Raw genomic sequence first — 72,089 nt, 5'->3', positions numbered from 1 at the left:
ATATGGTTTTGATATAGGAATGTAAATTCATTTCTTCCCAATTGGATAGCCAAATTTCACACCCCATTTATTGAATAATACGTCTTTTTTCCATTGACGCGAACTGTCATTTTTATCGTATAGCAAATCCCATATAAATCAAGGTCTATTGATCTATTGTTTTGTATCTCTATTAGTATCAGGATATTTTAATTACTAATTTATATAATATATTCTAATAAATTACAAGTCAAAAATTCATTAATCTTTTTTATATTTTTCTTGAATGCTCTAATTTATGTATTCTTTTCCAAATACAATTAAAATTAAATTTTCAAGGTTCTTAAAATGCTACATTTAGTTTTTAACTGAGTTGCAATAACTTTATTATAATTTATCACTTTATACTCTTTCCCCAGTATGGTTATGTTTGTTCTTTATTTCAGTTTGCTTTTTGTACAGTCATGCGCTGCATAATGATGTTTCAGTCAATGACAGACCATGTATACACGACAGTGGTCTCATAAGATTATAATGGAGCTGAAAAATTCCCATCACCTAGTGACATCGTAGCCATTTTAACAGCTGTACAATGCGTTTGTGTTTTAAGCTGTGTTATTACTAAAGAGTCACTAAGTTAAAAAAAGTTTATAAAATAAGAAAGTTACAGTAAGCTAAGGTTAATTTATTATTGAAGAAAGAAAAATATATTCTTATAAATTTAGTGCAGCCTAAGTGTACAGTGTTATAAAGTCTACAGTAGTGACAGTCATGTCCTAGGCCTTCACATTCACTCACCATCACTCATTGACTCAATTCCAGTCCTGCAAGCTCCATTCACGGTAAGTGCCCTCACAGTGTACCATTTTTTATCTTTTATACCATATTTTACCGTACCTTTTCTATGTTTAGATATGTTTAGTTACACAAATACTTACCACTGTGTTACAATTGCCTATAGTGTTCAATACAGTAACATGCTGTACAGGTTTGTAGCCTAGGATGAATAGGCTATACCATGTAGCCTAGGTGTGTAGTAGGCTATACGATCTAGGTGTGTGTAAGTACACTCTATGATGTTTGCACAACAACAAAATCGCCTAACAATGCATTTCTCAGAACATATTCTTGTTGTTAAGCAATACATGACTGCATTTCATTAACGGTCTTGTGTCTTTCTTGTTGGATTTATTTCTAGGCTGGGTGTGTTTATTAGTGTTGTTAATGAGCCTTCTCTCCCATTTCATTTTCAAACTTGTTATTGATTTTTGTTATATTATTCTTGTATTGACTGTTTCTCTGTACTCACTTTCTGTTGCTATTAATATATCAAATAATTTTCTTGGTTTTGCTCCAAGGAAATTATATAATTTTTGGTAAGTGATCGTACATTTTTTTCCCAATATGTATACTTCATTTCCTTTTCTTATATTCTTTCATCGGTTAGAAGTTCCACAATATTGTTGACTGATAGTGGTATTAGCAGAAAGATTTATTTTATTTATGACTTCAATGTGTTATTTTTGATATTTTAGTATTAAGCATTATATTTGCTCTGGACTTCTGAAAAATACTCCTTATCAAGTGAAGAAAGTTTGCTTCTTTCATAGCTCACTGGGAATTTTAATCAGAAGGAATGTTGAGATTTAGAAAACGCCCTTTCACCATCCACTGAAATTATATCAGCATATTTCTAACATTGCGTGATTTTTGTGTTCCTGAACAAATGTGATCAGGTGTACTACATTATTCTTTTAATCTACTGCTGGGTTTGCTGTTTCGTAATAGATCATTTTCATCTGTGCTTTTCAGAGAGATTAGCTCACGGTTTTGTGATAAATTTTTTTAAGTTTACGATATCAAAGTTAGGCTTTTTAGAGCTTTCAAAAAAAGCTTTGCAACAGTTAAATAATATAGAATTTAACTGTTTATTAAATATTAGATAAAAATTTCTGAAAAAACCAACAAGGCCCAGAACCATTTGATAGGAGTTTTGCTAAAATTTGCAGCTTTTCCATGGCTATTAATCTATTTAGGCTTCTTAGATTACATTCAGTTAAACTCAGTTGTTTGTAGTTTCCTAGGAAAAAAAATCTATTTTAAACTTTTATTTGCAGGTAAGTGTACAAATTTTATTTTAAAATTGTAATTTCCTTTTTTTAATATCCTCTTTCTCTTTCCTGATATTATATTTGTGTTCTCTTGAATTTTATTTTGGCTAGACTTACCAGGGGTTGATTTGTTTGTTTGTTCATTTTGTTTTGTTTTTACAGTTTTTTAAATAACAGCTCACTGTTTTTATCAATAAACTCTAATGTTTGGTCTTCTCTTGTTTAAATCACTGCTTTTAGATCCTTTCCTCTCTTTTGATTTATTTTGCTCTTTTTTAATTTCAGTTATATAAGTTATTTTTAACAAAATTTTTTCTAAGTTATAATTTGGCTACATCTCTTACAATTACATTATGTTATCAGGTTTTCTTCCTCTTTGTTCAGGAGTTATCTAGAAGATCGTATTTTTATCTCCAGGTGATATTGAATAGTTGACTCTTTTTAATGTTAATGTCTATGTTTATTGCATTGAATCAAAATATATTTCCTGTACATATTATTAATTTTCAAATATATAAAATTTTTAATTACACAAGTTGCATATAAATATATTATTATTGTGAAAGAGTCATATAATGTAGATAAAGCAATTTCCTTCAGTCCCATCTCTAGTAGCAACTCTAGTTATTGATTTGTTGTGTATCCTTTCAACCTCTGTTCTGTTATTTGCATATTACCACTAGTGACTAGTACCATACTGCACTTATTGAGTGTGAACTCATCTTCCATGGAGTTGTATTTTCTAAGGATCCGTAACATCCTCTGGGGCCTTCTCATTGAGGACCTGTATAGACACGTCAGGAGCTGAGGATTTTAAGCTCTCGATGAATCAGAATCAAGACTCCAGGCACTGGATTCCTTGCATAAAGCAGAGAGCAGGGAATCACTGACACTTCTGTGAATAGGGATTGAAATTTTCCACCCTTCAGCTGGAGTTTGAGAGCTAAATCAAACTACCTGCCTTTGGGCAAGGATGAAATACATTCACATAGGTTCAGACACAGAGTCATGAAACCAAGTAAAAATTCCTTCTGATCTGTTGAATCTCATAGAGCGAAAGCAAAAATAACACAAAACTTTCAATAACAAGGCTCCAGAGCATGTGATGAACTCTAAAAATATGAAGGAGCTAATTATCATGGAAGACAAACCATGGACCCAATAAGAAGAAAAACTAATTTCCAAGGAAGTAAAAATATAAGACTCATAGAAAGAGATGTTAATATTAATATGTTTAAAATCATTCAAAGAAATAAAGAAAGTATTTGGTCCACAAAAGGAAAGCCAAGACTGGATCAAAAATAAGTGAATATAGGAAAGAACCTAATTGAAATACTAAAAGTGAAAAATACGTGGTTGTTCAAATAAGAAAAACTCATTACAAGAGTTAATAGTAGGTTGAACACAGCGTAAGAGTAAACCAGTGAATTGGAAGACAGATTCGAGAAGAAAAATCTGAAATCAACACAGAGGGACAAGGAGATAGAAAATATGAAAGAGAATTTAGGGGACCTGGAGGTCTGCTGGAAGAAGTTTACTATAGGAGCCTCCAAAGAAGAGAATAAAGGGGATGAAGGAGAGGAAATCTCCAACAGGGTATGTGAACAGGACCTGGAAATTTTCTAGACACTGAATAAATATTGAAAATGCACAAACCTGTTAAATATACAGTCCACGTCTAGATACATAATATCATGCATAACATCAATAATAAAGAGAAAACCTGCAAGGTACCAAGGAGAAAGTATAGAGTATCCATAAGAAATGACAAGTAGACTGACAACAGAATCAATTAATTCTAGAAAACAATGGTAAAATATATTTAAAATAATAAAGAAAGTTTACCTTCAATTTATAATTTAATCCCTTATCAATATTATTCAAGACTTATTGCAAAATAGATTTTCCCAGACATTTAAAAACCTAAGAGAATTTATTCTCAACAGGTACCCATTGAAAGAATTATTGAAAGATATAATTCAGCAAAAAAGTATCAATACTGAAAGAAGAAACATGACACAAGAAGTAACAGGGTGTGCAAGAATCAGAGGGGCCGGCCCGGTGGCACAAGCGGTTAAGTGTGCGAACTCCGCTGCGGCGGCCCAGGGTTCACCGGTTCGGATCCCAGGTGCGCACCGACGCACCGCTTGGCAAGGTGTGCTGTGGCGGCATCCCATGTAAAGTGGAGGAAGATGGGCACAGATGTTAGCCCAGGGCCAGTCTTCCTCAGCAAAAAAAAAAAAAAAAGAGGATTAGGAGATGTTAGCACAGGGCTGATCTTCCTCAAAAAAAAAAAAGAATCAGAAAAATATATTAGCAAATCTAAATCATCATTCACTAAGTAATAATAGAATTATACTTATGTTAAAAACAAGGTGGAAATAAAATATCTATAGTAACGTGAAACACGAGACGGAGGAAGAGGAAAGGGAAGCTAGAGAATGCTAAGGTCCTTGAGCTGTTCAAAGGCAAAACAGAGATATTGCTTAATTTTATACTTTGTGAGAAAAATATCATGGTAGATATGTATGTTAAGTTTCCAATGTCGGCACTCAAACAGTAGAAATAAAACACGTAACCTTCAAAACAGGGGAGGAAATAAAGGGGAGTCGTCAGGAAACAAAACAAATGGAAAAACTAGTCCCTTCGTGTCACATACATGGGACAACATGTATAAATTGCAGGATAAATACAAGCTGGTAAAACCACTCACATTTAAAAACATAGACATTCATATTTGACTTTTAAAGTTTGAATATTTGAAAGTGCAATTAATGAGCATGATCTAATATATTTGAATAGAATCCTACTCAAATGAAAAAAATGTTCTTCTCAATCATACATTGAACATTTACCAATATTGCCGTGTCACCAAAGAAATATAAATAAATTATAAGAATCATCACAACAGAAATCATGTCATCTGCGGACTCTGCACTGATATTAGAAATCAACATATACCAAAGCGTGCGGGATACAGCTAAAGGTCAGGAGGAATGTATTTAAAAATATGAACCATTGGAAACAAATTAGGTAAATGTTCACCTCAAATAGTTAGAAAGCAATACCCCTAAAAATTGCAGAATTAGGATAATAATAAATTTAAAGATAGAATATAATGAAATAAAAACAGACTTTGAAAAGATTAATAAGTCAGAGAAACTTCTGGTAGGGCTGATCAAGAAGAAAAAGAAGTCACACTGAAATGATATTAAGAATGATCTATAAGTACAGATATGATAGAGAATTAATAAATCATGAGCTAATATATCAATAACTTTATGCTAATGATTTTGAGAAGTTAGATGAAACGGACAAGATTATTTAAAATGTAATTCATATAATTGACCCAAGTAGAAATACAAAATTTGCACAATCATTAAAGAAATTGAACTGCTGGGGCCAGCCCCGTGCCTTAGTGGTTAAGTGCATGCACTCTGCTACTGGCGGACCGGGTTCGGATCCCGGGCGTGCACTGATGCACCGCTTCTCCAGCCATGCTGAGGCCGCATCCCACATACGGCAAGTAGAAAGATGTGCGACTATGACATACAACTATCTACTGGGGCTTTGGGGAGAAAAAGGGAAAAAAAGGAGGAGGATTGACAATAGATGTTGGCTCAGGGCTTGTCTTCCTCAGCAAAAAGAGGAGGATTGGCATGGATGTTAGCTAAGGGCTGATCTTCCTAACACACACACACACACACACACACACACACACAAAGAAATTGAACTGCTAGTCAGAATAATCCTTGACCACCCACTGCCCAAAAGACTCTGGACTCAAATGGTTTTGCAAGCAAGTTTTTAACAAGCCATCAAGAAATAGGTAACCCTTATTCTATACCAAATTTTAGAAAATTACCCAGCTTATTTTATAATCTTAATACTAAATCCAAAAATCATAGGATTAGAAATGCAAAGTGAGGCCAAACTCACTTATGTTCATGGAAACAGACCTTTGAAGTAAATATTAGCATATTTTGCCAAAGTTTATGTATGTTTAAAGGTCTTTTTAAATTGTTCAAATAATATTTTTTGGTTTCTATTTTTCTATATTACTGGGTTGAAAATTTATTTAAAATCTTTCTTTCCTCATAAATACATTTAAGGATAAGCATATTCTTCTGAGTACTGTATACATTTTTTTGGTAGCAAACAACTGGGAATGGGGGTTCCAGCATCCAGGGCACTCTTACCCATGCGGCCATGGGCACTGCTCCCACCTGCAGGCTGCTGCCTGTTCTGGGGGTGCAAGGGTGCAGAGGGGTTGACTCATCTGGTTGCTCTTGCTGAAGTACCCCAACTAATCACCAAGTCCATTACTCCTGATGTCTTCTTCCTGCCCACTGCATCTGCCAACCCAGGGCATGAAGAAGTCTCTTATAAATGCCTACCCTGGATGCATGTTGACTACACATTTCCTCTTCAGTTGATTGTATTTGTTTTCCATCCTTCAGTTATTCAATACAGCTTCTGATCCACTGAGGCACCTTTTTTTTGTTTCCCAGAGAAGTTCTGGGTTTCTTCATTAATTATATATTTTTAGGGCACATCTGGGGATTTGAGATGGTAGAGGAAGGCTACAGCATTCAGTATGCTTTCTACTTTTGGATGAGATTTTATTTGTGATCTAGTGATAATTTTTATAAATGTTCTATATATTGGCTGATAGACCTCTCTGTAGACTTTTAAATCATTTCTTAGTTGAGTTATTAAAATCTTTTACAGCTTTATTTTTCTTACCTACTTGTTCTGACAAACTCTGTGAGAGACATTATGGTAGGCACAATAATGGCCCCCCAAAGATATCCACGTCATAACCCTCAGAACCTGTGAATATGTTAGGTTATATGGCAAAGGGGAATTAAGGCTGCCAATGAACTGACCTTAAAATGGGGATATTATCCCAGATTTTCCATGTGGGCCCAACGTCTTTTCTCATCATTATATGTAGGTTGGGCATTTGTTCTCTGTATTAACTAAAGATTATATTGGTTTTTTTGTTTTGTTTTTTTTTTTACCATCTTTTAAGTGATTGTCTTAGAAATTACAACTCATATATCAATTTTTAATTTTACTAGTCTTTGTCTTTTTTTCCCAATGTTCTCAGGGTTCCTGCTAACCCACCAAATAGGAATTTCTTCTTCTTTCCTCAATGTATTAGACAATTTACACCCTTCTTCTCATGCTCATGACTCCTGGTGAGGAGTGACTTCTCTAACTGGTGAAAATGAGAAAGAAGCCTATTTTCTGATTCTCTTTCAGATGAGTGTCCTTGCAGCATACCCACATTCTTCTCTTCTTAATAGAGTCAAATTGTTGGGTCAAGCTCTGTCCCAGTAAGAGATGTTGACAGTTTCATAAGGGTGTTCTCATTTTTGCCAGCTTTACCAGTAATACAATTGATATTAATTTGTAGCTGTTTCCCTTCTCAATTGCTTCAGAACAAGTACAAAAAAAGGGATGTTAACGATCTGTCCATGGCACTCAATGGTTTTCTTTTAAGTTACCCCAATACTCCAAAGGGTCACAGCTTCCCAAAAGAGTTCTGAGCATTTGTATTAATTAAAGCACTGTCCTCTCTTGAAGAACCCATAATGTATATGTATTAGGAGGGAGAAGTCCTATAAAAGTAGGCATAATATGATTTGATAAATAGTATAAGAAGTTGCTACTACAGAGGAGGCAGCCTGTTTGGGGTGTTAGTAGTGACAGGTGATGAGGATGAAGCTGGGGTAGATGTCAATGAAAGTCAGAGAAACAAAGACAGTTGATTTGGACCTTGAGTTGAGTACATTTTCCTTTTTCAGAATGATGGATGGAGAAGGAAAAAAGACCAGGGGGGAACATAGTATTTTCTGGCATCAAAGAGGTTATAAAGTACTACATAAAAAAGTTATTAAAGGAAAGGACATGAAAAAGCAATAAATCATTGCTTTGAGAGTTATTCTTGAAAATTGGGACTAAGTTGGATCCAAATTACCCTGTTAGCAAGAAACCATGCAAATAAGAACATAAAGTAAAATATTCAAAGTGTTGAAAGTAAAAAAACACCAACCTAGGATTCTGTGTACAGCAAAGTTATCCTTCAGAAATAAAGGAGAAACAAAGACCTTCTCAGACAAACAAAGATTGAGGGAATTTGTTCTCAAAGCCAGTAGATCTGCTTTGAAAGAAATGTTCAAAGAAGTTCTTCAGAGGGAAGGAACATGATATAAGTCAGAAACTAGAATCTACATAAAGAAAGGAAGAGTGTTAGAGAAGAAATAAATAAAGGTGAAATAAAGTATTTTATTTTTCTTATTCTTAATTATTCAACAGATAAGAGTTTATTTAAAATAATAACAACAATGTATTTGGTGATTATAGCTTATGGATGAGTGAAATGAATGATAGAAATATTATAAGGTACAGGAGGGGAGAATTGGGAATACTCTGTTATAAGGCACTTCCACTGCCTGTGAAGTGGTATAGTGTTACTTGAAAGTAGACTTGGATTAGTTGTAAGTGTATATTGCAAAATCTAGGACAACCTCTAAAAGAATTTTAAAAAGAAGTATAATTGATGTAGTAAGAGATGATAGAAATAGAATAAAATAAAATTCTCAATTAAAACCAGAAAAGTCAGAAAAAGAGTGGAAGACAAAAAAAGAAACAAGGGCAATGAACAGATACCGCTTGCAAATGTGGTAGATGTTAATCCAACCATATCAATAATCACCTTAACCATGAATGGTCTAAATACACTAATTAAAAACAGAGATAGTGTGTATAAAAAACAAGACTCAGCTATATGTTGTCCATAAGAAACCCACTTTAAATAGAAAGACACAGATAAACTAACATGAAGGAATGGAGAAAGATACACCATGCTAACACTAATCAAAAGGAAGTTGGAGTAGCTATATTAATTTCAGACAAAGCCAACTTCAGAAAAAGGAAAATTATCAGATATAAGGAGGGGTACTTGCTATGGTCTGAATGTTTGTGTCCCCCTAAAATACATATGTTGAAATCCTAATGCCCAATGAGATGGTATTAGGAATTGGGATTTTGGGAGATAATTAGGTCATAAGGGCTCTGCGCTCATGAATGAGATTAATGCCACTATAAAAGAGGCATGAGAGAGCTCCTTTGCCCTTCCACCATGTAAGGATACACAATAAGTTTGCAACCCAGAAGAGAGTCCTCACCCAACCATGCCAGCACATGATGATCTCAGACTTGCAGCCTCCGGACTCTGAGAAATAAATTTCTGTTGTTTATAAGCCATATGGCCTGTGCTATTTTATTATAGCAGCCTGAATGCACTAAGACAGTACTACATAATGATAAAGGGGTCAATTTGTCCAAGAAAACATAACAATCTTTAATGTATATGCACCTAACAATAGAGCATCAAAATACATGAAGCAAAAAAAAAAAAGGAAAAGAAATACAGAATAACAAGGAGAAATAGACAAATCCACTATTATAGTTGGGGAATTCAACACCCCTCCATCAGTAATTGACACACCCAGCAGGCAGGAAATCAGTAATGACATAATTGAACTGAAGAGCATCATCAATCAACTGGATCTAATTGACATTGATAGAATACTCCATCCAACAACAGCAGAATATGCCTTCTTCTCAAGTTCATATGGAACTTTCACCAAGATAGAGCACATTTTGGACAATAAAACATATATTAACAAATTTAAAAGAACAGAAATCATACAAACTATGCTCTCAGACCACAAGAAAATTAAATTAGAAATTAATAACAGAAAAATAAACTGGAAAAATCCCAAAATACTTGGAGATCAAACAACACACTTGTAAATAACAAATGGGTCAAAGAAGAAGTCCTAAAAGAAATTCTAAATATTTTGAACTAAATCAAAATGAAAATACAGCATATCAAAATTAGTAGGATGCAGTGAAAACAGTGACTAGAGAGAAATTTATAGCACTGAATGCATAAATCAGGAAAGAAGAGAGATGTAAATTCAGAATCTAAGCTTCTATCTTAGGAAAATAGAAAAAGAACAAATTAAATACCAAGTAAACAGAAAAAAAGAAATAATAAAAACTAGAGCAGAAATCGATGAAACTGAAAACAGGAAAACAATAGAGAAAATAATTGACACCAAAAGCTGGCTCTTTGAGAAGGTCAATAAAATTGTAACCCTCTAACCAAGCTAATCAAGAAGAAGAGAGAAAAGATGCAAATGACTAATATGAGAAATGAAAAAGGCAACACCACTATTGATCCCATGAAAATTAAAAGGATAATAAAGGAATGATATGAACAATATGAACAATTCTATGCCAACAAATTTGATAACCTAGATGAAACAAACTAATTCTTTCAAAGACATAATGTGCCAAAATTCACACAAGAAGAAATAGATAATGGGAACAGGCCTATATCTATTAAAGAAATTGAATCAATAATTAATAACCTTCCAAAATAGAAAGCACCAGGCCAGGTAAGTTCATTGGTGAATTCCATGATACATTTAAGACGGAAATGACATCAATTCTCTGCAATCTCTTCAAGAAAATAGAGGCAGAGGGGATACTTCCTAACTCATTCTATGAGGCTAGCATTACCCTAATACCAAAATCAGACAAAGAAATTACAAGAAAAGAAAACTATAGACTAATATCTCTCATGAATACAGGTGCAAAAATTCTCATCAAAATATTAGTGAATCAAATCCAACAATGTATAAAAAATTATACATGACCAAGTGGGATTTGTTCTAGGTATGCCAATCTTGTTTAACATTCAAAAACCAATTAATGTAATCCATCATATCAACAGGCTAAAGAACAGAAATCATATCAACATATAAATAGATGCAGAAAAGAACACTTGACAAAATCCAGCAGTCATTCATGATAAACACTCTTAGCAAACTAGGAATATAGGGGAAGTTCCTCAACTTAACAATGAATATCTTTTAAAAAAACCTACAGCTAACATCATACTTAATGATGAGAAACTAGATGCTTTCTCCCTAAGATTGAGAACAAGATGAGGATGTTCCCTCTCACCATTCTTATTCAACATTGTACTGAATGTCCTGGCTAACGCAATAAGACAAGAAAAAGAAATAAAAAGTATACAGATCAGAAAGGAAGAAATAAAGCTGTCTTTGTTCATATCGACATAATTGTTTATGTAGACAATCCCAAAGAATCAACCAAAAAACTCCTGGAACTAAAAATTATAACAAGTTTGCAGAATACAAGATTACTATGCAAAAGTCTACTGTTTTCCTAAAGAATAGCAGTGAACAGTTGGAATTTGAAAGTAAAAGCAAAACACCATTTACATTAGTGCCAAAAAAGTGAAATACTTAGGTATAAATCTAACAAAATATGTACAAGATCTATACTAGGAAAACTACAAAACTCTGATGAAAGAAATCAAAAAAGATCTAAATAAATGGATATCCCATGCTTATGGATAGGAAAACTCAACATTATTAAGATGTCAGCTCTTCCCAAAGTGATTTATACAGATTCAACACACTCCCAGTCAAATCCCGGCAAGTTATTTTTGCAATGCTATTTCAAAAGTTTATATGGAAAGGCAAAAGACTTAGAATAGCCAACAGAAACAAAACTAAGTCAGAAGACTGACACTAACTGACTTCAAGACTTACTGTAAAGCTATAGTCACCAAGACAGTGTGGTATTGGAGAAAGAGTAGACAAGGGGATCAATGGAACCGAATAGAGAACCAACATAAACCCACACAAATATAGTCAACTGATCTTTAACAAAAGAAATTCAATGGAGAAAGGATGTTTTTTCAACAAATGATGCTGGAACAACCAGACACCCAAATGGAAAAAAATGAATCTAGGTACGGACCTTACACCTTTCACAAAAATTAATTCAAAACTGATCACAGACCTAAATGTAAAATGCAAAACTATAAAACTTCTAAAAGATAACATAAGAGAAAATCCATGAAAGAAAGAATTGATAAGCTGGACTTCATTAAAATTTAAAACTTCTGCTCTGCAAAAGACACTGTTAAGAGAATGAAAAGGCAAACCACAGGCTGGGAGAAAATATTTGCGAAACATATCTGATGAAGGACTTGTCTGGAAAATATGCAAAGAACTCTTAAAATTCAACAATAAGAAAACAACCCAATTTAAACTGGGCACAAGATCTGAACAGACACCTCAACAAAGAATATATACAGATGGAAAATAAACATATAAGGTGTTCAACATCATATGTTATTAAGGAAATTCAAATTAACACATCAATGAGATACATACTACACAGTGGGTAAAATCCAAAACACTGACAACACCAAATGCTGATGAGGATGTGGGGCAATACACACTCTCACTGATTGCTTGTGGGAACGCAAAATGGTACAGCCACTTCGGAATCCAGTTTGGCAGTTTCTTACAAAGCTAAACATAGTCTTACCATATAATCTAGCAATTGTGCTTCTTGGTATTCACCCAGATCAGTTGAAAACTTATGTCCACAAGAAAACCTGCACACAAATGTTTGTAGCAACTTTATTCATAATTGCCAAAACTTGGAAGCAACCAAGATGTCCTTAAGTAAATGGATAAATTGTGGTACATCCATACAATAAAATATTATTCAACAATAGAAAGAAGTAAGTTGTCAAGCCACAAAAAGACATAGAGGAACCTTAAATGCATATTGCTAAGTGAGAAGCCAGTCTGAAAAGACTACATACTGTATGATTCCAACTATATGACGTTCTAAAAAAGACAATACTATAGGACAATAAAAAAATTAATAGTTACCAGGGACTCAGGGAAAGGAAGTGAGGGGTGAATAGGTGGAGGACAGGCCACTTTTAGGGCAGTGAAACTATTCTGCATGATACTCTAATGGTGGATACACGATGTCATACATTTGTCAAAACCCATACAACTGTACAACACAAGAACAGTGAACCCTAATGTAACTACGGACTGTAATTACCAGCAATGATCAAGTGCAATAAATGTACCACACTAATGAAAGATATTAATAACAGGGGAAACTGTGTATGGCAGGGAATTAGTGAGTATATAGGAGCTCTCCATACTCTCTGCCAATTTTTCTGTAAACCTAAAACTGCTCTTAAAAAATAAACTCTATGGAGCCAGCCCTGATGGCCTGGTGGTGAAAGTTTGGCGCTCTCACTGCTTTGGTGGCCCTGGTTCGGTTCCTGGTCACGGAACCACACCACCTGTCTGTCAGTTGCCGTGCTGTGGTGGTGGCTCACAGAGAAGAACTAGAAGGACTTACAACTAGGATATACAACCATGCACTGGGGCTTTGGGGAGGAAAAAAAAAAAAGAGGAAGATTGGCAACTGATGTTAGGTCAGGGTGAATCTTTCCTTGCATAAATAAATAAATAAATAAAAATAAAATCTATTAATTTAAGCAAAACAAAAAGAAAAGAAAAAAATTACCCTAAGGGAAGTTTTAGATCCGGCTCTGCTACTAACAGTGTGACTTCTGGCAAGTCACTTAACTCTTCTGAGCCTCAGTTCCATCATCTATAAAATGAAGGGACTGGACTAGTTCTCCTCCAAATAGAAGATTCTATCTTTCTGTGACTGCCTGGCCTCCAATATATACTATGATAGAAGAAAAAAGTATTTTGAAAGAAAATAATTCATCAATTGAAGCAAAACTCAAAGGAATATCATTATGCAATACTGGCAAATAAACAACATAATTATTGGATGAATCTGGTGATCAAATGTAATTTATATGAAAGGAATAAGGGGGAAATGGAGCATAAATAGGTATTGATGAAGCATTCATTTAAAGATGATAGAGCTCAAGTTTTTGAAAGATAACTTCAGATGCCTCAGGTGCCATGAAATTAAATGATGTAGTTAAATGGTAACAGAGAGATTGTCGGTAATAGACGTTTCATGAAAGTTATGATGAAATGATTTGTGGCTCTTGGAATTCTTAGCTAAAATTTTCTCGTTCTTATAAATCAGACACTGATGCCTACAAAGATGTGGAAATACAGATGTTGTTTCTGGCTGATATGATGTGTTTGTGTCAGATATTAATGTGGGAGGAGTAGGCAGCCACCTGGGAGGGGAGGTCAGAACTTTAACATATGAGAAAATATAATCAAAATCACACCCCTCATCAGTAGCAGAAGGGGAACTAGAATGTGGGATGTGATATGCACCAACTGGCAGCATCAGGCAGTCTAGTATAATGATTAAGAACCCAGGGCCAGCCCTGGTAGCCTAGTGGGTAAGTTTGGTGCACTGTGCTTTGGTGGCCCAGGTTCAGTTCCTGGGTGTGGACCTACACCACTCATCTGTCAGTGGCCATGCAGCTCACATACAACAAGAGGAAGATTGGCAAAGGATGTTAGCTCAGGGCAAACCTTCCTCAGCAAAAAAAAAAGAACCGAAATACACGGTTTCAGATCCCAGCTCTGCCATTTACTGACTGTGTGACCTTGAGTACTTTACCTAATTTTCTCTATTCCTCCATTTCTTCTTATGTAAAATGGAGATGATAATAGTAAGTAAGCACCCTCAGTGCGGCTAAAATGAGTTAATATTTGTAAAGTGCTTAGATCAGAGCCTGGCCCACAGTAAGTGTTATGTGAGTGTTTATTAAATAAAAAATACATAAATTTGAACCCTAGTCTCCTTAGTACTATCCCACTATCCCATGATTTAGCACTTTTGAAGCATGCCAGGAAATAACCCCAAACATCTCCTTCTACCATTATTTAGCTGCATGTAACAGAACACTCTACTACATTGCTTTAATAAATAGGAGGTTATTTTTCTCACATCACAAAAAGTCTGGAAGGAGGCCACTGCTGGCATTGGTTCAGCAGGTTATGGATGTCAGGGCAAGATCTCTGTGATCCTCTGATTCTTTTCCTCATGCTTACAAGATGGCTACTGCAGCTCCAGCCATCATGTACACAATAAAGCAGGAAAAAATAGAGATGAGAAGGGCTGCACTAGTGAACTATTTCTCGGAAATCCTTCCAGCAGTTTCCAACTTTCTCAGAACCATGGCTTGGCCCAGCTGGATCATTGCATTCCCAGGCAACCTTCCAAACATCCTTGTGGGTCTGCTATCTTCTATGTTCAGAGCGCAGCCGTCAGTGATGTGGACCATTCACCTGCATTTTTTGACACAGGAATTCTTGAGAGGAATGAAAACTACATGCTCAGCTCCTGGGGGGGGCGAGGCGTCAGAAGTAGCCTTGGCTCCAGCAGGCCTGCTTGGCGACCAGGGTCTTCCCTCAGGACGAGGGAAGTGAGAGTTCTCTCTGCCCTCAGTTGGCCACCTTCACAGACGATTTAGACTGGCTCCTGGCACTTGGTGAGACTGCCTAATGCTGCCACCTCTCATGGCAGATCACATGTTTCCTGAAAACAAAATGATGGTATTTGGTTTAATTTTATCGAACTCCTCTTTCGTGCTGGATGTTTATTACAAGTGTTTCTAAAACAGACTTTTAACTACCTTTGAGGATAACTAACACAGAGGGCCAATAAATGGGCTGCAGACGTTTTAGCTGACCTTCATTCTGGGGGAAAGTTGCTTAATATGGTAAGAAGTGGCAACCCATCCCACCATCCCTGCATTCCACATTCTGTGACATTGCCTTGCTGCAGAGGCTACCAGGTCCCCCAAAGGCTTGCCTTCTATGGACAGAGTCTAGGACCCAAGGGGATAGTTTAGTTAGCTGCTTCACGTGATCTCAATCTATTGGGTAATATGCTTTCCATCTCACAAAAGAGAGGGAACACTTTCTGACAACTATGTCCCCTATGGATTGGCTACTTCCATGTGAAGGGCATCTCAGGGTAATCCCGTGATAGGAGGGTGACGGTGGTCGTGCCAGGGATGATCACGGGCTGCCCCATCAGAAGATGCTACGATCGCCATTTAGTATAAGGTGCAAGTGCTTCCTAGTTGGCAAAGTATTTGCAAATGTAGACATTATTAGAGAATTTCTGCCAGAGCTGGGTCTTGAGAGATGAGTAGAATTTTAATAGATGGAGAAGGTGATGTGAATCATTAGTGCCTGAGAGGCATGAAAGACTAAAAGTAAATGTTGAGTTTGGGGGAAAAATAAGTATTCCCATGATAATGGAATGCATAATTATTTTAAAAGGAGCAGGAATGAAAGTTGAAATAGTGAGGTTTCTTGTAGCCCGTGGGGAATCACTGATTATTTTTGAGGAGAAGAGTGATATAATCTGATCTATAGTTTCAGGAAGATAATTCTAGGCAGTGATAAGGGTGATGTGGAGATGCAACAATGGAGGCAGGAAGCCAGTTAGAGCTTATTCAATGAGGCAACAGCGATAGAAAGAGAAATGAAGGCTCATATTTGAGAAATGTTTCAGAGAATAAATTACTGGAATTTGACTGTTGATTGGATGTTGTAGCAGAAACTGTTAGTGATCTTCCAATATCTGTTTTCTCCCCTGTATTACTTTCCTAGAGATGCCATTAGCAAAGTAGCACAAACTGGATGGCTTAAAACAACAGAAATTGATTGTCTCATAGTTCTGGAGGCTACACATCATGGTGTCGGTAGGGTTGGTTTCTTCCGAGGTCTGTGAGGGAGAATCTGTGCCAGGCCTCTCTCCTAACTTCTGGTGACTGTCTGCAATCCTTGACATCCCTTGGCTTGTCATGACTCCAATCTCTGCCTCCATCATCACGTGGCATTCTCCCTGTGTGTCTCCGCCTTCTTATAAGGACACCAGTCATGTTTGATTAGGGCTCACCCTATGCCAGTATGATGTCATCTTAACTAATTACATCTGCAATGACCTTATTTCCAAATAAGGCTACTTTCTGAGGTACTGGGGATTAGGACCTCAGCATATCTTTTTGGGGGACACAATTCAACCCCTAACATCCTCCTTCCATACTAATTGAGCCCTGATTTCGGGCTGGGCACATGGCCACCCAGAAGGGAGGCTGCTATTCCTAGCTTTGGCCATGTGGAAGGGTGCTGGCCAATGAGGTGTAGGTGGATTGGTGTGTGACAGCTTCCTCGGCAAATCATCTTCAAGGGACAGTGTACATGTGCCCTTTTGGCCTGTCTTCATATTTTCCTCCATCCTGTCTCAAGGAATAGGGTTATCAATTACAGCCAAAGTAATCTTAACTCTTGCAGCTGAGGAGGAGGAGTGAGGGACAGGGCTTTTTGGACACTCTGGGTAAGATGTTCACATGGCACTCTTTCAAAAGGATAATCCAAAAGTCTTTACCTGCAGCTGAATCTAGCTTTTCTGCAAGTGTGCTTTTCTTTTATTTTGTCTCACACAATGTTAAAAAGTTTGAATTGAAGTGCATCTAGGTAGGGCATTTACTTTAGTTTTTTGTAGGCCCAATTATGCCCTATTACCTTACATCTAGCTTTACTTAATTATGATACGTGCCTGGGCTCTAAAGGATTTGAGTTTAAGACCTCTGAAACGTCTTTTTTTTTTTTTAATGAGGAAGATTAGCCCTAGCTAACATCTGTTGCCAATCCTCCTCTTTTTGCTAAGGAAGATTGGCCCTGGGCTAACATCCATGCCCACCTTCCTCTACTTTATGTGGGATGCCGCCACAGCATGGCTTGACAAGTGGTGCGTTGGTCGGCACCCAGGATCCGAACCTGCGAACCCCGGGCAGCAGAATGGGAGTGTGCGATCTTAACTGCTATGCCACTGGGCAGGCCCCCTGAAATGTCTTTTAAATACCTGCTCAACATTTATTTAGACAAGAGGCTAAAGGCTTTCGGAAACAAAGACCCTCCTGGTGGTGGTCTGCCTCTCCTCCACTACACAGAGCAATAGAGTTCTAGTCCTAAATTCATGTATACAGTCCACTCAGCAAAACAGAAGCTCTGCAGTTACCCCAACTCCCATTGGGGAGAAGAAATTTAGCAATGGCATACTGTTATTGTAGAATGCTTTAGAAGGTCTCTCTTACCAATCACCCCCATCCACCATAGTTTATGAAAGTGTTTCTTCTAACAACACACAGTCCCCTCCACGAGAAGAATTCTGGCAAGTGGATTACCTTCCCTTGCTACACTTCCAGAGACATTTTAACACCACTAAGAGACTGGCACCCCCAGGCCATCTGGCTCCATCCTAATGTTTCTAACAGCATGCTGGTGCTGTTTCCGGAGACTGCGGACTCTGCAGAGTGGGTAGTTTCTAAGAAGGATATAGTGAGTACATGTAGAATTTGAATCACCAGTAAGCCATCCACGTGGGTCGTTCAGAGCAGGAAGACCACATCCTACGTCCGGAAGAGGGACTGTCAAAGTGGACTCATACCAAGTCCTGCCAGATGTGCTGGTCTGGATATACACACACAAAGAGAGAGCATTCCAGGCAAATGCACCGACAGCCTTCAGGGAGCCAGGAGGATGTCTCAGATCTGTATGAGATCTAGCCAGCGACTCGAGCCTAATCTCAACACTACTTTTTCTAAAGCTTATCAATGACGCTCCATAGAATCCTTAGTGTTTAGAAATCTCATAATTTAGCGGAGTTCTCTACAGCAAATACAGTCCATTTTTAAATCTGCGAAAACTGTTGCAACCAGCAGCCTCAGCACAGCTGTTAGTAGCTGCTGCTCATTTAGGCTGTAAATAGCTCTTTCTGGTTACCAGCAAAAAATCTGACTGATGAAATGCATTGGCACTATGTTTCATATCCAAGGCGATTTTTAAAATCTGTAATGAGCATCAACGGCTGGAAAAAAGAGTGACTTGCACCTACTTCTTTTATTTAGATCTTAATCTTTCCCAACTGCCCTCTAGTGTGAAAGAGCTCTCCTTGGCACCTCAGTTCATATAAACACGTGTAAAGAAATATACACATTAGATTATAAAAGGGTGGTTTCTTAACTGGTTTTGGGCTACAAAAAATCCTTAAAAAGTGGCTTTCTCAACACAAAATGCAGACATTATAGTGTATTTATAGTGATAAACTAGAAACACCTAAATATCCCAAAGCAGAGAAAAGTTTAAGCAAAATATGATAAGTTCATATTATGTCATACTATGCAATCACTAGACGTGATTTTTACAAAGAATTTTAAATAATAAGGAAACATTCTTATTAAATTTAAAGCAAAAAAATCTGCTTGATGCAAATTGTTACACAGTGTGTCATAACTAGCTACATATTATAAAGAGACTGGCAGGTACATGCTAAAATATTTGCAGTGTTTTCTCTGGTTGATGAGAGTGGGGGTAATTTTTTTTAAACTTTCCTATTCTAATATCATGAATAAGCTACTTTTATAATGAAGAAAAAATAAGAAACCCACAGTGTCTTTTCTGTGATGCCCAAATGTCTCAAAGGGATACATCCCAACTTCTCCCCTTGTTGTGCAGAGAAATGTAAAGGGGGAAAAACGAATTGCTCATCTATATTGATATCGTTAGAAAATGCTTATCTAACGTAAATACAGAACCAAAGGAAATAGCATTAACATCGAATATTGTAAGGATATGCATGCACACGATTCTTCCTCCTGAAGTTTTAAGCCAAGACTCATGGCTGTATGAAGTTGGCTTCTTGGAATACAACATAAGGGAGACCCAGGGGTCCCTGTCATTTCCCAAATTAGCGAGGATTATCATCACCAGTATGTCAGACACCCTCCCCTCCAAAATAGAAAGGAGTGGGGAGTCTGTGTCCGCTTTTAGAAGTTCTTAAGGGAGAGTATCTTCAGCCCACATATGAAGAGTAGGAGCTGTTACAATCACCCCAGTACACTAACGTAATGAGAAGCTAAAGCAGGGCCTAGAAATCTGCCCTTGGGAAATATGTTTCCATGAAACTCAACTGGATAAGGCTATTCTCCTCCATCCCCACTAACTGTATGGTAGAATGAAAAAGACAAAGTGACATGCAGATATTTCTTCTATACAATAAAAAACAGTATTCTGTAACTCGAATATGGAATCGTCATGTAAATACTTATCAATGAATACAGTATTATAGTTCATAAAAAGGGATAACCTACTGAGTGATGTTTTAAAAGCAACACCCCATTGTATTTTTACACTGTAAAAACACAAACTGTGTATAGCTTAATATTTTTTCACAAAGAATACCTTTAAAGCATAACTAAAATTATTAGATATGGTCTAAAAAGCAAAAAGAGCAACCTGGACTTGTTAATACACAGTTACCAAGAAGTTCCAGATATTGTAGACTGACAGTCTCATAAAATATTTGAATCAAAATTTATGCAGATGTTTGATTAAAGAACAAACACAAAACTCACTATCTTACTGTGGTTAGAAAATCACAAAATAACAAAAGCAAACACATTAGAATAAGTTCAAATCACTTATTTTAGTCCTATAGTTATTTAAAAAGAAACTGACCATAGAATAAAATTTTAAATGACTTTATGAAAATATTATTATATTTTGTAACGATAAGGACAGAGAGTCTCATTAATGAGTTTCTAAATTGTAAGGTAGGAAGGTATATCAAACACTGAGGACATCACTCTAACTCATAAAACTTTATTAAGGACCTAGTAAGACAGATCTTCAATAGATCTACTTTTTAATTTCGCAATCTTATGAACATGTAACATGGATACACAATTAAAAAAATAGACCCAACTTTTCCATAAAAATAAAAGTAGAAATTGCCAATAATAAATAGTTTTATGCCAGTAGAATCTTCTTGGAATTATCTTGATTTTTGTGACATCAATTTCTATTAGCATAATTATAAGGCCAATGAAAGAAATCTACGGGGTTTCTTTATTTTGGTTTAGAGCTTCTTTGGAAAAATTCAGGAAAACATTCAGGAGTTGCTCCTTTCTCTCTAACACTCGGCTTTCCCTGTGCCCTCCCTCCACATCCTCTGACTCAGAGACTATTTGGAGAGGACACCTGTTTTAAATGGATCCACAGGAAATACCTATGTGGTCTTTTCATCATCTGACCCTGCATCTGGTTGGCTGAAATGCGATCATGATAAAAAAAAAAATGCTGCCCACAGACTGATGCAACTTCAGCGTGACAACATTTACTGGAAGGCAGAGGGAATCCAGTTGATATTTATTTTCCTTCCATGAAGCCCTGGTATTGTAGTGTAGGAAAAAACAAATAAGTAAAAGGGCAAAACCCGTTTAACCCTCAAAAGATTAGTATCAAATTACACACCGGGTTTTACATCCAAACTCAGAATGATTTGTTTTTAAGCTGAATGTAATCTTGTAGCAGAAAGTTATCTGACACTCTTTCCTTTATAATCTTTCACGTATACACCTCTTGTCCAAAGTGCATAGCCTGTCTTGTTATATTATATACTGATATGATATTTATAAAGTTCCCGTGGAAAAAGTGCAAGGCACTGGAATAGAATTTATAAGGGAATTTCATAGTGATTAATAGTAGTTTAACACTGAAAATTCAATTGGGTCCAAAATAAAGCAAGTCACTCGGGGGCACCGGGGCGCGGGCTTACACCCCAAGTTCACGCCTCCACCTCCTGTGGCCACAGAGCACCCCAGTTGGCCACAGGAGCCACCCTTGACCTCCGCTGCAATGCCCCGGCTGGAACGTTTGTCTACACTGGGGTCCCCTCCTTCAGTGCAGGTTTGCCGACCTCCCTCTCCGGGCCGCGTCGCTCTCCGCCCGCCAGATGCCACGAGCCGCGGCCCCGGAGCTCGAGCGCGCTCGGCGGCCACCCACCCACCGCCGGGACGCCTAGGGGGCGCCCCGGGGCCCCGGGGCCCCGCGAACGCAGGAGCAGAATGACGGAGGCGACGAAAGAGCTGACGCCACGCCGCCCGGCCGCCAGCAGTGCCCGCAATCGCCCCGCCCGCGCAGGTCACCGGGCGCCCGCGGTCGCGCCGTCCCCCGGGGGCGCCCCGCCGCAGCCCCCGCCCGCCCCGCCGGCCGCGCCCGGGTTCCCACGGCGCCCGCCCCCGCCCTGCGCTCCCGCCCGCCCTCGGCGCCGCCGCGCCCGCCCAGGCCTCTGGCGGACATGGCGCTTGTCCCCTGCCAGGTGCTGCGGTGGCGATCCTGCTGGCCTACTGCTCCATCCCGTGCAACTACAAGGCCATCGACATGCCCTCGCATCAGACCTACGGAGGGAGCTGGGAATTCCTGACGTTCATTGATCTGGTAAGGCCGTCCCCGCCCCTCCCCCGTCCTCCGCGCACCCCGAGCCTGTGTGTGTTTGTGGGTGCGCGAGCAACTGCGCGCGCGCCTGCAGCATCCACCCCTGTCCTCGCCTCTTCCCCGGCGGTTGCGTCTGCAGCGGCCCCGCAGCAGCACCTCCTAAAGCGCCCGACGTTACCTGGTGGCTGGGGCCCGAGTGGAGGTGGGGTGCGCCAGGTGGTGGGCTCTTTGGAGGGGAACACAGACCTGCTGCTAAGGTGACACGGCAAGATTCTCAACTTTGCAAGTGGATTGGACGACCTTGATCATGAGCGGCCTCAGACCCCTTCGCCCCCAAGGTGCTTTCCAGAGCTCCCACCGTGGGATCCACTTGCAGCAACTGAAGGAAACTGGGCATTGTCGAATTACTTGGAGCTTCCTCTGAAAGGACCAAAATTCTCTTCCTAAAGAAGAGAAAGCACCTAATAAAGTGTTTTTTTCCATGTGTTTTTTTGCCCATTGTCAGTAATTTACTTAAAACCTTTTACTCCAGAAACACTAGGGGAGAGAGATTTGCAAAATGCGTTTCCAGTGTGACTTTGCACTCTTCCTTCCCGTATAAAAGTCTGAAGCAGTTTGCATAAATAGCTCCTCTTTTGCACAACTTGGTAACCTTGGCAGTTGGAGTTTTTTGTTTTTTTTTTAAAGGCGTGTCCCCTTCTGGCACTAAAAGGGCCAGAGAATCAGAACAGAAGCATAAGGCCCAGTAATAACATGGGGAGGAATCTAGGAACTTTAGGGTGAAAGATGACTAATTTAGACTGGGTCAAACATATACTAAGAGATGATAAAATAAGGGCAGAGAGTCAAAACAAGAGCAACTAATTCTAAGGACTAGAGAAAATGTAGAACCGATTCCTGGGATGCTAGAACTGTCCAAGATTACACATGAGGTTGGCTACTCAAGCAAGCTTATATCTCTAATTGTTGATCCTCCATATTGATGAAGAGAACTTGAAACCTGTTTTAAGATATTGACAAAGGCTTAGGATGCCTCAGAGAAATGCAGAGAGTTTTTGTTTAGAAATACTGCCTTATATTTGTATCATGTTAGATACTTTCAGAGAGGAATTTAAGTTCTTTTTCCCAGCAGTCTCCCAACTGTGCACATACCCGGCTTCTCAGGGCAGAGAGTGTTTCAACGGATTCAATTTCAGACCCTCAACTTCCATCCGGTTCTTGAAACTGATCTGCCTTTGAACATGGGTGATGCCTGCCAGTTCTCCTTTCTTCTTCCCTATTCATTCAAGGGCCGAGCACATGACAAGGCTCTGTGCTGTATTTATCTGTTCCTTTTAAGCACTCAGAAGGTAGATGGTTGCCACCAGGACTATCTTCATATTTGATTGAAAAACGAAGTCAGACTTGTTTTAACAGAAAGTCTTATTGGTTGACTGGCCTGTAAATGACAATTGGCTCTGCCAATTATGTTATATAGCAGACATTTTCCATAGATGAATGAGGGAAACCTGCAGCCCTGAGGTTCCAATAAATATGTATCAGAGCGTTAGAAATCATGTCCCTTTCTCAAATATTTAAACTTATGTTAAAAATGTTTAGATGTTCTTTAAAAATATGTGCATAGATTTTCAGAGTTCTTTTAGGGGCCGTGTGAACAAAATTCCTCTTGGATGACTACCTTATACCATTCCTCAGTCAGATCTTGCTTAGAGCTGGCCCATTTGCGTGTTGCCAAGGAACAGTGCTGAGCTGCTGGATACTGCTGGAGACTCCGCCAGAGCCACAGGAACTGTGAACAGTTCTCAGAAGCACCTCTGCATTAGGTACAGTTTTGGGGGAGCAGAGGACGGGGTCAACAGGTGAGAGGGGTAGAAGTTGAGGGTGTTGGTTAACCCATGAGATATGACTGCTTCTCACACTGGCATTGCTTACTGAGTGTTAAAAAACACCGCTGGGGCCAGCCCTGTGGCATAGCGGTTGAGTTCACACGCTCTGCTTCGGCTGCTTGGGGTTCGAAGGTTCGGATCCTGGGTGCAGACTGACGTGCCACTTATCAAGCCATGCTGTGGCGGCGTCCCATATAAAGTAGAGGAAGATGGGCACGGACGTTAGCCCAGGGCCAATCTTACTCAGCAAAAAGAGGAGGATTGGCAGTGGGTGTTAGCTCAGGGCTGATCTTCCTTATTTAAAAAAAATGACTCACAAGAAACCATTCCCTCGCCTAACCTTTGAGTGACATGAAACTGTAGCAGAGCCAACTTGGTTCTACTTGAAACTGTCATGCAGTGTATATTTATATAGCATTTGACGATTGGACTTGCCTATTTTAAGTTACACTCATCACGGCAGCTATGCTTTTGTCTATCAGAATTCAGGCAGGCCATGAATTCAAATTTGAAACTTTTACTTTGTTTCATATTTCGATTTAGTCTGTATGGAGCCTTCAGCCAATCATTCAAACTTTTTACTCTCTGTGGCCTCTGATTGAAATATAATAATTATCTTTAATCAAGACTTCCTGTGAGAATGTCTAGAATATAGTCATAAACACAGTGTCTAGAATATAGTCATAAAAACACTCATGCGAAGTGTTACTCTCTTTATTGTTAGAGATTTAAAGTCTTCAGAGCTTAAACATTGGACAGCTGTTAAAACAACCAACCTGTCAATCTTTAGTAATGGCAGGAAAAGATTTGGCTACTAGAATTTACCCATTTCACTTTCATTTTTTGTGTGTTTAAAAAAAAACCGAATAAACTTTCTTATTTTGTGCCCTGGACAATTTTAATGATTCTAAGCTCACTAGAGCAATTTTGGAAGATGATTTACCTTCTCTAAACTTTAACGAGAAGGCCCTTTTTCTAACCAGCTTGGATTGCAGTGTCAGGACATTTATCCTGGTGGCCACAGTCTGATTCTATGTTCCATGGCCTCAGTTTACTGGAACGTAAATCGGGAAGCTCAGGCTACGTGTATCTGGGAGCAGATGGTTATGTGGCAGTGGCCATTCCAGCTATATCCGTATCTTTCCTTGAGTATGTGAGTCATCTTGATAGAATCAGAGCTCATGGTTAAAAACTGAAATGCAAGTTATTGCTATCAGTAATCGTATATTGTTATTCCCCAAGAGCTTCAAGATAACTAAAGTGCTTTAGGAAAATTCAAGTTATTAAATGGAAATGGACCACTTTCTTGGCATGGTAGGCAGAATAATGAGCCCCCAAAGATGTCTCCATCCTAATCCCCAGAAACTGTGAATATGTTAAGTTACATGGCAAAGGGGAATTAAGGTTGCTAGTCAGCTGACTTTAAAATAGGGAGATTATCCCAGATTATCCATGGTGGACCCAGTGTAATCACAAGGGTTCTTGAAAATGGAGGGAGGCAGAAGAGAAGGGTCAGATGGAAGAAGATGTGACTGTGGAAGAAAATCACAGAGAGATGTAACATTGCTGGCTTTGAAGATGGAAGAAGGGGCCAAGATCCAAGGAATGTGGGAGGTGTCTAGCAGCTGGAAAGGGCAAAGAAATAAATTCTCCCCTAGAGCGTCCAGAAGGAACACAGAGCTGCTGACACCTTGATTTTAGCCCAGTGAGAACCATTCTGGACTTCTGACCTCCGGAAGTGTAAAATAATAAATGCCTGTAGTTTAAGCCACTAAATTTATGGTAATTTGTTACAGCAGCAATAGAAAACTAGTACACTTGGCTCTCAATCCTCTGACCCAGAAGAAAAACTTAAATGTTGTGCTTATGTAGTGATTCAGCTAGTTCTTTATGTATGTTAGATAACTGGTTAATTTTAGCTTTCACCAAAATACAGGTTTTTGCCTACTGAATCCATGAAGCTATGCAGAGAAGACATACATATAACAATGGACAATATGAGAATCTATAAAAATTGACCAACATTGGGAAAACTAGGTCTTCGCTTTACTGGGAAGTATTCTAGAAATTATCATTATGCGACATATGCCTAGAGAAGGAATACTCTTAACTGGAAATAACCTGGAAAGAAAGAAAATTTAAACTACCTGATGTCCAAGTGTTTCCTTAACCAGTATCACAGCTGATGAATCTTCTTCAAATGATGCAGATTCATTCACTTATTCACTCATTAAAGGATACTTGCCCCCAAAGATAATAAAAATGGGGAATCAGAATAAAATGAGCATAAATAAATTAAAAGAAAAAGGCAACTCTAGTTTGAGGCCTCAGTGTAAGGCTGGAGTATGATGGGTATTTAGTAGACATTTGAATAAATGGAAACTTTCCCTTTCCAAATTTTCAGTGAGTATTCTTTTCTTGTCCTATTTCCTTCTCAAACATTCAAAATAATAGGGATTTTTGAAATATACAACTAGAACTTTATTCAGATGTATATGGTAGACTGTCTGATGGATACATGAGTCAGAATCAGCTTCTTTGGAAAACGTGAACTGGACATTCATTATTAAAAATTAATTTTGATGCTGGGTTTGGAATATTTTGATTTGCAAAGATTGAAACAAACATCTGGCTATCTCATTTGCTGTAGTTTGTGGTACTCACCATTTTGAGAGTTATCATCTCGAAAGGCTCCATTTTACTCTTCATTCCTCCTGTACTGACTTGTCATTCATGCATGGGTGGAAGATTGCTCAGGGCCTGCCTCCTCAAAGTGTGGTCTGAGGACCAGCAGGATGGACCTTATCTGGGAGCCTGCTAGAAATGTGGAAGCTCGGGCTCCATCCCAGACCTTCTGAATCAGAATCTACACTTTAAGAAGACCTCTAGGTGATTTCTTTGCACATTCTGGTTTGATAAATGCAACTCTGGGACACACTGCTTTTGTTTTGTAAGTTAACGTGGAATGTCTTGTAGGACACAGCTTTGATATATTAATTCTGCCTTTAACACATATTTAAACATATTTCAAAACATATTTAAGGTGACTCTTACTGTGACATAATTAAAAACGTGTTGTAAAAAATTACAACTTTAAAATAAAAGGAAGAGAAAAATATGTATTAGGCACCAGGGATAGATTATTTATTGCAATTGAGAAACAAATTTAGCTACTCTTCAGGGCAGCCAAGGCGAAAAAGAATACGCGTTTGATTGCATTGTCTGTAGTGTTGGAATAAAGGAACCATAACAATTTATCAGGAAACATACAGTTCTTTGCAAGCACTGACTTTTCAAGGTTATTTATCACTCAGATTGTCATATAAAGGACATCGAGTAGCGTAGTAAGTAATGCTTTTGATTGTTTTTTTAGCAGAATATGGTATAGAAATATTCTTACACTTGATGTTTCTTATATCTGATTTTTATGACAGCCAAAGGTATGGTCCTATATTTTGACTGGTTGAAGGCATTTTTGTAGAGGTTTAAAGTAATATAATCTAAGTATTTATTTTTGTTATCTAAATCCATGTTGCAAAAGAATTTAAGAAAATCACAGAGGGAGCAAGATAAATAAGGGCTCAGATGTGGAAAAGCTTGGGGTGTTCAAAGAGCAGGAAATCATCAAGTATACCTGGAGGATACATTTTCGCTTTTAGACATGTTAAGAATTTTTGACCTTTAAAAAAGTGTGAAAAAGGAAAAACAAACTGCATAAGTATCCTAAATAATGTATTTGGTCTCATATTTACTGATAGACTTATAAAATATTCTTGACTCTAGTTCATGGCTTAATTTTAAATAGGAAATGAAATATCTTGAGAAGAGATTCTGTATATTATTATGTAACTATGGTACTTAGCTTGCCAGTCAAAACCACAGAGTGCCATGCGAAGGCCAGTAATTCATTGAGTACTCAGTGAACAAAGTTAGGTGGGTGTTTTATTTTTTTTTGGATATTATACAAAGAGGGTGAAACTGCACATTTTTTTTCGGTAGAATCACACTTGACCCTGACATGTGCACATAAATTTTAGGGATTATATAATGCTGTTTCCTAACCTAGGGGAAGAATTGCGAGTATAATACATTGCGTAGAATCTTCTTCACCTTCTTTGAAAGCGTTTCTTTTGGATCAGACATAAAACAGGGGCCTGGTTTTTTCAGCGTGGGGGAAATAGCTGGTGATATAATCGCCCATCCTCTTTCTTAGTTGCAACTGTTTTTTAAATTACAGAAAGTCATCTGACCACTCGTTGAGGTCACTTCTTTTCCCATCCCCACCGTCCCCCGCGTCTGGTATAACATTTAGCAAAATTGGTAGCTGCTCTTGAGGGTTTTCATTTGTTTCTCTGTGTTCTCCTGAAATGTCATGTGTTTCTGTGGAACCGTGAACGATAGTACAATTTTCCGTCTTGAATCAGACGTGCCTGTGATCCAAAGCATGCTTGGAAAAATCTTTCTGCTTAGGATTCCATAGCAACAGAGCTTTCTTTTGTGTCTAGAAGCCTGTGGCTGGACAGTTAAAGGGCCCATTTCCCACCTGCAGGTTAGTCCTGCCCTCTGAGCACAGAGTTCTCTTTGAATGTGAGAGACCCCTTGATCAGACCCACTGTGGAGGGGAGCAAGATACAGGATGTGGCTTCCATAGGCCTGATCAACACAGGCTAATCAAGCGCAACCAGAGAAATTGCTTGAATTTGCAAAATGGCAAGAACACTGTCATTTTGAATCTTGAGAATTCGGGATGTGTTCATTACAATGCTTTAGGAGCATGGAATTCTAAAAAGTCAGTTAGACAATGGCCTACCCTCTTCATGCTGACTTATATTCAGACCTGTCAGGCTGTGTTAATTTAATTTCAAAAGCGATACATAGAATTATAGAAAATTTGTACAATATTTTGTACAATAATTTGTACAATATTTGTACAATAAGGAAACCATAGGAAAGAAAATATATTCCATCTTGATTATCTCTAATTTTCTGTGCATCTTAGCATTTTAGTGCTTGAAGATTGTATTCATTTCAGAACTTTATACACACACAGAAACGCAGAGAGAGAGTCAGACTTCAGATATATATGTGTATATGTATATATGTGTGTGTACATATATAGTCAGATTTCAGAAAAATCATATTCTATATAAAAATTAGTTTTAAATTACAGAGAAAAATATTTATCACTCATAGACACCAACGTTAGTATTTTGATATTTGCCTTTTGAGCCATATATATACTTTCATTTAAAACAAAGTTTCCATATATACATATGGTTTGTATAAATTTATTTTTTAGTTAACATACACCAGAATTTACTCTTTTTGGTGTACAGTTCTATGAGTTTTGACAGATGCATAGAACCATGTGGCCGCCACCACAATCACCTAAAAATGTTTTTTCATGCTGCCCTTTTATAGTCAAACCCTCCCATGCAACTCAATAACCACAGATCTGTTCTCTATCCCTATAGTTTTGCCTTTTCTAGAAAAATATATGAGGCATAGAGTATGTAGCCTCTGGGTCTGGCTCTTTTCACTTAGCATAATGCATTTCAGATGCCTCCATGTTTTTGTGTGTACTGGTAGTTGTTCCATTTAATTGCTGAGTTGTATTCCAAGGCATTAATGTACCACTTTGTTGATCCAATCATAAGTTGAAGGGCATTTGAGTTTTTTCTAGTTTGGGTGATTATGAAAAAAGCTGCTATAAACATTTGCATACAAGTTTTTGTATGATCATGTGTTTTTGCTTTTATTGAGTTTGTACCTAGGAGATGGATTGCTTGGTTATACGGCAAGTAACTGTTTAACTTGGTAAGAAACCGCCAAACTGTTTCCCAGAGTGGAGGTGCCCTGTTGCGTTGCCATCGGCAATGTACGAGGGTTCCAGTTGCTCTGCGTCCTCGTCAGTGTGTGGTGGTGTCAATTTTTCTTCTATTTTAGCTATTCTAATAGGTGTGTAGTGGTATCTCATTGTAGTTTTAATTTGCATTTCCCTCATGACTAATGATGTCAAATATCTTTTCCTGTGCGTTGTTACTGTACAAATATCTTCTTTGCAAAGTGTTCATATCTTTTGCCCATTTAAAAAAAATAGGTTTTCTTATTGTTAAGCTTTGAAAGTTGTTGTGTATATCAAATAAAAGTTCTTTACCAAATATGTGATGTACAGACATTTTCTTCCTGTTCGTGGTGTATCTTTGAATTTTACTAGTAGTGTCTTTTGTAGAGCAAAGTTTATCATTTTGATGACATCCAATTAATTAATTTTTTTATTTTATGGAACATGCTTTTGATGTTTCTCTTAGAACTTTTTACCTAACCCGAGGTCACAAAGAGTTTCTTTTCTACTCCCTTCTAGAAGTTTTGTAGTTTTAGGTTTTACATTTGGGCCTGTGATCCGTTTCCAAGTTAGTTTTTTGGATAAGGTGTGAGGTTAGTGTAGAGTTGAGTCCTATTTTTTTTTTTTTTTTTTAGCATATGGATGTACAGTTGTCCCACTACCGTTTCTTGAAAAGACTATCCTTTGCCATTGAATTTCCTTCGCACTTCTGTCAAAAATCAGTTGGCTATGTTGAGGGTCTGTTTCTGAACTGTATTCTGTTCCACTGATGTGTCTGTCTGTTCACAAGTACCACACTGTGTTGATTATCCCAGCTTTACCATAAGTCTTGAAAGCAGGTAGTGTGAGTCCTCCAACTTTGTTCTTTTTCAAAATTTGTTTAGGCTATTCTAATTACTTTGCCTCTTTAAATTTTATAATACTTTTGTCAATATCTATAAATAATCCTACTGGGATTTTTGAGTGGGATTTTGTTGAATCTATAGAACAACTTGAGGAAAATTGACATCTTTTTTTTTTTTTAAAGATTTTATTTATTTATTTTTTCCCCCCAAAGCCCCAGTAGATAGTTGTATGTCATAGCTGCACATCCTTCCAGTTGCTGTACGTGGGACTCGGCCTCAGGATGGATGGAGAAGTGGTGCCTCGGTGCGCGCCCGGGATCCGAACCCGGGCCACCAGCATCGGAGCGCGCGCACTTAACCACCAAGCCACGGGGCCGGCCAGAGGAAAATTGACATCTTAACAATATTTACTCTCCCAATCCATGAACATGATATATCTCTCCATTTACATAGATCTTTGATTTATTTCATCAGTGTTTTATAGTTTTCAGTGTATGGTTCCCGTACATATTTTATTAGATTTATACTTGTGTTGTATTTTTATTAGTGCTATTATAAATGGTACTTTTAAAAATGAGTGTTTTATTAAATCTATTATATTTAATTGACATTTTTATTGAGATAATTGTAGATTCATATCAGTTGGAAGAAATAATAGAGAGAGACCTGGGTAGGCTTTACTCAGTTTCCCCCCAATGGTAACCTCTTGCACAACTGTAGTGTAATACCAGAATAATGATATTGAAACAATCAAGATACAGAACAGTTACTCTACCACAAGGATACCTCATGTAGCCTTCTTATTGCCACCCCTACTTTCTCCTTTCATCTTATCCCTGATCCCTGGCAACATTAATTTGTTCTCTATTTCTATGATTTTTGTCATTGCAATAATAGTATATAAATGGAATCATATATGTGACTATTGGGGATTGGCTCTTTTCACTCAGAATAATTCCTCGGAGAGTCATCCAAGTTGTTACGTGTGTCAATGGTTTGTTCCTTTTTATTACTGAGTGGTATTTCATGATATGGATGCTCCACAATTTGTTTAAGCAGACACTCACTTAAGGACATCTGGATTGTTTCCAGTGTTGGGCAATTGTTAATAAAGCTACTATACACATTCATGCATAGGTTTTTGTGTGAACATAAGTTTTCATTTCTCTGGCATAAATATCCAAGAGGGCAATTGCTGGGTCGTATGGTAGTTGCAACTTTAGTTTTAAAAGAAACTGCCAAACTGTTTTCCAGAGTGGCTGAACCGTTTTACATTTCCACCAGCAATGTGTGAGTGATACAGTTTCTCCTTATTCTTGCCAGTTATTTGACATTGTTAGTATTTTTAATTTCAGCCATTTTGATTGGTGTGTAGTGATACCTCATTGTGGTTGTAATCTGCATTTCTCAAATGGCTAATAATGTTGAACATCTTTTCATGTGTTTGCTTGCTGTCTGTATATCCTTGCAGTGAAACATATGGTCTGGTTTTGTTAAATTTTACTTTCTGGTTGTTTATTGCTAGTATATAGAGATTCACTTGATTTTTGCATATTACCTTATATCCTGTGTTTGCTGAACTCACTTATTCATTCTAAGAGCTTTGCTATAGATTCCATGAGATTCTCTTTTTTTCTATGTAAACAATCATGTCATCTGCTAGTAGAGATAGTTTTCTTCCTTTCCAATCGTCATGGCTTTTATTTATTTTTCATGTTTTATTGCATTGGCTAAGACTTCTAGTACAATATTGAGTAGAAATGCTGAGAGTGTATATCCTTACCTTATTTCTTTTTTAGGAGGAAAATAGGCTTTGCAATTAAGTAGGATGTTAGCTATAGATTTTTTTGCTCATATTATTTATCAGTTTGAGCACATTTCCTTCTATTCCTAGTTTGCTGAGAGGCTTTTAAAAAAATATCATAAACGGATGTTGAATTTTGTCGTATAGTTTAATTGCATCTATTGATTTGTTCATATGGCTTTTATTTTTTTTCCTGTTAATATGGTGAATTACATTGATTTTTGAATATTGAATGTGTCTTATATTCCCAGGGTGAATGCACTTGGTTGTGATATATTGTCCTTTTTATATGTTGCTGCATTTGATTTGCCAATATTTTGTTGATTTTGCCTCTCTGTTTATGAGGAATATTTGTCTGTAGTTGTTTTTTTTTTTTTTTTTTTGGCTGAGGAAGATTCACCCGGAGCTAACATCTGTTGCCAATCTTTCTCTTTTTGCTTAAGGAAGATTTGCCCTGAGCTAACATCTGTGCCAATCTTCCTCTATTTTGTATGTGGGTTACCATCACAGCATGGCTGCTGATGAGTGGTGTAGGTCCATGCCCAGGAACAGAATCCAGGCCGCCGAAGCAGAGCGCACCAAACTTAACCACTAGGCCATGGGACAGGCCCCTGTCTGTAGTTTTTTTCCTTCTTCTTTGTCTGACTTTGATATTAGTGTGATGCTAGTTTTGGTCCTCCTCAGTGTTCTGGAAGAGATTGAGTGGAATTGGTATTACTTCTTCCTGAAATTTTTGATAGAATTTACCAGCAAAAAACACTGGGCCTGGAATTTTCTTTGTTGGAAAGTCACAACCACAAATTTAGTTTGATTGATTTCAAGATGCAAGACTATTCAAGGTATCTATTTTTTTTTCACTGAGATTTGGTCGTTTATGTCTTTCATGGAATTGGCCCATTTCATCTTAAGTTCAGCATTCTCTTCTTACCTTTCTTTACTGTCTGTAGGACCTGTAGTGATAACCACATTTCTTTCCTGATATAGGTAATTTGTATCTTATCTCTTTTTTCTTCATCAGTCTGGCTAGTCATTTCTCAATTTTATTGATTTTTTTCAAAGACTAGCTTTTGGTTTCATTGTTTTTTCCTGTTATTTTCTGTTTTCAATTTCATTAATTTCTGTTTTTAACCTCTTTTATTTTTCTCCTTCTGTTTGTTTTGGGTTTAGTTTGTTCTTCTTTTACTAGTTTCTTAATGTGGAAGCTTAGGCTGTTCATTCATTAATTTGAGCCCTTTCTTCTTCCCTATATAGGCATTTAATTGCTAAGTACTGCTTTAGTTGCATCTCACAAGTTTTAATACATTTTATTTCCATTGTCATTCACTTCAAAGCATTTTTTTATTCTCTTTGAGTTTTCCTATTTTTAAAACAATTTATTAAGACTTTTTTTTTAGAGCAATTTTAAGTTCACAGCAAAATTGAGGGAAAGGCACAGAGATTTCCCATATACCCCCTGCCCCCACAAGAGTCTTTCTATTTCACAGTGGGTTATTTAGACATGTGTTGTGTAATTTACACATTTTTGAATATATCTCAGATATCTTTCTGTTATTTCCTTCTAGTTTAACTCCATTATAATCAGAGAGCATTCTTCGCACGATTTCAATTCTTTTAAAGTTGTTAAGTTTGATTTTATGGCCCAGAATATGGACTATCATGTTGAATATTCCATGTGCACTTGAAAAAAAATGTATTGTTCTATTGTTGGGTGGATTGTTCCTTAAATGTCAATTACATAAAGTTGGTGAATGGTGTTGGTCAGATCTTCTATGTCCTTGCTGATTTTCTGTCTACTTACTGTCTCATTAACTGAGAGAGGAACATTGAAGTCTCTAAGTACAATTGCGTGTTTCTGCCCATCTTCCTCTACCTTACATATGGGATGCCTGCCGTAGTGTGGCTTGATAAGTGGTACGTTTGTCTGCACCCGGGATCCAAACCCATGAACTCCGGGCCGCCAAAGTGGAGCGTGTGAACTTAACTACTACACCACTGGGCTGGCCCCCAGCTTTCTTTTGATTAGTGTTTAAATGGTATACCTTTTGCCATCTTTTTACTTTTATCTTATCTATATTGATATATTTAGAGTGGGTTTCTTATAGACAACATATAGCTGAGTCTTATTTTTTTAATTTAATTTGGTCATCTCTATCCTTTAGTAGACATCATGTGCATTTAACTTAATTATTGATGTGGTTGGATTTATGTCTGCCATTTATTACTTGTCTTCTTTTTGTTACCTTTTTTTGTTTCCTTGTTCCCTGTCTCCTGCTTTCTTCTGGATTATTTGAATTTTTTTTAGTATTTAATTTTAATTTAACTATTGGCTATTTGGATATATTTCTTTGTATTATTATTCCTTATGGAGGAATGTTCAAGAGCTGTCTTGAAGGCCTTGCCTGATCATTCCAACATCTGGTCCATCTTGGAGTTGGCATTTGTTGATTGTCTGTTTCTTTGAATATTGGTCCAATTTTCCTGGCTCTTTGTATGTCAAGTTATTTTGGATTGTGCCCTCTGGGTCTGGTTAAAGTCCTTTGGAGAACGTTGACTTGTTTGTCTGTTTGATTGCTTAGGAGGCAATCAACCAGATTAGGTTCAAACCTTGTATTTTCTCCCATGGTAGTTCTAATGTCAGCTTAATTGTTCAAGATCTTGCCATGCCTTTTGTATCTTACTGGAGCTTACATCACTCAGTTCTTAGTCCGGGCAATGGTTCATGTGGTAGCTCAGGTCTTGCCACCTCTGCTATGCTTCTCTGGGTTTGTTCTGTGGAGGTCCAGGAGTTCTGTTAGTTCATACACAGAATTAGGAGTTGCCCTTTTCCAGGTCTCCATGGTTTGTCCCATGCTCTCCAACTCTCAGATGCTCCTTTTCTTGGTTCCTCTGGCTAGAAAGATGGAGTCCTCTCAGAATTGTAGCCTCCCATGCTGTCATGCAGTCCTACACAATTGGGGCTACCTTCACAATGAGGCAACAAGAAAAAAAAAACTCATACTCCCTCCACACTCTTCATACAACAGGGCCTCTTTTTTCCCTGTTCCTCCCGGCTAGAGAGATGGGTTTTCCTTGGAGTTTCAGATACTTGTGCTATTGCCAGTGCAACTCTGTAACTGGGCCTGGCCTCAGAGCAAGGCTGGGAGAGAAATAAAAAGGAAAAAAGGATCTGCTTCACAATCTCCAGCACGTAACTGTCTTTTTCCCAGTCCTCTGTCTGGAAAGAAGGTGTTTCTCCTGGAGTTTTTGTTGTCAGTGATTGCTGCACAATTCCAGGATTCAGTTCATCCTCAGGTCAAATCTAGGGAGAAAAGGAAAATTAAAACGCATGAACCTCACCCTTTATGGATCCTTATTCAAGTTTTCACTTTAGTTCCCGATCCACTTGCTAAGCGTACTTTTCCAAGTCCCCGGGTAGTTGCCTTTTGTATTCTGCTCAGAGTTTTTAGTTGTAATCAGTGGGAATGATGGTCTGTAGACAGCTTTCTCCAACTTGGCTGGCACCGGGAGTAGCTTACATGTAATTTTAATACCTGTTTTCTTTCCATCTAGAATATTTTGTAAACATTTTTCCATGCTACTATACATTCTTCCATAACGTCATTTTTAAAGACTAGATATTCCTTCATGTGGGTGTTTATGTTGATTGTGTTAGTGAACATATGAATAGATAAATCTCCACACACATCTGTGATTATTTTCTTAGGATAAATTCTTAGAGATGGAATTACTATACTAAGTCTTTAAGAGAGTATCTTAACTTTAAATCAATCAATTTACACTTCCTCCAATATTTAGAGTACTTATTTCTCTGTATCCCTGCTAACACTGTGAATAGAAAAATAATTCCAATGATCACTCAAGGTTCTTCGACTTCAAAATTTCCTGTCCAGGAGATGCCCTGCAAATATTTCATCACATATCTCATAAATGTAAGTGACTAACTGTCTTTGATGCTGTGCTTATAAAACCCAGTGATATTAGGCACACTTAGTTTGGGCTCATGACTCCTTGAGCCAAGCATAAATCTTTAAGTGCCTAGAGCATCCTAATTAGGATAGAATTGACATGGCTGAAGTGAGCAAGAATACTTTTCTATGCACAGTAATCATGGGTTTACTTGTGCATTCCGTTCATCTTGCATTAAAATTGTACTTTAGCTAAGTCATTTATTAGATCCAATTTGAAAAGTCAACATTAGGAGTCTGAGGAAAGTGTGTTTGCTATAACATTACATGTCTTTTTCTTTGTAATTACACTTAACACATCTTTGCTATTTTTAAAAAAGACATATGAACGTTAAGAATGCATATAGCTTGGGAAAATATTGTCTTCTAAAATAGCAAGGCATATGTTCTATCTCAGAATAAATCATTTCTGTGTCAGCCCAGGTCCTGGCAGAGAAGAGAGATGGCACACTTAAATTGGGTGATTTGAGTGAGTTTGGTGAAGGAATGATTTATAAGGGTGGACAGGTGTGGAGAACTCTCAAAATACAATACAAAACTTGTGGGCTGTGCTAGTCACAGGAGCAGGTTACCACTGCTAGGCCTGAGCAGTGACCTTGGTGCTCATCCGGCACGTAGGGACCCTTCAGGGACTGAGCAAGCAAAACAAACACCCCAGGTTTCCTTTCCTTCCTCTGTCTGATTTCCTGCCAGTGCTCCTTACTGGTTAAACCCTACAGGAAGTCAGAGGGTCAAAAAACCTCTTCACGCAGTGCACAAAGATCTACCAAAGTGAAGATGGAAAAATTATTGAATTTAAATCCCCTACCACAAATACGTTCAGACGTCTCTGGCTAATTTGAAACCATTTGCATATGATGAAGGAACATTTCTATTTCACAAAGTATTGATTTATAGTTGAATATATAAAATGATAATTCTTAACATGTGACTTTTTAGCATAATATACTGTCAATTTATTGGAGAATTATATACAACATTTATGTACTTATTAAATAGAGGCTTTATAGCATAAGAGGTGAGCACTTGGGTTCAGGAGTCAGACTGAATTTGAATCTCAGCCTTTCCATCTACCTATTATTTGACTCCGGACAAATTTATTACCTTCTCTAAGGCCTAATGTTGTTGTTGTTTTTCATTTTTTAAATGGGAATAAAAATAGTACATATCTCACAGAGTTGTGAGGATTAGATGAGATAATGTATGTTGACCTCATAACCCAATGCCTAGCATTTATCAAGTACTTAATAAATGTTATCTATTATTATTCTAATTGTTACATATATACCTGTGACCAGGGACAAGAACCATGATTTGAAAAGACTGTGGTCATTTTACGATAAAACTAATTGCTTAATTAAGTATAATGTTCAGAAAGGATAGAGAGTTCAGTGATTAAGTGCACAGGCTCTGGCGTAAAATCTCCTGGGTTTTCAGCCTAGTCCTGCATCTGACTCTTTCCTTGGACAAGCCTCATATCTGCTCTGTGCCTTAGTTTCTTTATCTGAAACTTGGCGATGGTAGAAATATATATATGTATATTTCCATTTATATATATATATAAATGGAAAGGATGAAAATTCACAATAATGTCAAAAATTTGGAATTTATAGCCAACCTCATTCCAGAATCTGAGAGGATAGATCCATGAAAGCCAGGGCTAGTGAAATTGTTTTCAAATATGTAATTGATAGCCCCCCCATATCCGATGGTCTAAAATCTGAAAAGATGGCTCTGACACTCCTTTCCTGTTTCTGATTCAGGGATAAGGTATCTGGAAAGACTTCTTTTTTATTTCAGGAGGATACACCTGGCAGGCAGCCAAAGTGTTGCCTGATCCGGGTCTGTAAAACCCAGAAAACCACAGAGCGGGAAGGAAGTAGGAAAAGGACCAACGCAAGTGCATTGCATCCTGGGAGATGTAACATACACAAAGAAGGTGCTGTAGGTTCCTGCTAATCAGAAAACTTCAGCAGGAGTGTACTCTGGGATTTACAGTTTCATTTTCATGTACTCCATTACTTCAGAGTGACAGAGAATTAACCCGTGGGTGGGGGAAAATGCCTTCTCAATAGAGCACAGGCTCATTACATGGAAGTTTACAGAATACTACTAAAATTGTGCGAGAACTATACATTTAAACTATTATTCAGCCACAGCCCTGGGACTAAAAGAGCACTGAAGCAAAAGAGTCACCCCCAGATCAATCTACATATCCTCTCTGTTGGAAAATACTAGTCTTAGACAAATCTTTTCTTGTTCCAGGCTGAAGAAATAGAAAAAAATAAAAAAACAACTGTATGCAACCCTTGAAAATTATTGCATAACAAAGGCAATGAAATATTATCCTGAAAAGCCGCCAGAAGAGCACACTAATGAAAATTATGTACAGTTGAAAACCAAAAAATTTTATAAAACTGTTCAAAATCCTCAACAGAATGAAAAAGAACCTGGCATCCAAGAAATAGAGTATAAAGTCATTAAGCGGAGAGTAGAGAAACAGAAGGGTAACAGGATGCGATGAAAAGGGGGGTGGGTGAGATAAGGGTAATTGCAAGACTGTAAAAAATGCAGCGGCAAAAATAAATCGACAATGGGGCCAGTAAAAAATAAAACTGATACTGTGGAAAATCAGATCAGTATGGCAGAGAACAAGGTAAAGAAATCCTCCCAGAATTCAAAAGAAAAGGAAAAAGAAATTAAAATAATGAAAGTGAAGCCTTGAGGTAAAGAGAATGGAGATTTGATAACAATTATTGATTGTTTCTGAAACATAAACCACAGTAGTAAGAACAGAAATAATAATCAAAACAATATTGAAAAAAATTCCCACTGCTGGGGGGGAGAAAAGCGCCCAAGTACAGTCATGCGCAGCATAACGACATTTTGGTCAACAGACAACATATATGATGGTGGTCCCATAAGATTAGCACCATATAGCCTAGGTGTGTAGTAGGCCATACCAGCTAGGTTTGTGTAAGTACACTCTATGATGTTCACATAATGACAAAATCGCCTAAGGATGCATTTCTCAGAATGTATCCCCGTCGTTAAGTGACATATGATTGTATATGGATTGAAAAGCTTCCTGGTCTCTTAGGCAAAATAAATAAGAAATGATACACACCTGGACTCATCCTGGCAAAGGTTGTGATTTGAAATAATTATTAACCATCATGTAAGCCTCCATGCATGAAGAATGAAACAAAACATAAATAGAGCACTCCAACAAATTACCTGCTAAGGAGTAAAAATGACAGTACTCTGAGTCATCTAAATTTAGTATCTATCATTTAGACTCCAAACCAAAGTAACAGAGCAATACCTACAGAATTTTGAGGAGAAAAATGATGTGATCTAAAATTTTATACCCAACCAAGTTATCTTTTTGAGTTCAGGTAATTGACATATATATCAGTTACGTAAGGTTTCAGAAAATCCCACCACTATTTACCTCTTCTTGTTTTTTTTATTCTATTTATTACTGCCTTTTTACTGAAGAATCAGAGAGGAATTAAAATGTAGAATTCAAGCATGAAATAGAGATAGTATAAAACTTGTGTTGTCTCTGAAGCTGATGGATTATAGAGTTAAGTCTAAGGAATCTATTAGGTTTTTTTCAGGTTACAAGGAATAGTGGTACAATTAAAAACTAAAATGTCGGTAAGGCAGACTACTGGTTGGAAATCTAGCTGAGTTAGTGAGGTTTGCATTTTATGTATTTTTAATGCTGTTTTCCTGCTTAAAGTTACACAGAACTATCTGGCCAAATATTTCCTAGCAGAGATACGACTTTAATGAGTACATAAGAATTCTTTGTAATTAGAACCTGAAAGTACTCATTTGAATAGGGTTGGTTTTTGCTGCTTTCATTGTGGTTTACATGAATGAATATAAATTGATATGCCTAAATTGGCTAAATTATCTTTTCTGAACTATTAGTGTGCTTTTATTGTTGATCAGTTTCAAAGGTAAATTCTAGTATTATTTAGGCCTATCTAGAATGAGAATGACTAAGATATTTTAAAGACCTCACCCAATCAGACTGCTCCCATCTTTGATCTTAAATTCTGATTTCAAATAGCATAGAGTTAAAAAAAAAAAAAAAAGAACCTTGTGTTATTGTCAGTGTAAATAAGACTTAATCTTGATACTTCACAATGTGAATTCCCTTGGGCTAAAATTTCACTTATGTGTTTACTACCACAGTGCTATGCTGGTATGGAGGGTCAATAAATACTATATGATAATAATTGATATGCAGTTTTCTTAATGACTACTCTAAGGAAAAATAATTTCAAAAAGAAGAAAAGAATATCTTTCAATCTAGCCATAGATCGCTATCTATAGATCTGTATCTCTATGCCTGTCTCTATCTAGAGATCTCTATCTCTGTCTACATCTCTATCTCTGTTTAGAGATCTCTATCTAAGTTGGAAGTTAATAAGAGTATGATATAGATATGTTAGGAATACAATTGCAATTGCTTTATTCCTACTTGACATTTTTACTGAAGGGCAACCTGGCATTATAATTTAAAATGAATTTTTTCTTCTCATATTTTTAATTTTTCCATATGTTAACACAAGTTAAACTCATAACTTGACTGTAATAAACATATTCAAGCCAATTTCTGTTTGCCACAAAAAGCCATTATGATGTGACCTAATTTGATATTTTAAAAATTGCCATTAGTGACTTTAGGCACAAATAGAAAGGGAGCAGCACTGTGTCAGAAGCTCTAAATTATGAAGGAAAAATGAGATTTTTTTCTAGGAGAATGCCTGTCAGATGTAACCTCCTTTGCTTTTTCCTGAAATGGGGCTTGCTCTGTTTTTTTGTAGTGGGAGAATTTCTCAGAGATATTCTGCTGTAGCACCTTTCCCAGTCCTTACATCCCTCTCATTTCCTCCTTTTTTTTTTTTAGCACAGATTCTGTGGTCCAACATTATAAGCACATCGTTGCAAACCATCAACTACCATATCCCTTTTTGCCTTCAATCTTATTTACCTAGAAAATCTGTAATTCTAATTAAACCCAACTACCTGCCTACTCATGCCTGCATCTGAGCAGCTGAGTATGATTACAGAAAATCACAGAAGCATGCTATTTGGTCTGCTTGATATTCATGACCACAGGTATCAAGTGGGTCCTCACTGCTGTCCAACAATGTACCACATGTCCCTAGTCATGTGAATCTCCTATTCTTACAATGCCTCTTTCACCTATTTTCCTCTATCCTCAAATCTTGGGCATCTCTCCCCTGATCCTCTCACTCAGATCACTCTGTCGCTCAGAGAACAATCTCCATATTGGCGAAAGAGTGTAATGAACTTTCTGTTTGTTTCAATAAGAAAACAAAAGCTATCAGAAGAAACTTCTACATTCTCCCACCATCAGATCTGCCAATCTACCTTCATCTGAAACTGTACTCCCTGTTCCCTGCTGTTACAGTGGATGAACTGTCTGGACCTCTACACTTTTCCACGTGTACGCTGGACTCCACAACCTCTCGTCTACTTGAGCGTTCCAAGACTGACCTTATCTCCTCTCCCTCCTGTATTGTACGGTTTTCCATTTTGACTGCTTTATTTCCATCAATCTACAAACATGTAGATTGGTATCTGTGTCATCTCTCAATGTAAATAGAACAGAATAAAATTGATCTTGGTCTTGAATCTTTTCGTGACACCTTATTTCTCTTGTTCTGTTTTTAGCAAAGCTCCTTGAAAGAACTCTCTGCACTCCCTGTTTCCACTTCCTCTTCTCCCATTCTCTCTTAAACCCACTCCGCTCTGCTGGAAGACCTCTAATCAAGGTCAGCGGTGGCCAGCACATTGACAAATATAATGCCAATTCTGAGTCTTCATTTAACATAAACTCTCAGGAACATTTGATCCAGTCGGTCACTTTCTTTTTTCTAAAACACTTTCTTAAAACTTGGCTTCTGCTAAAATACATTCTCCTACTTTTCTGGCTGTTTCTTCTTAGTCTGCCTTGCTGGTTTCTCTTCCTCTTCTTAACCTCTCAATGTCAAATGCCCCAGAAATCAGCCCTGGATCCTCTCCCCTGTATAGTCTACCTTCCTTCGTTGGGGATCTCACCTATTATTGTGGCTTTAAATACATTCTATCTGATGATGATCCTCCAGATCTATGTCTTGAGTCCCAATCTGTCCTAAGCTCCATTTTCCTATATACAACCATGCTTTAGGTCTCTGCTTAGAAGATTAATATGCATTTAAAATTTTTGTTCAAAAACAATTCTTGGTTTCACCTCCCAAATCTGCTTTTACTTCATTGTTCTCTATCTCAGTAAATACCACCATCATCCAGGACTGTGGTTTTGTACAAATCCGAGGTGCATTGTTCTTATGGGTTAATTGAATTTTTATTTACATCTTCTGTGTATTTTCCCCAAGGGGCATCTCATTTATTCAAAATGGACTTAAAAATGTAAACAATTTGGCAATTGTACCTAGCTCTTGAAATTTTCAACCTAACTGGGCAGCTACTATATTAACTACATAATGAAAATGATCAACTAATATCCTTTTGAGAAATTACCAAAAATCAGAGAATAACCTTCATATTGGACAGAGCATGTAATGCAAAAAAAACAAACAAACAAAAAAAACTTTTAACCAGTTTTAGGTCTTGAAGAAATTTTAGCAAAGGGTTTTTGATTTTTAAAAAAATCAGTTTTTACCTAGCATTTAGGGAAGTAACCATACCTTATTTTTTGATTCCACAAAAGATGGCCACATTTGTTTTTCACTAAAAAGTGGTAAACATTATGTAGAAAATCTGAAAGAATTGACCAAAATACATCTCCTAAAGCTAATAAGTGATTGTAGCAAGGTTTCAGGATACTTTCCTATATACCAACAATGAACAAATGGAATTTGCAATTAAAAACACAATACCATTTACATTAGGAAAGAAATGAAATGAAATACTTATGTATAAATCTAATGTATTATGTACAGGATCAATATAAGGAAAACTATAAAACTCTGATGAACAAAACCAAAGAAGAACTAAATAAATGGAGAGATAGTCTATGTTCATGGATAGGAAGACTCAATATTGTCAACAAGTCAGTTTTTTCCAACTTAATTTATAGAGATTCAATGCAATCCCAGTCAAAATGCCAGTAAGTTATTTTGTGGACATCAACACACTGATTCTAAAATTTATATGGAGAGGCAAAAGACCCAGAATAACCAATCCAAGATTGAAGGAGAAGGGCAAAGTTAGAGGGCTGACACTGCCTGACTTCAAGACTTACTATAAAGGTATAGTAATCAAGGCAGTGTGGTATTGGTGAAAAAAAAATAAATAGATCAATGGATAGATTAATAGATAAATAGATCTCTGTTCTGAGAATAGAGAGCCCAGAAATAGACCTAAATAAATACAGACAACTGATCTTTGACAAGGAATCAAAGGCAATACAATGGAGAAAAGATAATTGTGCTGGAACAACTGGACATCTACATGCAGAAAATGAACCTAGGCACAGATCTTACACCCTTCACAACAATAACACAAAATGGATCACAGAATTAAATGTAAAATGCCATATTATAAAAGTACTAGATGATAACATAGGAGAAAAGCTAGATGGGTTTTGGGTATGGTGATAACTTTTTAGATACAACACCAAAGGCATGATCCATGAAAGAAATAAGTGACAAGCTAGACTTCATTAAAATTAAAAACTTCTGCTCTGCAAAAGACAAGAGAAGGAGAAGAAAAGCCACAGACTGGGAGAAAATATTTCCAAAAGACATGTCTGATAAAGGACCGCTATCCAAAGAACTCTTAAACCTCAACTGTAAGAAAACAAAGAACCCAATTTAAGAAATAGGCCAGAGACCTTAACAGATACCTCACCAAAGAAGATATACAGATGGCAGATAAGCACGTGAAAAGATGCTCCACTTCATATGTTATCAAGGAAATGAAAATCAAAACAACCATGAGATACCATTACACACCTATTAGAATGGCCAAAATCTGGAACAATGACAACACCAAACCCTGGCAGGGATATGGAGCAACAGGAACTCTCATTCATTGCTGGAAAACGTACAGCTAATTTGAGAGAGAGTTTGGCTGTTTCTTACAAAACTAAATGTACCCTTAGTATATGATCTAGAAGTTGTGTTTCTTGGTATTTACCCAAAGTAGTTGAAAACTTATATCCACAAAAGAACCTGCACACAGATGTTTATAGCAGCTTTATTCATAATTGCCAAAACTTGGAAGCAACCAAGATGTCCTTCGGTAGGTGAATGAATAAATAAACTGTGGTACACCCAGGCAGTGGAATATTGTTCAGCACTAAAACAAAATGAACTATCGAGTCATGAAAACACACGGAGGAACCTTAAATGCATGTTACTAAGTGAAAGAAGTCAATCTGAAAAGGCTACATAATGTGTGATTCCAACTATAGGACAATCTGGAAAAGGCAAAAGTATGGATACAATAAAAAAAATTAGTGGTTGCCATGGGTTGGGGGGTGGTCGGGGGGATGAATAGGCAAAGCATAGAGGATTTCTAGGGCAGTGAAAATACTCTGTATGATACCATAATGATGGATACATGTCGTTATACATTCATCCAAACCCATCGAATATACATCACCAAGAGTGAACCCTAAGGTAAACTATGGACTTTGGGTGATTATGACTTGTCAATGTAGGTTCATCAGTTGTAACAAATGTACTACTTTGGTGCAGGATGTTGATAATGGGGGAGACTGTGGAGAAGGGGCAGGGAGTATATGGGAAATCTCTGTACCATCCCTTTAATTTTTCTGTGAATCAAAAACTGCTCTTAAAACACTAAAGTCTTAATTTTTAAAAAAGTGATAAATATCAAAGAACTAAAAGCACATCATTAGCTTTTTTTATATGCTGCTGCTACTGCAGAAAACTTCATAAGCTTTTCAGCCAGAATATTGCAAAGTTCAAAGAGCTTTCAAAGAGATTTCTAATTCTAACAATAAATATAGATACTCTCTCTACGTAATCCAAGCTTGCTATGCTCTATGACATAGGGTACTCCATATTCTAAGCAAGACAGAGACCTCTTAAAAGTCAATCATGGAAAAAATGATAAACATTAAATAATATAATAGATGTGTGCACAAATTATTAAGCATAATTAAAAATTCATTTTATGACTACTGTTGTTTTCCATATCATGGTCCTTTCCCATCCTATATTTCTGCCTCCTGCCTAGATGTAGCTGCCATCTTGAATTTTGTGGTACCATTCCCTTTTTAAAAAAATAGTATGTACTCCTAAACAATATATTGTGTTGGTTAGTATTATTGCTTAGTTTTGCTTCATAAAAATGGTGTCATTATGGAGGCTTTCTTTATCCAAATAGATATAGCATGTTTAAGTAGGTTAAACTTGACAGTACAATGAGTACAAAAAATATTGTTTACATGCCTGTGTTTTTTATTGCCATCAGTATTGTGTAATTTGGTCTTGCAACTGATTAGCCAATTAGGAATTGGAAGGATGATATGTAAATGTTACTGTCTAACTGACAGGATGATTTATTAGGAGCGGATTTTTGTGGAATTTCACCTGCGTTGTTGTTGGAGAGGCCCAGTGCCGAACTGAAACATGTGTGTAATGGCAGTCTTGTGGCCAGCTTTTTAGTAAAATTCAGCCAGCATTGAATTCCATTCAAGTATGATTTTCTTTGTTTGCCAGTGGTGTCATACTGATTTAAAAATGTGTTTACCCTTTACATGGCTTCAATCAGCATTATTGAAACTTTCAACACCCATGGGATATACGCCATGGGCCCTGATGTCACCCACTGACTATGCTAGGTTAGTTTTTGCCACTGTTTGTGCCAGTACTTCCTCTTCTTCCAATGTCAACTGCTAAGTGGATCTTCTGAACCATAAGATTTGCATGAAGAGGGCTTCCCTTTGCTCTTAGAAACCTGTGTGTTCTACTCATTGACCCAGCTTGTTTACTTTGGTCTCAGAGATGGTTGGAGTTTTGTTTTTGTTAAAAATATTCTTTTGGCTTTTGTCTCAATGTGACGTGGATAGAAAAGGCTATCAATTATTTTTATAAGGAAAGCAGAAGAAGAAGGAACTGACATTTTTTAATCTACAAAATAAAAAAGTATTCATCTACTTTAGGAAATAATAAGAATCAATATTATGAAAATGTGCTAGTTAAATCTTCCTAGTTTTAAAAGTGCTCCCTCAAAATTCTGATCTGTCTTTATTCCCTTTGTTTTAAAAGGCAAGTTATGTATACATACCCTCCATAAAGATTTTATAAGATGTTAATGGAGAATAGAATAATATGGTCATACTTAAAGTTTATTGCCTTAAGTAATTAATTTAAGCTCAGTGTTGTAAAAAAAGTTTGAATTTTACTTTGTATCATCTTTGGATGCATATCTGAAAACCTTTTATTTTTCTTATAATTCTTTTTACTTATACTGATGTTAAACTGCTTTAAGTAGCAGGCACAGCTAAGTTCACAAAAATGAGATGGATTGCTGGCTTTCATTCTTGAAGTTCCTATTTTAAGGGAATAAGGTGAGAAAATATGATAGTGAGAGGGCACATGTAGAGGCATCTGGGAAACCACTGAACCCAATGATCAAAAAAATCCTGGAGAGAACATTCCATCGATTAAAGTGCAAGTAGCCTGCAAGAGTGGTACATATCAATTATTCACAACATTGTGCAAATTACTCTAATTAGGTAATTGCATTGTTTGCCTTCTACTATCTTAGCCTAATTTCTGGGGAATTATTGGTTAGAGGAAAGAGGAGCTATTTGGAAGGGTTGGGGAGAGGAAGACCGTGTTTAAGGGCATGTATTCCTTCTAGAAAGAAGCTTGGAACAGGTAGAGGTCTGCAGGGGCTGGAGACTGTTGGAGGACAGCCGTAGGGATGGGGCCCTGAAAATCGGGGAGACAGAGTCCAGAATGACATGTCAGACATGGCCACGATAGAAACATCTACTGTGATCCTGAATTAATGTCTTAGCAAACGTTTTCAGTCAGAAGAATGACCTAAAACATCCAGGAGACTTTAAATCGAAATATTATTTCAGGACTCTGGATTTTTTTTTTTTCTAGGAAGATTGGCCCTGTGCTAACATCTGTTGCCAATTTTCCTCTTTTTCTTTTTTCTCCCCAAAGCCCCAGTACATAGTTGTATATCATAGTTGTAGAGTTGTAGTTCTTCTATATGGGACACTGCCTCAGTAGGTCCGCGCCCAGGATCCGAACCGGCGAACCCCGGGCCACCAAAGTGGAACACGCGAACTTAACCACTATGCCACCTGACCGGCCCCTGGATATATTTTAAAGACCATAGACAGAATATACCCAATGAGAGATTATACTAATTGTTTATCATTGCATTCATGCTAACATTCTGAATCTGGCATGTAAAAGTGTCCTAGATAAAATAATAGTGGAGTTGACATTATTTTTCATCACCATCGTGCACCTTTACTTTTTGTTCTACTTAGCAGATATCTGACTTAATAAAATACAAAGGTTAGTTATGAGCAGAGACAGATGTAGACATATCAAAACAGTCGTTTATTTTTTCATCAAAGTCGAAAGCAAACTAAAACAAAGAAACAAATAAAACTCCATACACTGGATTGCCACTTAATTTAATTTTTATGTTATCCCAGAGTCCTGAAGATTTGTGTACACATTAGCACAAATATCTAGCATACATATATGTCTTAGGCCATTACCAGTGAATCTGTTCTTTCAGAAAGTGTCACCGAATTATACATTTAAAATCAACGCAAAGAAAATGAAAAAGGAGCCATTTTTTATTAGTTGACTTGTTTACTCAGCAAACACTTTCTAAATACCTACTATGTGCCACTCTACTAGGTTATGGTAATACAATGACAAGTAATACACAGCTCCTGCCTTCAGAAATGTTACAGTCTAATGGGGGCATCAGACCCAAACACTTATAAAGCAATGTGAAAGTGTAGTGAAATAGACATGTACAGGATCTTATGAATGATTGAGAACTCTGCTCCGAGCAGTCACTGCTGGATTCTAAGGTAACATTGATTAGCTGAATTAAGACCACCCACATAAGGAACCACACTGCGTGGTAGAGTACATATACCTGTTCTGCCTTTGCCTGGTGAAGGATATGGCTGTGTTCAGAAGTACACTGTTGTAGCTCATGCGGTTTCATTTATAGCATTGACAGGTAGATGTGATAAATATCAAAGTTTTCCAAAATGAGTTACTAAACTTTCTTCTTCCTGCGAAGTTCTAACCCAAAATTGTTCAGTAAAGGAGAATTACCAGGACCCAGGAAGAGGTTTGGGTACTAGCCAGAATTCTTATGAGTAACTGAGTGAAAAGTGTTTTCCTCATCAAAGTATTTTGCCTTCATTTTCTGAACAAATGGAGGGAACTGACAGTGTTTCTGATGGTTGTTGCTGCTGATGGTGCTGGTAGTGGTGGGGATGGTGGTAAGAGATTTCTCTTTTTATTTTAGTCAACCACAGCATTGTTTCTCAGAAGCCATTTGATACACAAATATGGAGGTGAGAGTTGATCCATGCTGGTTTCTGAGAATCCTCCTCATTGCCTTTCTTGAACTTTTTTATTTCAAGTTTTACAGCTAATTCTTCCATGGAAACAGACAAGGGACTAAAATAAAAAATAGAACCATTGCCAAGTTACAGGGCTTCCAGCCCTATTCTATAAAGGCCTTTGCCTTATATTCCTCTAATCCCTTCACAGTAGTAAATGAAGGACACTGGCCCCTCTTTTAATTGAGGGCGGAGCTTCCTTCTGACCTCATTTTAGTGGAGGGATTCTTTTCCTCATGAGGGCACCTCTTTCCAGCCTGAAGATGCCATCTGCGGAAGAAGATAGTGGTCCTTTGTCTCAACTGGGCACTTTGTAATTCTAAAGACCTTGAGTGTATGACGTTTGATTTACTAAAGACCTCTTAGCCTGCCCAGGTGTGAGCTCTTCTGTTTTTGTTTTTGTTTTTCAGTGCTGGATCAGAGAAACCATGGAAGCCATAGAATATCCTGAGTGTATCCCAGAGCTACAGCTAGTGGGCCTAGAACTAAAGCCTGGAATTGGGGATGTCTATCTGGGGTGGACAATGGCCTATTAGCAATTTAGCTCAGCTAAGACAGAATTCTGAGTGTGTTCTCAGCTCATTGCCACATTTCTACATTTTCACAAAAATATGTTTAAAAGAAGAGCAGCATGGTACAGACCAAGGAGAACAGAGCAGAATACTGAGGGTGTGGTCAAGCTAGGGTAAGGTAAGTGGTTAGTGAAGTCTCCCAACCAAGGAAACCAGATAAACCAAAGGCATTTGACCGACCGAAGAGAAAACTCAAGACAGTGCTAAGAGTGGGAGGTAGTGAACAGCATATTAGGGGAAGAGGCAGAGCCCTGAGTGGCACTCAGAAGAGAGGCGTCAATGATCTTCACGTTGAGGCTGCTGATGGAGCCATGAGGGTGAGCAAACAGAGCATAGACCTGCAGAGACAAAAATTCGGGAAGCTCGGAGATCTGTTTTGTATTGTCATTTTCTTATTATTTACATCCTTAAGTCTAAAATATTTCCCTAGGAGTGTGATAGCTGGAATGCTTCCTCAAGTTGACTATAAACACTATGAAATGTAGGTTTTACTGAGAAAAAAGTACCAAATGATATCAATATTTTCCCCACAGCTCCAGAAAAAATGTGTCCACAAGCACAATTCTATCCTTGAATTGGCAACACAAGTGAAATGGATCATTTTCTGTCAGGGAATGTATTACTGAGTTCTCCGATTTATATTTTTGGAACTTCAGTATTCTGGGTTCTGACATATGGCTTTGCTTTGGAAGTTAAGTAGAAGGCAAGGACCCTCACACAGCTATTGTGCACACTCAGTTGCAGTAGCTCCCATTCATTGAGATTTTAGCTCTGCAGGCAGCCAGCCTCCCACTGGGGCAGATGGTAGGGACAGGGGACTGACTTGGAAATAGGTGGTAGGAATGGAGGCCATTAAGGAAAGTCTGTGGATGATTAGAGGGAGGTTGAATGCCCTTCTTTCTGTATGGTTTTGAATTGAGTTGTGTCACCGCTCCACCCCCCCCCAATTTTTATGTCAAAATCCTAACCCGCAGTACCTCAGAGTGTAACCTGATTTAGAAATAGGGTCATTGCAGATATAATTAGTTAAGATGAGATCATAATGGCATAGGGTGGGCCCTAATCCAACCTGACTGGTGTCCTTATAAAAATGGAAAGTCTGGCACAGACACACACAGGCGGAACACCAGGTGAAGATGAAGGCAGAGGTTGGGGTGATGCTTCTACAAGCCAAGCAATGCCAGAGATTGCCAGGAAACTACCAGAAGCTGGGGGAGAGGCATGGTAGAGATTTTTCCTCACAGCCCTCAGAAGGAACCAATCTACTGACACCTTGATCTTGGACTTCTAGCCTCCAGAACTGTGAGACTGACTATACATTTCTGTTGTTTAAGCCATTTAGTTTGTGGTACTAGAAAACAAATATGTGTATTGTTTGTGTTTCTTATCTGTCTCCTCCAATTCACTCTGCATTCATTGAGGTCAGGGACCATGTCCTGGTCATTTCCAAATCCTCGTCACATAGAACGGTGTCTAGCACACTTAGAGAGCCCCCAAAATGTTTATTGAATAAATAAGTAAATATACTGGTTTCTACCAATAACATTTGGATATCTCTCGATTAGCAAAGCGTATATTCTATTCTCCCAATTCTCAAACTTAGTTCAATTTAGTAATTTGGACCCTGGATTAGGTTCAGGGTGGCCTCCCTTGATTACCCCTTCTTCTCCCCAGATCCTACCACTGCCCTTCATTCAGCTATTTCTGTATTTAAAAGTTAAACATAACAATTTTCATAGTATCTACAGATAAGTGAAATTTTTATACCACTGTTCTAGGAAAGCCTTCATTTACGATAAAATTTGTATAGGTTATATCAAATGTTGGGTTAGGATTTTCTTGAGGGTAAAAAAGCAATTTTTTTATTGATGGACAAATAAAATCAAGGATTGATTTTAATATAAAGATGTCTACTCATTACAGAGATGTGTCTTGAGTAAATAAAGAACATTAAGTGGACAATTTACTTAGAGCAAAGTGATAGCTTATCCAAAACATTACCATAGATGCAGATCCTATCATCTAGACTGTGGAAACTAGCTATACAAGATTATAGTGATGTCTGAGTGAACTGAGATATTTTTGAACTATAAGTGAAAATGTAGGTCCTTAAAAGTAAACTGGAAAACTTTTCCCCCAGATGCAAGCAATGAAAATATGCCAACTGGCCATATGTGGAAATCTCGGCATCTATTTACTTGCGTTTTAGCCTTTGTACCAAGTAGTTGAGAAGCAGAGGGGAAGGAGCCTTACTGGAGGCTCCAAAGGGGACAAGATGACATAGGGGGACACAGGGAAGAGGGGAAGAATTCTGGGTCAGAGGTGGATGGGATATCTTTCTGTAAGAGTCCTCTGAACCCCTGACTTAGGAGTCTCTTGTGAAAGCTTGGAGATCAACTGAAATATCCTTACACCATGATAACTTGGAAACGTTTTCAACTTCGTATCTTTTGTGTGTTTCAGTTCCTGGGGTTCTTTGTGTTTGTCTGGTTATGTTTCTTCTAAAAGAGGGAAACAAAGATAAACACTTCCATTAAATTCCTGGTCCAGTTAAATATATGATGGACAGCATGATTTTACATGAACTTCCCTCTGAAAACTCATTTCCTTGAATTATGGTTGTTTTAAGTGGAGTTATATGTTTTGCTTGAACGTTTAGACTTGTCAAAATGGCTGCACAAAAGCTTTTATGCTGAATTACATGTCTCAAGTTGCAGTTCAGTAAAAAGGATTTTCAGAGAAAAGGGAAGGTCATATCCCATGTGGCCAGAGGTGACTCTACGCTGGCTTTGCTCTCCGTGTTTACTGTGTAAGATTGCTCTAACAGTGTGAATTAGAGGCACTAGACTCAAATCTGTTTTAAGAACATTCCAGATTTACTGTACTAAAAATGGTGAGATAAAATTTTCTGTAAGCTTTCCCACTTGCTACGTGGCATTTAAGAGAAATTCACTCAGTTGAAGACAGTATCTTGTGAAACCTAAAACCAAACGAAAAGACTTGGAAGGAAGCATCTTCTGACTGGGATAGTCCAATGTCTGTGGTGTCTATTCGATGGTGCAGCAAGCGAAAGAGAACTCCTTGGTTTTCCTTGTCCCTAATCTAACCTCGGTTTCTAGGAATTGAAAACAGAAGGGCAGTTTGCAGCTCAGAGAATTCTCCTTAACAACTTCAGCTGGACGGAGCCCAGAATCTGGCTCTGGTATATAAAATTACACTTTTAACTGTATGTGACGATATTAACACTCGCTTTTGCCAGTTTCAAACAGACTTATATATGTGGTATACACATAGGTATTGAATTTTCTAAGACATTTACTGTGAGAAATGCCTTTTAAACCCCTGGACTAAAGGTGCGTTAGTGTGGAATACCATGATTCCACACATTTGACTCCATTTTACTATGCCCCATTTATTTATAAATTTCTGTATTCATTCACTCACTCATTAATTACTTAATTTATTTATTACCTAAACGTAACAGACTTACTGAGAAGTACACAAATCTTACATGAGTAGCTCAAAAATCTTTTACAAAGGGGACACATCTGTAAACCACCACCTAAATCAAGATATCAAACACCAGCACCCTGGGGCCGGCCTGGTGGCGTAGTGGTTAAGTTCACATGCTCTACTTCGGCAGCCCGGGGTTCACAGGTTCGGATCCCAGGTGCAGACCTACGCACCACTTATCAAGCCATGCTGTGGTGGTGTCCCACATATAAAGTAGAGGAAGATGAGCACGGATATTAGCCCAGGGCTAATCTTCCTCAGCAAAAAGAGGAAGATTGGCAACAGATGTTAGCTCAGGGCTAATCTTCCTCACACACACAAAAAACCCCACCAGCACCCCAGAAGCCACCTTGAGTCCCCTCCATGGACTTACCTCCTCAAAGGTAACAACCCTTAAGACCTCTGTCACTGTAGACTAGTGCTGCTGGTTCTTGATTTCCATAGAAATGGAATCATGCAACTCGTACTGCTTTTTTCTCTAGCTTCTTTTGCTCAGTATTGTGTCTGGGAGGTTCATCCATGTGATTGCATGTGGCAATAATTTGTTCTATTTCATTGCTTTGTAGCATTCCATTTTGTGTATTTTAAAATTTACGTTCCATCCTATGGCTGACGCATTTTGGGGTTATTTACAGTTTTAAGCTATTAAGAATAATGCATCTGGGGCTGGCCCAGTGGTATAGCAGTTAAGTTCACACACTCTGCTTTGGCAGCCTGGGGTTCGTGGGTTCGGATCCTAGGCCTGAACCTACGCACCGCTCATCAAGCCATGCTGAGGCGGCGTCTCATATAAAGTAGAGGAAGATGGGCACAGATGTTAGCCCAGGGCCAACCTTCCTTAGCAAAAAGAGGAGGATTGGCAACAGGTGTTAGCTCAGGGCCAATCTTTATTTAAAAAAAAAAAAAGAAGAATGTATCTATAGACGTGCTTGTGTGTGTGTTTGGTGCATGTCTGCTTAGGATTAGAATGGCTGCATATAGGATACACATTTGTTCAGCTTAGAAGATACTGCCAGACAGTTTTCCAGAGTGGTTTTAAAATTTTACATTCCCACCAACAGTGTTTAAGAGTTCCAGTTATTCTGTATCCTCACCAGTGCTTTATAGACTCAGTGTTTTTTCTGATTTATTTTATGAGTTTTATTTAGCTATTCTGGGGGATATGTAGTAATACTCCATTGTGGTTTGTATTTGTATTTCTCTGGTCACTAATAATGTTAAAATTTTTTATTTGCTTGTTGGCCATTTGGGTAGGCTCTTTTATGAAGTGCCTGTTAATGTCTTTTGCCATTTTTCAAAATTGGGTGGTCTCTCTTTTACTTTCTGATTTGTAGGATGCTTTTTAAAAAAACATGAATTCTTTGTTAGATATATATTACAAGTGTATCTTTTATGATAGCTTATCTTCACTCTTTATGATGTCTTTTTTTTTCTTTTTTTTTTTGGTGAGGAGGATTGTCCATGAGCTAACCTGTACCAATCTTCCTCTATTTTTTGTACGTGGGACGCCACCACAGCATGGCTCGATGAGCAGTGTGTAGGTCCACGCCTGGGATCCAAACCTGTGAACCCCAGGCCTCCGAAGCAGAGTGTGTGAGCTTAACCACTACGCCACCGGGCTGGCCCCTTTTCTTCCTTTTCTAGAGCTTCAGTTCGTGGTTGTGTATCCTAGTTGTTAGTTTTAGTTCTCTATGTGAGCTGCCACCACGGTATGACAACTGACAGACGCATGGTGTGGTTCCACGACTGGGAAACAAACCCAGGCCGCGGTGGCGAGAGTGCCAAATCTTAACCACCAGACCACCAGGGCTGGCTCTGTGATATCTTTTGATCAATTTATGTTCTTACTTTCAATGAAGCCCAATTTATTAATGTGTTCCATTACTGTACGTGCTTTCTTTTGTCCTTTTAAGAAATATTTACATAATCCAAGATGGTGAAGATGTTCTCTTATGCTATATTCTGGAAGCTTTGTCATTTTACCATTCACGTTTATGATCCATCTGGTAGTGATTTTTGTGTGTGGTGTGAGGTAGGAGTTGAGGATCATTGTTTTCTTATATGGGTTTATTGCTAGTTATGTGCCCTCTTTTTAGCAGAGAGCTGCTTTAGTTTGTCTAGAAGCAAAAACCTTCCTTTGGACTCACACCCTGAAACAAAATATGACAGAGAAACTCTATTTTGAAACTGAAGAGAGGAAGTGTCCTTGCACCTTGAGGGGGAAGTGTGGGGTTCTTTTGGTTGTTGGTTTGAGGTAGGTTTGAGGCAGCATGAAGATAGTGCCAACAGCATTTTTCAACTGCTCAATAACCACATGTGACTAGTGGCTGCTGTGGATCTATAACATGTCCATCATCATGGAAAGTTCTTTTGGGCAGCTCTGTTCTATTTCTACTTGCTCTTTCACTCAACAGTATGTCTTGCAAACCAAGAGAAGCAAAATTTTTTTTGTCAAGCGTTGAAGCTGGACAATGGGCACATGGCCATTTGTTATACTATTTTCTCTGCCTCTGATTGTTTAATATTTCTATAATAGAAATTTAAGAAAATAATACATTTTGGACAACTTTCCAAGTCAGTCCATATAGACCTAACTCATGCTTTTTAACAGCTGCATAGTATTCCATTGTATCCATGAGCTATAGATGCACCAGAGATAGCGAGGTAGCCAAAGATCAAACAAAAACTCCACACTCCCCTTTCTATGGTGTGGAATTGTCACTAGGAGGCAGCTGCCCAACCATGGACTACATTTCCCAGCTCACCTTGCTTCCAGGTATGGTCATGTGACCGTGAGCAGAAGTGACATGTGTCACGGCCAGGCCTAGGATTTTATGAAGTGGGTGTGTCTTCTCCACTGTTTCTTTCCCCTTCTGCCGCTGCCTGCAGAAGACTCTGAGACCCTAGCTTGGCTGAGCCACAATACAGAAGGATCTGGGTCCCTGAATCATCGCGTGGAGGAAAGCCACTCACTAGCCAGAAATATCTGCATTGGACTCTTAAACAAACAAGAATTAAATTTCTTTTTATTAAGCCACTGACAGTTTTGGGTTTATTTGTTACAGTAGCTAGAGTTAGTCTAACCAACACAACAATTGACCCAACCAGTCCCTGAGTGTAAACAAACATTTAGTTTATACCAGGTTGTTACCAGGATAGTACTAACATGCACACCCTTGAGTGTATAGTGAGATATCTCTCTATGTTATATGACTATTTCTTTGGAGTAAATTCCTGGATGAAGAATTGCTGTGTCAAGTGTATGTGCATTTTGATAGCATTTTACTAAGGGTAATATATATATAGAAAAGTGCAACTATCATAAGTGTACAGTTCAATGGACTCTCACAAAGTTAATACACCTGTGTTTATGGATTTTTAATCCTGATGGTACCAAATTTTCTCAAAGGTTAAGCCTTTTGAATTCCCGTTTATAAATTCCTTGTACATCCCTCTCCCATACATTCCTCACACTCTCTATGTGGCGCACATATTCTTTATTTATCCACCTAACTTCCCCACACTGTGCCAGGCTTGGGTGGGGTCCCAGAACTATGGAGATTAGTATAAGCTCTTTCTCACCAACCAAAGGCTGTCTGGGCTCAGGTTTATTAAAAATTTTTATTAAAGACTTTTTTATTGTTTAAAAAATGATAGATTTTTTAAATCAAGGATGATCTTTTTGGAAATATATTGACGTAATTTTCTCTTTTCCACTTATAGGGATGTGACCCCCCCCTCCTCAAACCCATTCTGCCAAAGGATTTCATCTCATTAAGGAAAATTTCAGATGTCTTAGCTGCAGACACACAATGACAGCCAAACGGTAATGTTCAGATTTTCCTTATCAAATTGGGTTTTTGAGTTCCCAAGAAGACAATAGTCTTGAAAGCAAAGCCTTACAAGATGCATAAGTTTGGGGGTTCTAAAGTACAGAATGGTAACTATAGTTCACAATACTATATTATATTCTTAAAAGTTGCTGAGAGTAGATCTTAAATGTTCTCACCACAAAAAAAAATGGTAATTATGTGAGGTGATGAAGGTCTTAGCTAATGCTATGGTGGTAATCATTGTGCAATATATAACTGTATCTAATCAACACATTGTATGTCTTACACTTGCACAATGTTATATCTCAATAAATTTTATTTTTAAATAGCCAGGCTTGGAGGACTGGAAGATAGAGATTTCATTAAGCTGTGGTGTAGAGAGGACTCAGGATATGATGTAAGGGATATACCTGTTATACAGGCAGAAAGAAAACTGTGGGAAGCTAAAAGAGAGATAAGACGAAGAAGACTCACCAGGATTCCTGCTTCTCTGCCATCTCACTTCAAGGCTAAATGTAAGTGGAGATGGGTCACCTCAGAGACTTCCAGATAGGAGTGGGTGAATTTAGGGGCATCAAGGCTAAGGGGTGACTTCTCCCAACAAAAGCTTTCTTTCTGCTGTTGCCACATCCAACATGGTGTGGGGGCCAAGGATTAGAACCAGCAGACGGGGAGAGCTAGTAGGTGACCCAAGAAAACTCTTCTGGTTTCTGTAGCCTGGACATGGAAACCAGGAGCTACTGCGTGGACCCCTGGGAGATGCCGAGCTTCTGAGAGGATTGATGGACAAGCAAGAACCAAGATGGGGCCATGCTCCATCTGTAGACAAAACCCCCCACCTGGAGTCCACACTTCACAGCTACAAGATCCCATAAGCTGCACCTACACCAACACCCAGATGCCATCTTGGGAGGAACAAGATCAGGGTGAGAAATTTTGAAAGATTAAGTCTTCACACAATATAAACTGGGTTTTCCAGGTAAGACTAAACCGAAAAACTGAGACACTGAGAACACTAAGAGCTGACAACGTTTTCCTCCTCTATCCAACAGGAGCTTATATGGAAGATGAGAATTCTTAATTAAACATAAAAAATGTATTTTTTTCACAGTGAGTTGTAGTTTGATTAAATTTCATCCCGATACCCACCACACTACCATTTATGAAGTTCTTATTACACATACCAGGTGGTTTACAAAGTTACCTCTTTTGATTCAAGATTCACAACATCCCTGTGGGATAGGAACCTTGTTATCTGTATTTCATAGCTGAGGAAACTGAATATCAGAGAGGTTATGTGTCTTGCCTGAGGTCACATAGCAAGTCCAAGGCACAAAGGAAAGAGCCTGGAGTGGGAACCAGGAGATCTGGAAGTTATCCTTTGTTCTGCCACTAACTAGCTCTCAGCAAGTGACCAGCTGTCAGCCTCTGAACAAAAGAATCTCCTCTCCAGAAAACGTCCTCCCACCACATTGGACATATGGATTCTCTTGGACCAACTTACGCCATGCCGCTGACTCCGGTGGGGTTGACGCGAATATTCCGCAGCTACATATACTACAACCCCCTGTGTAGAAAGAAAAGAAAAATACCGTGAAGCAGCAAGAAGCTTTTTGGGCTCAACCTTAAAAATTACTCCTGACATGGCCTCAGGTTTGATGAGCTTACATGAGAGACGCAATTGAGTGAGAAACATACATTATTTCACATAATCTTCACAGCCACCATTCCTGCTTTTCTGCACTTTATTTTGGTTTTTCATTTTGATTGTATTCATTTTCTTTTCAATTACAAGAATAGCTCCAGCCGGTTTTCAAAGACGTACAATAAAACACGCATTCTCAAAAGGAATGACATCTCCCCCAAAAGGGCAAAACTTGGTTCTTTTGGGAAAGATGAAAAAAATCTTACTCTTTTATGTATAATACACATATAGATATACAGATAATACACAAATAGATGTACAGTCTACCTGTGGTATTAAAATTTCATGAAATGGTAGGGCAATTAGTTTTTTTAAATATCTAAAAGGCAGTGTAGTCCTCCAGCATTTAGCTCTTCTCCAACATCATCATCATCATCATCATCATCATTACCCCTCACCACCGTCATCATCACTATCATCACCACCACCATCATCATCATCACCACCATCATCACCTTCATCACCACCACCATCATCATCTTCATCAGCACCACTGCCACCACCACCACTACCATCATCATCCTCTTCATCACGACCACCACCGCCACCATCATCATCACCACCACCATCATCATCACCACCATCACCACCATCATCTTCATCATCATCATCACCATTATCACCACCACCACCACCACCATTATCATCACCCTCACCATCAACATCATCAAAGTCATCATCACTACTCTTTGCTGGTTGACTTCAGGGCATAATGAGGGGTGCTAATGGCTAATACCAGTGCTGACACCCCAAAGCAACAACGCTGCATTCCTGCATTTGGAGTCCATGACTTATCTGCTCCTTCTGATGAAGCCTTCCAGTCAACCAGTTCCACAGACCCAAACTCCCAACACTCCAACTCACCATCACTAACCGAAATTCTCTTGCTCATGAATTATCTTAGAGGCAACCGAGTATCGTATTTAAGCATACCAAATCTGGCATCAAAATATGCGGGTTTAAAAATCTGGCTTCACCAATTACAGACCATGTGGCCTCAGGGAAGTTATTTAATATCATCATACCTAAGTTTCCTCCTTCATAAAATAGGAGAAACTCTACAACAGCAGAGGAAACCCACACTTGTCACTTAGCAAAGATCCCTCATTCTTAGATTTGAACCCATGACCCAAACTCACAAGACATGTCAAGGAAACCACAACATAGAAGATAAACAATACCAAGATAAACTGACACCTAAAGAAGAAGCAATAAGAGGACAGACAGAAAGTCTCCATCTCATTGTTCTGATCTTAGCACAAATATCATCCCCTCAGAAATGTCTTTCCTGACTTCCACCTTCAATACAACCCCCAGTCACACTCTATAACAACTTCTTTCATAGCACTTACTATTACCTGAAATGCTTTTGTTTATTATTTGTGGTAGCATAGTGTAGTGATAAAGCATGCAGATTCTGGACCAGACTGCGTGGTTTTAAACCCTGACTCCACCCCTTACCAGCTAAACTGTCTTGGGCAAGATATGTAATCTCTTTTGCCTCAGTTTTCTCCTTTGTAAAATGGAGCTATTGATGACCCAATATCAGAGAAATTCTGTGGAGGTTGAATGCATTCTATATTTGAGGAACTTAGAACGATGGTAAGTGGGTGGTTGCTGTTACTGTTAGTAGATTCTTTTCTGCCCACCCCCTCCCACTAGGATGTTAGCCCCACGAGAGTAGGAATCTCGTCTGTTTATTCACTTCTCTATCCTCACTGCCTAGAACAGCTCCTGATACATAGTAGGTACTCAGGAAACACATGTCAAGTGAATGGCTATAAAGGAATTCTGCTCTGACGGATGGAATTCCCTGAGCTAGAGTGATTTTTGTCGAAGGTCCCCCAATAAAGGTGTTTGCAGTGTCCAACCTACATTTATGACCTCTTGGCTGGACGGTCCATGGCCCTCCCTTTTTCCTACAGCCTGTTTCCAGCCCAGGCTTCCCCGAGTGCCCCATTCAGCCTCACACTCACCCCAGAAGAGGAGCAAGCTGAAGGTCCACATCGTGCTGCGTTTCTGTCACTCAAAGAGGGGAAACTTTTCTCTGTTCTCCGGGTTTTCAATTACAGAGAGTGTGGGAAGAGGGCAGGGGTGGAGCTGGAATTGCTCAACACTGTGAGAATATCATGACCCTTTTTGCTGAGTTGCTCCCACTAAATGAGGACAGGGTGGCAAACCCCTTATTTTCTCCTCTCATCACCGTGAAGAAAAATTGGTCTGGCTGCTGTGTCACCATGTTCTCTCTCTCCATCTCTCTCTCCTTCCCTCCTGCTCTCTTTTTTCTTTCCCCACCAACATCTACCTCCCATCTCTCATCACCTTCCTCCATTGCACCCAATGATAAATGGGCTTCCACCACTTGACTCCAATGAGGCAAGCCCCAACTCAAGGGTCTCTTCCCAGCCTGCTCCATAAAAATAACCACCATAGCCATCATGTACCAGGCACTGTGTAGACACATTGCCAACAAAATTTAATTTCATCATCATGTCAACATTGTAAAGTAAGGATTCCCACCCCCACCTATTTTACCAAAAATTACAAAAGGAAACTGAGGCTTGGAGAAGAGATGTGACTTGTCCAAGATTACTTGGACCTGAGATTTGAATCCAGGACCCTCTGAATCCAAAGTCTAGAGTTTAATCATTTCATCTGCCTTCAGCTCTCCACTATATCTGATCATATCCATCATCACCACAATGCACAACAATACTCTTACCCCATTCCCAGCCCCCCAACCCAACACACACACATGCACAATCTCATACATATGGAGGTCCAGTAATGCCTTAGTTGGGGTCCCCCAGAAGCAGATGCTGAGACAAGAATTCTGGTAAGAGTAGTTCATCAAGGAGGTACCCAAAAACTCCAACTAGCTAGAGGGGGACGTGAGATAGGGAAGGGAAAGAGCCCACAGTGGGTGTGTTATCAAGCAGGTTACATAGCGAGAAACTGGATCTTAATCTCCCTGGCACTTCTGGAAGGCAGCATAGACAGCACTCTTCAGAGTTATCCCAACTGAGGGGCGAAGGAACTGGGGTGTTTATCCACCAGCTCCTGTCACTCACAGATTGAGGCTCCAGAGTGTAACCCTCTTGATAACAAAATGCAGTGGCTGGCAGATGTCAGTCTAGTGTGTCCTGAGGGGTTGAGGGTCACGGGGGTGGGCAGGCACCAAGAGCATCTGCTACAAGCTAAAAAGTGAGATGGAAAGACCAGCCCCAAGTTCTTGGGAAGAAAAGCCCCACTTGTCTTTGCATTCTCCCTTTTGATCTGTGCAAGGCAAGATACCCATCTTGGAGTTATGATCACTGAAGCAGATTCATCAAGGGACCCTGCCCCAGTGAGGCTGCAGTTAAGAGCCAGCATGAAAATGCAGCAAATTCCACCAAGAAGGAGGATAAACAGAGCTGTGTTGTGTTTGAGAAGCACTGGAGGGTAAAAGCAGACTCTGGAACCAGCTTGCTGGGGGGTTCAAATCCCATTTCCACCACTTGCCAGTCATGTGTTGTCCTGGGCAACTTCTCAATCTCTCTATGCCCCAACATTCCCACCCATAAGATGGGCCCAGTAATGGTAGGATCTACTTCGTGTGGCTGACATGAACATCCGAGGAGCGGTCATATGTGATGTGCCTGGAACAGAGCCTGGCACACAGGAAATCTCCAAGCGTTGGCTATCACAGTGATAGGGTCTGAGGTCAGACAGACCTGGGATCAAATGCTGACTCTGCAAGATATTCCCAAAGTGACCTTGGGAGATGACTTGCCTCTCTGGGCCTCAGTTTCTTCATCTGGAGAATAGGAATAACAATAGGTCCTGTCCCAAAGGATCGTTGTGGAAGGGATGCAGTAATGTCTGGTAACATTGCTACCTGGGAGGGGATGCTGAGACTAGCATTTTCTTCTATAATCCTTGTTCAATGCATCCAGGAGTGTGGACCCTAGAGGCAGAAAGACCAATGGCGTAGCTTTAACAGATGTCCACAAATTCTTTGATACTCCTGCGTTCAAGAGGGGGAGCCTAATTCCTCTCTCCTTGAGTGTGAGCTGGATTTAGTGACTTGCTTCTAATGAACAGGAAAAGGAGGATGTGACATTGTGTGACATCTGAGACACCTGAGGTTGTAAGAGTCATTGTGGCTTCCTCCGTGCTCTCTCTTTCCAGGATCACTCACTGAGGGGAAGCCAGTCACCATGCTGTTATGACACTCAAGCAGCGCAGTGGCGAAGCCCCTGTGAGGAGGAACTGAGATCTCCAGCCATCTGCTTGACTGCCACCTCATTAGAGACCCCAATCTAGAACCACCGAGCTAGGCCACCTCCAGATACCTGACCCTGATACAGTATAAGAAAATAAAAACATGTTGTTTAAAGTTGTTAAGTTTTGGAGTAATTTGTTACACAGCAAGAAATAACTAACACACTGAGAAGCAACGTTTCCCCATCAGTAAAATGACGATAATAACTTCATAAGGTTTGAGGTTTCATGTGATAAAATCAAAAAATCCTGCGTGACAGATTAAATGCTCAAGTGTATTAGTCACTGTTGTCAATATCATTATCCCACTATGCCAAATGGCTACAGCTACTCATAGGAGGCATGGTACCAGCCACAATTGAATTGAAGAGGTCGCCAAAGATCATTTCATCCAGTATCTTCTGAAGTGGGTGAAAGGGTTGAGGCTTTATCCTCAGGACAATTTAAGGAGGTTCAGGAAGGGAGTAATGGGCAGGTTGGTGTTTTACAACACTTGTGCTGTGTAGAGTGGGTGTTGCACAGGATGTGGTCATGGGTGGGGAGACAGGGAGAAAGTGAGGCTGATCCAAGAGAGAGAAAAGAGTGGTGGTGGTCTGGTCTAGGACAGGGGCTGTGGAGATGGAGAGGAATTTGGGAAGTAGGAAGAGAATTGGGGTAACATCAGGATGTGGGTGGGGAGTCTGAGACAGAAGGAAGAGTTGACTTTTGGAGGTTGATTAAGGAATTGGAAGGTTTTCTGATCAAGCCCAGATTCCTCCTGGGGATGGGAATGGGATGAGGTGATGAATGAGTCTTCTGCTGCTGCCATAATGAATCACCACAAACTTAGAGGCTTGACACAACACAAATTTATTATGTCACAGGGCTGGAAGTCAGAGTCCCACATGAGTCTTATGAGGCCGAAATCAAGATGGCAGCTGGTCTGTGCTCCTTCTGGAAGCTCCAGAGGAGAATCCATTCCTCGCCTTTTCCAGCTTCTGGAGGCCACCTGCATTCTTTGGCTCAAGACCCCTTCCTCCAGCTTCAAAGCCAGCAGTGTAGCCTCCTCAAATCTCTCGCTTCAAATCTCTCTCTCTCTCTTCTTCTTCTACCTTTTCCTCTTTCTCTCACCCTCTCGATAGATAGACAGATAGATAGATACACACATACATACATACATACATACGTACATACATACATACATACATATATAGATACATAAATACATAGAAACATAGATACATATATAGATACACAGACACATAGATCCCAATCTCTCTCTCTCTCTCTCTCCCCCTCCATCTCCTCTTATTCTCTCTCTCTGACCCTTGTGCCTCCCTCTTAAAAGGACCCTTGTGATTACATTGGACCCGCCTGGATAATCCAGAAAAATCTCCCCATCTCAAGATCCTTCACTTAATCACATCTGCAAAGTCCCTTTTTCTGTGTAAGGTCATATATTCACAGATTCTAGGGATTAGGATGTGGGCAACTTGGGGTGGGGAGCCACATTATTCTACCTACCACAGATGGGGTCTGGGGTCTTAGTGAGTGATTGAGCACACAAGATGCCATTCACCCTTCAAACCCAAAAGAGGTGACCAAGGCTATAATATCTGGACCACAGAGGTCCTGCAAGGATGAGGGAAGTCGTAAGGGGAGAAAAAGGGGAAAGATGGGATGGAGGAAATGAACCATTCTAGTCAAGCGATTGCAGAAACCTAACCCCTTGTGACTTTCCCAGCAAAGGGGAAATCTAAGGACACTCAAGACGGAAGAGGTCAGCCTGGAGGAGCCCCAGAGATGTCACTCATCCTCACACTGTGTGTGAGGGGCTCCAGGGAAGCCCTGCCCACCTTGACTATGCTCCTTCTGTGTTCTAAACCCTCCCATGGCTCCCTATTACCTTCAGGATGAAGTCCATGCTCATTAATATGGCACTCGAGACCCTCCCTCATCTTACACTGGTCTCCCCCTCTAGCCTCCCCACTCCCCCAAAACCCCAGTCATCCTAAACTAATTGAAGCCCCCTGTAGCAGACACTGTTGATGCCTCCCTGTCCAGCCACCCTTGAGCAGCTGGTGCACCCATCCCCCAGCTTCCGGGGGTGTCACCTGCTCACAGCTCACAGCTTCCGCTTCCCCAGAGGACTGCTTTCCAGTCCAACAGCTGCACAAGCCCTCTGACCCAGCCCACAGCCAATAACTGGTGGTCACAGAAGTACAAAAAGCCAGCCCTCGCCCCAAGGTGAGATCAATTCGGTGGTGTTGTTCAGGCTACAGGGCTCTCCATGGGATTAGGCTGAGGCTAGATTCCAACTGAGACCACCTCCTTGCTCAGCTCCTCCCTCTGTCCTACCCTGCTCCCCTCACTCCTCCTCTGCTAAATGTCCTCCCTCAATAAACCCAGTGCACAAGAATCCTCATGGCAGGGTCCAAGTTCCCAGACCCCAACCAATGGCCAATTATGTTAACATTTTTCTGCACAGGTGATATTCAAAGTATAGGATTCCTGGTCTGGGCAGGGCACTGACCATACAGAATGGACACTGGCTATGAGCCTCAGACAAGATCCTAGGGGCCACCCCTGGTGCCAGCCACTAACTCATCAGTAGCTGGATTGTGGGATATCTTATGGTAAAGGCTAGATATGCAGCTAGACTGAAGTCGTGATTTACCAACTAGAATGGAAATATATCCATACACTTTTTTAAGTTTAAGATGTACAACGGGTTGATTTGATATATTTACATATTGTAACATGATTACCACTGCAGCATCAGTTAACATCTCCATCATGTCACATGATTATCAATCCTTTTTTGTGGTGAGAACATTTAAAATCTAGTCTCTTTGCAACATTAAAGTAAACAATACGGTATTGTTGACTATAATCACTATACTGTGCTTGAGATCCCAAGAACTTATTCATCTTATAACTGCAAGTTTGTACCCTTTGGACAACATCTCCCCATTGCACCAACACCCCAGCACCTGGAAACCACCATTCTACTCTCTGTTTTTACAAGTTCAGCTTTTCTTAGATTCCACCTATAAGTGAGGTCATACAGTACTTGTCTTTCTCTGTCTGACTTATCTCACTTAGCATAATGCCCTCAAGGTCCATCCATGTTGTCACAAATGGCAGGATTTCCTTCTTTCTCATGGCTGAATAATATTCCATCATATATATGTCACATCTGCCTTATCCATTCTTCTGTTGACAGACAGGTTGTCCCCATATCTTGGCTATTGTGAATAATGATGCAATAAACATGGGGGTGCAGATATCTTTTCAATATCCTGTTCTCATTTCCTTTGCATATGTACCCAGAAGTTGGATTACTGGATCATATGGTATTTATCCAAGAGAAATAAAAACATACCTCCACAGAATGACTCACACACAAATGTTCACAGCAGCTTTATTCACAATTACTGAACACTGGAAAGAACCCAAACGTCCATTGATAGGTGATATATCTACACTATGAAGCGCTGACTTGCTCAATGATGTGGATGAATCTCTAAGACATTATGCTGAGGAAAAGAAATCTGACATAAAAGACACAAAAGAGTAAATGCTGGAATAGTTCTGTACTAGTCAGGGTTCTCCAGAGAAACAAAACCAATAGAAGAGAGAGAGAGAGATCTTAAGGAATTGGCTCATGCAGTTGTGGGAGTTGGCAAGTCCAAAATCTGTAGGACAAGCCAGCAGGCTGGAGACTCAGGTGAGAGTTGATGCTCTAGTCTTGAGGCTGAAGGCCGGACACTCAGGCAGAATTTCTATATTTCTACATTACTGTCTGGAAGAAGAATTCCTTCCACTCTGGGAAACCTCAATCTTTGCTCTTAAGTCCTTCAACTGACTGGATGAGGCCCACCCACATTATGGAGGGCCATCTGGTTTTCTCAAAATCTACTGATTTAAGTGTTAATCACATCTGAAAGATACCTTCACAGCAACACCTAGACTGGTGTTTGACCAAACAACTAGTCCCCACAGTCTAGCCAAACTGACACATAAAGTTAGCCATCACACAGTCCAACAATAGGAAATTTTAGAGGTTGCAAACCATATATAGGGGAGAGAGGAGGAACAAATCAATGGTGGCCTAGGGTGAAGCAGAGGGAGGGATGTATCAGAAAAAGCCTCGAGGAAAGTGAGGGGGATGATGGAAATGTTCTTTATCTTGATTGTGACAGAGGTTGTCAAAACACAGCAAATTTTACATTGTGAAAGGAAGCCGTGTGTTGTATGTGAATCATCCCTCCAAAAGTTGATAAGATTGGCTCCAAAATAAAGAGTGCCCACCATTCTGCCAAGTTATTTTATTGCCCATTCTATATAAAGGGACAAAATTATTTTATGCTATACAAAGGGACCAAAAGACATGAGTTTTGAGTTTCTCCAGAGAATTGCAGTCTCTTAAATTTGTTTTCATATGGGGCTTGATCTCATTTCACAAAGATAAATACATTTGACCTTAGAAAGCTAAGATACAACCTCTAGCTATACTTCCTTAAAAATCAAGATAAAACAATAAAAATGTGTACAGTTTCTATTTCCTAATTGCACACTGACTGATAAGAAATATTTCTTGGAAACCCCTTCCTTAGCAATAATTAGAGCTCGGCCACACTCTTTTCAATCTACATTATGTGCTGTTCTGTGAATGTGTCACAGTTTGCTTTCCCACCCCCTTGGAGCAGATTCCTGGTGTTTGCAAGCCCTGCTGGACACACACGCTCCCTCTGCAGATTACTGCAGAAACTCAGTTCCACGAATGCTCTTACTTATCATTCTATCTCAAAGGCAGAAGGAACAGCTAGAAGAACTGTCACCCTAGACCTTCAGACACTCCCAGAAGTAGAACCAGAGGAAGATGTGAAAGTGCAGAAGCTTGGAGAGGAAAATAATACATCATCACATTTGCTCCCCAAGCACAGGGCCCACGGGCCAGAATTTCAGGGAAGTGGATCTGCAAGAATCTAGAGAAGAAAAAACATGAGCCTCCAGGCCTAAGCCTCTGAGAAGGAAGAGGTTCTAGAAGGAGAGGGACGTCTGAAGGGTACAGCCCAAATCAGGGACAATAAATTCTGTGAGCTTAGAGGACTGGCTTTTCTGGCAGATAGCATGAGTTTCACAGTATTAGTTTGCTAGGGCTGCTGTAACAAAATATGACAGTCTACGTGGTTTAAACAACAGACATTTATCGTCTCACCGTGCTGGAGTCTGGAATTCTGAGATAAGGTGTCAGTGGGGTTGGGTTCTCCTGAGGCCTCTCTTCTTGGCTTACAGACGGTCGCCTTCTCCCTGTGTCCTCATATGGTCTCCCTTCTGTGCATGTCTGTGTCCTAATCTCCTCTTCTTATGAGGACACCACTCATATTGGATTAGGACCCACCCTAATGACCTCATTTTACCTTAATCACCACTTTAAATGCCTTGTCTCCAAATACAGTCACATTCTAAGGTCCCGGGGGGTTAGGGCGGCAACATACCAATTTGGGGAGACGCAATTCAGCCATAACATCCGCATTCCAGATCCAACCATGTAATATGTGACCTTAACAATTGACAGTCTCTTTGACCCTCAGTTTTCTCATCTACTAAAAAATATTTGTCTACTTCACACAGTTATCTTGAGGACTAAATGAAACAATGCACGGAAAGCATTTGGCAGAGTAGGATGTACACAGTAAATATCTATCAGCTACTATCACTATTACTATACACTGCATACAAATATGTACATATATTATTTTTACAGGATATTACAATGAGGCTCTCTCTTAATTTGTCTGCAGCCGGCAAATGTGGGAGAACATAATAAGAGGAAACAAGAGAGCATTAATACTTCATCCAAGCAGAGCTTGTAAAGGAGATGACTAATAATGAACCTTCTGATTCCTTCGCCGAAGGTTCAGGAACTGTTTCTGTAAAGGGCCAGGTAGTAAATATTTTCAACTTTGCAAGCCATAGGGTCACTGTTGCAACTCCAGTGTTATAATGTGAAAGCAGCCATAGATGTTGTGAATGGATGTGGCTGGGTGCCAATAAAACTTTATCTGTGGACAACAAAATTTGAATTTCATATACTTCTCATGTGTCATGGAATATTATTTTTCTTTTGACTTTCTTTCACCATTTAAAAATGTAAAAACCATTCACAGAAGCACTATTCCCAATAGCCAAAAGGTAAACAGAGCCTAGATGTCTATCAATGGATGAATGAATAATCAAAATGTGACATAGCTATATATTGGAATATTATGCAGCCATGGAAAGGAGTGAAGCAATCCACAAACAAAATAGAGGAAGATTGGCAACAGATGTTAGCTCAGGGTGAATCTTCCTCAGAAAATGAAAATATATATATATATATATATATATTTGTTAAATGCCCAATAATCTAAAACATTCTAGTTATTAGAAAATTAGTTAAAAGTCACAGCTGTTACCAACAGGTATCTGATTATCTCCAGACTTCATGCTCCTCATGCAGGGAGAATTGTAGTCCTGGATTTAGGAAGAGCCCTCAGGAGAGAGAGGCTTTCTGTTGTTTTCACTGCACTCCCTGCCCAGAGAATGAGAGTTCCAATGAGACAGGTGAGTATATGCTTTACAGAGACTTTCTCTACCTCTCTGTTATGTCCGTTATTCATCCGAGGAAATATTCTGGATGAGAACTGCAGAGTTGAAATGCTTCCTTAGTCAATTTAGTAATTGACTATTATAACAGGCCACTCTCCTTCTTGAATTAAGTTCATGTATCCTAAATAAAAATCAAATCAGCATTCCAAATCCAGCTATATTTTATAAGAAGGCCATATCATGACTAAGCTTGGGTCATGCCATGTAATTCAGTACTCTAGTCCCTGAAAAGGGAGAAATAATAACCTCGATAACTGCAGAAAAGGACATTTAATTAAATTCAACACGGTTTGTGTATTAAAAAATAAACAGCAACAACAAAAACAACTCTTACAAAATCAGGAATAGAAGGGAACTCTGTCAATCTCATAAAGAGTATTTACAGAGTCAAACTTTATGGTGCAGTGTTGAAATCAAGGATAAGAGAAGAACGTTCATTATCATTGCTTCTACGAAACACACACTGGAGGCCCTGCTTAATGCAATATTGGCAGGAAATGATACAAAAGGAATGATTTATTGGAAGGGATGAAATAAAACTGACATTATCTTCAGCCGCTCCTCGGCTCAGCGGTTCGGGTTCGTCTCTCTCCGATTTCGCGGCCACAGTTCGGCTCTCTCCGTCTCTCCCCGCCAGGTCCCGGGCTCCGCCCACAGCCTGGTCCCCGCCCACAGCCCCGCCTCTAGAGCTGGTTTCCACCCACAGCCCCGCCCCTAGACCTGGTCCCTGTCCCTGGTGCTGACCCAGCCCGCGGACCGGTCTCACATTAACTCTAGAAACTAGACACCTCCCCCGAGGCTGGGGTGCGCGGCCCCGCCCCGCCCCCCCCCCCCCCCCCCCCCCCCGCGGCCTCAACCTGGAGCCCCCAATCGTCCGTTCTCCCCGAACTTCCCTCCTCCCAGAACGCCCGCCCGAGACCGGAAGCGGAAGCGCGGGCGGCGCCGTGGATGGAGCGGGAGGTCTGCGCGGTGTGTCCAGTCTTCTCGGCGCGGACCGCATTCCCGTGGACGTTCGGCCGAAGGGGCGAGGCGCGGTGAGTGGCGGGCGGTCCCGGCTCCGGTCGCGGTCGAGGGAGGGGCCTGGGCCGCGGGCAGCCCCCTCACGGCCCGGCGTCCCCCCGTCCCCCCGGAGCCCCGTTTCCCCCCGGGCTGTTCGCTCAGGGCGCCCGAGGCTGCTGTTCCTCCCGGCTCCGGGCGCCGCCGGCCCCTCCTCAGAGTCCCCGTCACCGTCCTCCGTGTGATTTTGTCCCCAGGGGGCTTATCCGCGTCTGGAGGCGGTGTTTGGGTTGTTACTAATGGGGGCGCTCCTGGCATCTAGAGGGGGAGGCAGGGATGCTGCTCAGCGTCCTCCGGGGCCCAGGACGGCCCGACAGAGAATCATCCGGCCCCACATGTCAGTGGTGCCGAGGTTGGGAAACCTGCTCCAGGGCCTGAAAATCTCCCCAGCCCTGAATGAAGTGTGGGAATTGTTTACAAGTCAGCGAGTCACTTACAGGGGCCATAAATGACAAGCTTGTTTAAAGGGTCCAGAGTCACCAAAAAGTCTCTGTCCAGCCAAGTGAGGTGAGCGACACAAGTGCACACAGCACGAAGCTGCTTCCTCCCATCTTGGGGAGCAGGTGACTGGATAGGAATCGGGAAAATCCAGTTTCTGCCAACAGTTACAGTTAAATCAGTAAATACAAAAAAGAAAAGTGAATGAGGTGGTCTTTCCATCCAACACCCTATAAAAGGCCTCAAAAGCTTGTTTGCGCTTTTTTTCCCCCCTCAGACACGAAAAGCATCTGTGGAGCTCAAGTTTGAGGTGAAAGCAGGCTCAGAGTCCACCTGTCCTCGCTGATCCATGGATTTCTGTGTGACCAGGTGAGTACCCTGTCGACCTGGTACCAACAGGTTCCAGCAGCCTCCGCTGTGCAGAAGACCTGCTAGTGGGCTTTCCTGGGCTCAGGTTGTCACCACATGGACACTGAGAGTGAGGGTATCTTAAGAAAAATTATTGATGTTTCATGGATTATATTCAAGGGAAAGATGGTAAGCTGTGTGTGGTTCTGTGTGGTAAATATTTCAGTAAGTACAGGTATATGCAAATAAGAACACATAAAACAAATGTAAATAACTGCAAATGTGTATTATAGTAGAAAATATAGATTTACTTGCATTGCATAATACTCAAAAGTCAAGATTTATATATAATATAAATACAGAAATGTTTTGCGTGTGTATGTAGTATTAGAAGACGTCCCATTAAATATTAGCAGGGATACTCAGCAACATTCCTTAGACCCATTCAACTTGACTTCTAAAGTCCTATAAATCCTCCA

The 72,089-nt window shown here is 39.2% G+C and overlaps 1 long non-coding RNA gene and 1 pseudogene across 1 annotated transcript in view; both read left to right on the top strand.

Annotated features, from left to right (window-relative positions):
* Nucleotides 1–21,989: 21,989 nt before the first annotated feature.
* LOC131402627 (androgen-induced gene 1 protein-like) lies at nt 21,990–57,919 on the top strand (annotated as a pseudogene).
* Nucleotides 57,920–70,759: 12,840 nt separating this feature from the next.
* Nucleotides 70,760–72,089, top strand: part of LOC131402632 (uncharacterized) — a 3,042-nt gene continuing 1,712 nt past the window's right edge. Inside the window, exons 1-2 of the long non-coding RNA XR_009218839.1 lie at nt 70,760–70,802; nt 71,540–71,631. This is a non-coding gene — a long non-coding RNA (uncharacterized LOC131402632). The remainder of the gene's footprint in view (nt 70,803–71,539; nt 71,632–72,089) is intronic.

This window comes from Diceros bicornis, unplaced genomic scaffold, assembly GCF_020826845.1.
Source record: "Diceros bicornis minor isolate mBicDic1 unplaced genomic scaffold, mDicBic1.mat.cur scaffold_196_ctg1, whole genome shotgun sequence".
NCBI lineage: Eukaryota > Metazoa > Chordata > Mammalia > Perissodactyla > Rhinocerotidae > Diceros > Diceros bicornis.
The sequence above is the reverse complement of the archived record's forward strand: the minus strand, read 5'-3'. Positions and strand labels throughout refer to the sequence as shown.